Source organism: Pipra filicauda, unplaced genomic scaffold (assembly GCF_003945595.2).
Source record: "Pipra filicauda isolate LSUMZ 115617 unplaced genomic scaffold, ASM394559v2 scaffold286_size1242794_pilon, whole genome shotgun sequence".
NCBI classification, from domain to species: domain Eukaryota; kingdom Metazoa; phylum Chordata; class Aves; order Passeriformes; family Pipridae; genus Pipra; species Pipra filicauda.
This window is the reverse complement of record NW_024104405.1, coordinates 1,138,227-1,210,315: the sequence shown is the minus strand read 5'-3', so window position 1 is coordinate 1,210,315 and position 72,089 is coordinate 1,138,227. Positions and strand designations below refer to the sequence as shown.

At 41.5% G+C, this 72,089-nt stretch overlaps 2 long non-coding RNA genes across 2 annotated transcripts; one reads left to right on the top strand and one right to left on the bottom strand.

Moving 5' to 3' along the window:
* Positions 1–44,776: 44,776 nt before the first annotated feature.
* LOC120323556 lies at positions 44,777–47,918 on the bottom strand. Its single transcript, XR_005564104.1, has 3 exons — positions 47,868–47,918; positions 46,193–46,278; positions 44,777–44,941 (listed from the first exon to the last, which is right to left on the bottom strand). It is a non-coding gene; the product is annotated as an uncharacterized LOC120323556 (long non-coding RNA).
* Positions 47,919–62,120: 14,202 nt separating this feature from the next.
* Positions 62,121–66,042, top strand: LOC113984507. Its single transcript, XR_003539528.2, has 3 exons — positions 62,121–62,178; positions 62,719–62,799; positions 63,225–66,042. It is a non-coding gene; the product is annotated as an uncharacterized LOC113984507 (long non-coding RNA).
* Positions 66,043–72,089: the final 6,047 nt, after the last annotated feature.

Below are 72,089 nucleotides of genomic sequence, written 5' to 3'. Positions count from 1 at the left end.
AGGGGACCTTCTTGCTCTCTACAACTCCCTGACAGGAGGGTGGAGCCACATGGGGTCAGGCTCTGCTCCCAGGGAACAAGGGAGAGGACAAGAGGAAACAGCCTCAAATTGTACCAGGGGAGGTTTAAGCTGGCTATTAGGAAAAATATATTGACTGAAAGCGTTGTCAAACACAGGAACAGGCTGCCCAGGGAAGCAGTGGAGTCACCGTCCCTGGAGGTATTTAAAAGCCATGTGGATATGGCACTTGAGGACATGGTTTAGTGTTGGGCCTGGCAGTGCTGGGTTAATGCTTGACTTGATGACCTTTAAGGTCCTTTCCGATCTAAACCATTCTATAATGTCAGAAGCATGGAACTATTTATTAGCATTTGCTGAAATCTTGCTTTCTGCTGGTTGTATCTTTTTTTGCTCATGATATAAAGCATTTCTAAAGGGGATACACTTCATAATTGAGAACTCTGACATTTTAGAGATGTTACATTGCATAAGAATATAATCTTTTCAGAGGAGTCTTTAATTGATGTGCCAATTTTTAGAATAAATTATTTTTATAAAATTAGATTATTTTTCTTCAGAGAGTACTGCTCTGAAGAGTATTCTTCAGCAAGAGGGGGTAGGTTAATCTTCATGCAGGGATGCCAAGAACCATGTGGAGAGAGATCTAATTTGAAAAGACAAAGTTCTAGTTCCAGGTATATACCTAAATTTAGAAAAGCTGTCACCAGTGCTGTGCTTAGAGAAGAGAAAAAGAAAAGAGCACCAAAGAAATTTCTTGTGCCTGCCTAGTCACATTTTCATGGTAGTGACCAAGACCATTGAACTCAGTTTGAAATCAAACTTTATAGCAAATGTGCTGTACCTTGAAAGCTAAAATTACTATTTTCTTTAACACTGAAGAATTAAAAAACCCCACAAACTCTTCAGTCAAAGTAACAGTATTGGAGTATTCACTTGGTGTTTCATTTTTAGTAGCTTGATATCAGAGATGTATGGACTAACTTGGTGCTGCCAACTAACTAGTTAATGATCAACTAGTTGTTAAGAAACACCAGCAAATGATGCGTGTCCGTGGTTTTTAAAACTGGTGGATGGTTTTTTGAAGAGGTGTAATTGTGTATACTGGATCACACACTGGACTGAACACCTTAAAAGTAATACACGTCACACTAAAAATGTATTTTGTTGTGAGACAGAACACAAGTTAAGCTGAAATAAATCCTGTTATATAAGCACCATGAAAACAAACCTTTTGTGTTTTAAAGATCTCACAGGCTTCTGAAGGAGGAGTGCTTGAAAGAACCCCATACTGAATATTTACATGCAAATGTTCTGAGAACTACATTTTGTAATGCAAAAAAGATAAACCAGTTGCTCAGGGTTTAACCTGAATTTTGTAGAAGGCTTAATACACTGTCCAAGATAAATAAAATAAACAATACTTTCCTAGCTTTTGTGCTGATGGTTCTCTGTCTCTGGTAATGTTCTCTGCATGAGAATTCTGGTAAGAATTTCTTATAACTGTTCTGGTAAACTGTGCCAGATGCAGCACAACTGCACACATGAACTAGTTGGCTGTATCTAATTTTGTCATTAGCTTGATAAAATTAGAAGTAGCTGCCTTGTGCCCTTCAGAAGTTGCTTTATCAGCTTAGTTCTTGGGCTGGAAGGGCCTATTCCTGATTAATCCAATTGTTGTTCTGACTAATTTGAGTACACTTCTCTGTAAAAAGAAATACCTTAATATGTGCTTCAGGAACACAACCAAAGTTTCTTGAGATGATAAATGCTATTTGTTTTCCTCTTCTGTTTTTTCTCCACTTCATTTTAATTTTTAGAAAAAAAAGTGGAAATAGGAGGATATCATGCAAACAGTGCTGTCATCTGCAACTTGATTCTTCAGTGTATTATTAGGCAAGACACACAGTTGTTCAAGAATTCCAAACATCTGTCTTCTGTAGGAATCTGAATCTGCTCAGCATAAGGGCAGTGCTGAAATCTAACATCTTCCAATAATCTAGACAGTGAATGCAGGCTTTACTCAGAACAAATGCTCTTAATTTATAAGGTGAATCCTCATTTCTAATGTCTAAGTGAAGTCTTACAATAAGTAGCAGCAGAGAAACAGCATTTGACGCTTAGATGAGAATCAAAAATGTGTTGTAAATAGTAATTTGCATTTGTTCTGATAAAACCGCTCCATTAAGCAATCAGATGCCTTTTGTGAAATGTGTGAAATTGTTCAGCAAGGAACAGATAGCAACATGAACACTGATAGAGAAATACATTAATATTCCCAGGCAAGAACAGCCTATTATTGCACACACTGATCTGCAAGTGAGTTTTATCTACAGTCCAGAAGTAGACTATGGTGATCAAAATATAGGGAAAATATATATGTATATAAGGAAGATATTCTTTATGATGAGGGCGATGAAACACTGAAACAGGTTCCCAGAGAGGTGGTGGATGCCCCATCCCTGGAAACATTCAAGGTCAGGTTGGATGGGGCACTGAACAACCTCATCTAGTTGAAGATGTTCTTGCTTCTTGCAGGGGAGTTGAACTAGGTGACCTTCAAAGGTCCCTTCCCACCCAAACTATTCTATGATTCTTTGATTCTGTGAAAAAACAAAGCTTATTCAAAGTTGTTGATGAAGGCTGCTGTCAAGGTGGTTGAGACAGCCTTACTGACCTTGGGAGCTGATAGGGCCACTGGCATGTAATTCTTATGAAAGGACCCTAAAAGCAAGAAACTTTGCTGTCTTTGGCTGAAAATTTATCAATCCCTCTGGCACATTTTTCTATGATAAATTAAATACAAGCTCTTCTAGTGGTAGTCATTTCAATCAGAGTCCCCTTTGGTTTGGTCAGATTTTCTCCTTCCCGTTAAAAGATGACCATTATCAGACAGTTTAATATCAAGGCTGTATTAGCTAGTCTTATGGATTTTTTTTTTTAGTTGAGGTTTTTTTGGCCCAATTTGAAATAAGAACACTGAAAGATACTTTTATCCAGAGCTTTTTGGCACATGTTCTGTTTTCTGAAACTAACATCCATTTATGGTCCTGAGATGTTTAGGAATTACATGGAAGTATTTATGAGCGTCTTTCAGTGAAATCGGAGCGTACCTTTAAGGTACTTAACAAGAAGGTTATTCATCTTGCTGAGCAAGATGAAGATATGAATTTATATGGTGCTACAGTCGTAGTAGAATATCAGAAAAATCCAAGATAAAGAAATGAGTTTTATATTGAAGAGAGTACAGTTTCATGGGAACTGCCTTGTCACGTGAGTGACTTCTTCAGTTCAGATGTTTGTATGAAAACTCGGCTATCTTTACTTACCTGTCACCCATCATGCACAAAGGCCTGGTCCTGACTCTCCCAAAATGAGCTGTTGTCCTGCAAAGGAGGTGATTGATGTTTGATTTCTAGCTCATGAAAGTTTAAAACATCAGGAGAGATGCCGAGTGCTTGACTCGTAATTTCCAAGTTGAGTGAAGGGGAAGAACAGAGCACAGGAGCGAGACTCATCTCCCTGAGCAGCTGCCTTTGTATGAGCTGAGAAATGTTCTTTGGCTTCAATGCAGTCATCCAATATATTTTTAGTCCCCTTTTATTCAATATAGCAGGTGCATGTTAAGGAAACTTTCCTGTCTGAGAATTCAGATGCTACTCTTGGTAGTCACACTCCCATCACCCGAGACTTTCAACTGCTGGGACTGAAGCTCCTTCACAGTGGGTGGCTCATGTAATACACTGAGCTCATGGCAGACCCTCTCTGAGAACCAGCATGCCAGGAAAAAGGATCAGCAGAGAACTGTCCTTTCAACAACAGCCTCTTCCATAGGGGTTTGTAGAGTTTTTAAATCAATCTATGCGTTAGACACTGGTAATACGCAAAGGAGAGCTGGTGACGTTATGGCCAGACTTCAGTCTGAATTTGGAAGCAACGTTGCACAGTTCCAAACGCTTACGTTCCAGTAAGTTGTGCATCTTCTCCTGTAACTAGCACACATGCGCTTTATATTTTGATTGGATGTTATGGATTAAAAAGCTCAGGATCAGGTTGGGTCTTTCTGAATTCATCTCTCCAAAGTGTAATCCAGATGTCCTAGATTTGGTTCAGAAAGCTGGCTATGGTTTAGAATCGTCTTGCCAAAAGAACAGTTCCTTAGAAATAAAATGTGTTGATGACTTTTTTCCTTCCCTTATCTTTACCTAAACCTCTTGCTTATATCAGACTGAAGTTTTATTTGAGTAAGGTTGACAGGAACTGGATCATAATGGAGTTAGAAGAAGCTGAAACACAAAGGCTGTTAAAACCCAAAGTTTCAAGGCTAGTATCTATTAAGTAAGAAGATACAAATGCCAAATGCTAAAGAGTTTACCAAAACTCAATAAAAATGTAGTGTTAATACTTCAGAAAAGCAGTGAATTTTCAGAAAACAACCCCAGGCATTGCTATTGAGGGTATCCACTGTTCACAGACACAGGAGTCAGGTTCCTATATCGTACATTGCTATGTTTGTGTTCTTGTCCTCAGATGCAAATGTAATGAAGCACAAGGTTAATGAGCTTCAGACCAAGTTGAAGCAAGAACACAGGGAGTCAGGATGAAGTGGAGTAACGCCTGGGAATGCTATACAGTGTGCTATTACTATAGCAAGAGAAGGGAACCCAGACTGCTGTCAGAAATTAACTAGGAATATGGTTCTAACACTACTACAAACCTAATGTTGCTAAGAGGCGACATGCTGCATTTCTGGGTCTGCAGCCAGTCTATATGGATATCTATGAAATTAGAGCATCAATGCTGCAAGGAAAAGCAATGATTAAGAAGGTCAAGCTGGGTAAGACCCCTGAGCATATGTTTGTATGTTTGCAGCATGAACTACAAGAATGTGACCAGGCATTTCAAGTTATTACTGAGATGAGCTTCTGATACCTTTAAAGAGTGCTGATTTTTAATTATTATTTTTTTTACCTAGGCTGAAATGATGTGGAGAAGAGTGGGATTATGAGTTCATTAATGCCACAAAAAAAAAAAAATAATAAATGGGGGTGTTGAAAATGATACTCCCTAGTAAAATGCATCCTTGCTTCTTGGTAAGCAGTGCTTACGTGAGGCAACATGGAATTTAACCACCCCTAGTGTGGGCTTCTACGTGCTCATCCAGGGCATCAAAGCAGTGCATCTACCAGATCTTCTTTATTGTGAAAGGAAGGAGCAATAGAACTAACAGAAGTTATGAGTTGTCTTTGGCACAGAGAATGACTGGCTCTGTAAATCAAGACTGCTGGCTCAAAACAAGCAGAAGAGAGAGGAGAACACTGCCTTTCACAAAGGTCTGCACAATCACCTTGAACCTGATGCATGCGGAATGATTTTTTCATAATACAGCAGTTTCAAGTGAAACTGGTAAGTAATGGACACTGAGCAAACAGCAAAAAAAAAAAAAAAGCCACTTGAGTTGCAGAGTGTATAATTAAGCTGTGGAACTCGTTGCCTCAGGTAGAAGTGCTAGAAATAGAAAGCAATGAGATACCATTTCTGACTCAGGCAGGTCTCATAGAGTTTTGTCAGATGGTGGAGAGTATTTACAGAATGGCAGAATTATTGAGGTTGAATGGGGCCTCTGGAGATCATGCAGTCCAACCCCCCTGCCAAGGCACCTGGAGCAGGTGACACAGGACCATGTCCAGGTGGGTTTGGAATATCTCCAGAGAGGGAGGCTCCACACCCTGCCTGGGCAGCTGTTCCAGTGCTCTGCCACACTCAGTAGAAAGTTTTTCCTCATGTTGAGTGGAACTTGAGTGTTTTAGTTTATGGCCCTATGAGTGCCTTGGATAGTACGTGTCTGACCTAGTCTCAGATTTTCTCTAGGCATGTACCCTTGGCATCTACTTCTGGCAGACCCTCCTACCCAGGGAAAGGCACAGACTGTCCAGGGAAATTACGGGGATCAGCATATCTGGAGTGTGAAGGATTGGCTTCACCCTAGGAAACCCACCTTCCATTACCATCGTGTCTCCCCTACCAGGAAAACAAAAGGCTCATGGGCTTTGGAGACCATTGGGCTGGTCCTGTGTTGCAGTAGGAGTGTTTATATTTGCTTCTGAAAGGTGGGCCCTTGTTTTGCTAGTGTTTCCTCTCTTATAAAATAGAAGTCATTTTCTTGCTTCGGTGCAGTTCATTCTGTTATTTTTAGAATACTTTCAGGTGCTCCGATGAAAGGGTATTCTAGACACATGAATTATTAGTATTGAGCAGGGTTGCTTTGTTGAGGGCCTTTTTTCCAGCTGAAAATGGGTTTGACTGCAAGGAATCATATTTTTGCAAGAAAACTATATTGGTGAATGTTGTTTTCAACTCTGAGAAGCCAAGAGAGACAATAAAACTATTCTTGTTTAAAAAAAATTAGATTTTTTGGGAGAAGTGGAAGTTATTTGAATTAGAAGTAGTATTATTTATGAAAAACTTATATAATTTGTCATGGGAAAATGGCAAAACACTTTAATAAAATTAATAGTTTTTGGAAAAAAGTAATTTCCCCAGTTACATTCTATTCACTTGCTTAGGTATAGACAGAAAATTTCCTTTGAAGCTGTCATCTCATTCAGAAAGCAGACTTTGAGTTTAGTGAAAATTTTCAGCAAGTATCTGCTCTGTGTGTGAAAAAGCATCCACTTTTTTTTTTCCCCTCAGGACAGATCTTTAAGAACCATAATACTACAGTTGGAAATTTTCTGTGATGATACAGTATTTTGAAAGCTTGAGTAGTGGGAGAGAAGTCCTTACTGATCAGGTTGTGATCATGTGCTAATATAACTGATGACTTGCCTTGGTGTTTAGGTTGCAGATAAGAGCTTTATTGTAATACTCTGGTCATAAAAGAGGTTTTGTTATTTTCTGATATCAACCACATTAAAATAAGCATTGTTCTTCTGTTGGAGGGCCTCAAAAAGCTTCAGGCTGACAAAAAACCCAACGATTTAGTCCTATTTACAGCAGTCAGGTCCTTTTTCTCTTTCACTGTCAAGCTGATGCAAGAAGTATCTGTTTAAGCCTATCACATTGTGCTATTAATAGTGAGAGGGTATAGATTTTTTTTTTTTAAACTTGTATGAACTTATGCCATTGTGCTTCTCATTTTATAAGAATGGAGCATCTCAAACAAGTGAGAAAAGCTTCTGTTTATCTGACTTGTTGTTGGTGTTACTGAAACATAAATACTCTTGAAAGTCAAAGCAATATAGGAAAAGTGTTGAAATGGGCACAGGTGCAGTGCCGAGCTTCTACTTTGATAGTGAAGCCTCAGTGACCAAGAAGAACATCTGCAGCAGAGGCATATGAATTTCTTTATTCTTTGGTCCATGGTGCCCCACTCAAGGGTATTTATTGCCCGATGGTTCTCGGGGCTGTAAAGCCTGGTAACCACCTCCCAGTGGAGTCATGGCTGGAAGGTGTGTTTAGCATTGGCTGAACACAAAGGTCAGCCTGGATATGAGCAGTGAAAAACCATGGGTCACCCAGCACAGTTCTCTTGGATCTAACTGGAGTACCTTACTTCTGTTATATTTGTCTTGTTATGTTGATCAAATCTGAACTACGAAGGCTGGACTTGATGATCCTAAAGGTCATTTCCAACCTAAATGATCCTGTGGCTCTAAGAGAGCACACACCTCTCCTTTACTTCCTTGGTGTTATTTTGCCTCATATTTTTATGATTGCTTAGTGGATGTGCAGAAGTTTTCATACAGTAGGACTGTTCAGCATGAAAAGTGTGGGTCAGGTGCCTCAAAAATAACCTGTGAAAGGGCCTGAATGCTGTTGTTGACCTGAACAGGTTTGCTATTTCCCCAAAAAACTCTTTGCCAAAGGAATTACAGATAAACTGTGAAAAAGTTTGAATGACCATTACCAATTGTAATGGCATTCACGTAGCAAAAACACTGTCCCTGTGTGCCCCCAAACCACTTAAGATGTGTTATAACTAGCAAGATCAGACAACGCAGCTCCTGTTTCCAGCTCTCTGTGTTTAGGCATTGGCAGTGCAGTGACGGGTCTGCAGACATCCATGCTCATTTAAAGCTTTAGCCTGAACATTTGGTAGAGGATGCTTGGAAAGATGCTGAACATATTTGATGTTTTATTCACCTTGGGTGCATGAATTTCCAAAGCTGATTTGATAATCTTGGCCTGCAGATCCATTACTGAGCATATTCTCTGAGGGACTGTGTGTCCTTAGTTCACAGTCCGGTGAGAAGAGGTTCTGGGTTCTGCGTTTGCACGTGCCTCTGCTTTTAGAAACAATTTGGGTAAGTGGAAGAACGGTTCTATGAAGCCATTACACTCTCATCTATACATGGTGTTTGGGCAGATTTTAAAGCCTTTATTTCCTCAGCCATGAAATCTTTTTCGAGTGGTTGCATTTTGTCTCCTAAGTGCTCTACTCAGGGCTTTTCCAACATGTGTTTACAAGCCTCTATGGATGTGCTTGCCATAATAATTCCTGTCTACACTTTATTGTGAACATCTTTCTATTCATAGGGTTTGGAGAGGAGAGAAGCATTTCAAGTGGGACTTGACATCCACTCCCAGTGGCATGGACCAAAGCTGAATGTCTAAGTCTTCTTTAGAAAGTCCTCCTCTTTCTAAAGGATGGACAATAAAGACGTGCTACTTCCATCAACATATACAACTGTTCTCATTTTACCCTTTCTCTCTGCTCACTGTCATCATCTGAGATAGTATCTAACCAAAAAATAAACAAACCTCCTCTGTTTTTTATTTGCAGTTTGCGTAGTTAAATGTGTTTCAACTGATGAGCTATTGCTTGTTGAGCCATGACAAACTTGTCCACACTCTGACTAGTAGTTTTTTAATTACCTGCTAAATTATATTGTTTCCATCTTCCCATGGTTATTTTATCTCCTTTGACATTCTCATTACAAAGTAACAATATTGTAATTATTTTTGAAAAGAATGAAATTACTTTGCCTGTGAGACATTCAATCTTAGCAGCTCTAACAATGTACAACTGTTGGGTGACATGCAATAGTGTCATTCTGCAAATTATGAAAGAAAGGTACAAAAGGAATGTGACAGTAAAGCCATGAGCCTGTAATCATACACATGATTTAAGAAGGGAGGAGTCATCTTGATGTCATCTGAAACAGATGTGAACCTGAAGATCACTGTGTAGGGTAGGACCACATAGGTGTTGAATGTGGTGGTTGAGACTCATGAAAGGGATCAAGTCACTTAATTATCCAGCATGGAAGGTATTACATTAGCGCACACACACTTAATTAGGCCAGCACGGACCAGAATAGGGGAGGCATTATCAATGGAGTAATACTCCATCTGCAGTGACCAATACTTGTCTTCCAATGCTCACCTCCATAGCTGAGCATTCCCAGCCCTGAGAAGCTGGAGTTATGATTGCCAAGGTGTAGATTTTGCTGAGAAGCACGATAGGTTGTACACGTGCCCTCTAAACTGGGTAAGACCTGTGAGGGAGATGCTGAGCTTAAGGTTGTGGAGAACACCACTAAGCTGCTCTCTACATTTAGGGAGGTAATCTCTTGTCTTTGCGGTTCCAGTAGTCACAGTACCCTGATGCCTCAAGGGGAAGAAGAACACACAACTTGGTTCCTTGTCTGAGCACCTTGTGAGCTTTGCATCATTGTGCTCTCTGCACACATAGCCATGATGGTGTCCTTTAGCTTTCATATTTGAAAATATATTAGGAAAAACTTACTGCTTTAGACTGTTCCTAGATTCTCACGTCTTCTGCCTTATTCTTGTGTTTCCTACCACCACCTGGGGTCTTCCTATTGTGTTCCCATGGCTCTGAAAATCCATGTTTTTGTTCGGTCATTTCCAACCTTGGCCTATGGGCCATAGTACTGATAAAGCAGTCATAAAGCAGTGTACTCTGATCTATCAGAGTAACATCGAGGTATCCTTGTCAGCCCTGAAAGAAGAGAGCTTGCTTTAGCTTTTCACCTTGTCTGCCCATAAGCAGTCGTTAGAGGATGTTGCAAACAAGTGGTGGTGGAGCAAGAGAACCCTGACACTAAACAGTGAGAGGTATTCCAGATTTAGAGTGTGAGGTGCAATCCACTAGGCTTTGCCCTAATACTTTTTAAGTGCAGCAGCTGTGGTGCCGAAGCACATCCGTTGGAATTTCAGTGTGTCACATCCTGGAGCTGTAGGGGTTTGTAGCTGTTCAGATGCCCGACTGCCTTACTGCCACACGGTCACACCTGCTCATGCTGTGCTTCTGCACGGCTCCGGGGGACATCTGGTGGAGAAAGCAGTCCTGGCATTCCACAAGGAATTCCGCAGAATCCAGGATGCAGCGCAGTCCAGGCAGCACGACAGAGATGGCAGTAACAGCTTGCATGTCCAGCAATTCAGGGAGCAAGATAACAAAAAACTAGGAAGTACGGAGGCAGAAAACTAATCCAATGTCACCAACTGCCTAATTGTGTGGATAAACTTTTTTCATACACAAATGGTACCCTGGTTTGAAAAGTAAAAGGGTATGTTTAGGCTCATGCTTATGCAACTAAAAAGTGCTTCTTGACCTGCCTGAAATGGTCATGGGATCTATTCAGAAATTGTAGGATTTGTTGTTTCTTTGGTAAAAGTGGGGAGTGATCTTTTATCTGTATTCCAAAACAAATAAACAGCATTTGCTTTGAAGAAGCTGTGCTAATCCTAATTGGTTGATGACCTAGTCCAAAAGCTGACAGATTTTTCTTTTCTTTTCCAAAACTAGGAAAACAGGATGACCAAACAGCATGCAGGTCCTTTTCTGAGGAACAAAAGCCTTGCATTTCATGTCCTGCATTTAAGTTGTTACGTAAGTACAAAACAGGTAAGTTAAAAACTATCAACAGTAATGTAGATCTAGTAGACTTGCATGTTTATTTAACTCTTACTGCCAAGGAAGAGGTTTGCATTAGAATTGAGACATGTAAATTACATGTAAATTACATATAATTTATATTTCTTAAAAATTACAATTTATCTTTCACATAGCAGCTTTGCTAGTTGAAATATGGTCAACCTGTATCCAACCATGTATGTATGCAAAAGTTCTGTTTCTTTCACTGAAATTTAATGGAGGATAGAAATCTGCACTATCAGAACTAGTTGAAGTATAGCCAGAGATCAGAGACATTCTACAGGACAAGCATCAGGCTTTGGAACAATCCCCCACACCACTGTTTCAGCTGAAGTCTCCTCCTGATAATGAGCATCTGGGTCTGAAAATGGCCTCATTGACAATAGCTGTAGTATGAGAAAATATTACTCAGCATCAGTAAGAAATATTCAGTTAAGTAAAATTAAAACTGTGTTACATCATGATGTTTTTCCCCACAACACACTTTCCCATGGTCATTTGATCTACTGGTGACTGAATCCCAACTGGAGCAGGCTGGCAAAATTAATCCAAAGACCTTGAAGTCAAGGTGATTTAAATGGACAAGAGATCATTTTCTAAGGTTATCAGTTTAAAGATGTCTGGCATTTGGTCTTCAGACTGTGAGCTGTATAATCCCTGTCTTGGTAAGGTCAGAAGCAATGTCTTCACTGACTTGAGTAGAAGTCCTTTGAATCATTTCATCTTCTACAGCATACAGCTGTGTGTCAGGTGTGATTATTCCATTGCTTGTTATTCAGGTTTTCTCTCATTTCTTTCTGATTTTCTATTGCAAATGGTATTTCACCTTCACTATTTCATTTTTCACAAGACTTAATTTGAAATGCATTGGTCTTATTTACAATTTTTAACACCACACATTTCTCCTGTTCCTTGTAATTTTCAGTTCCACAATCTGGGCTGGGATGTAAAAACATCTTTCCTAAAAGTGTGGTAGTACTTCATCTGGGAACTCTTTGGAGATAATGTCCAGTCACAAAATCTCAGTGTAGATACAAGGTTGCTCAGAAATTGCATCTGGGAGTTTTATTCCTTATAGACTTTTTTAATAAAAAAGGTAAAATGGAGTAAAATATCTAAGCTTGATTATGTTGTACAAATTTTCCTGAGCTATTGTTTTTCGGGTTTGAGATTTTGTTTTAGAATCATCCTTCTTCTCACTTAAAAAAAAAAAAAAAAAGGTAAATCAACAAACTGAAAACATGTCTGTGTCACAAGGCTATTTTTAATTCAGCTGACAGGGCTGGGTGATCCCAGAGAAGACAGAGAAGGGTGGAAGGGTGAAAGTAACTTTCTACTGCTGTTATGTCACTTGGAATTGCATGTGTTCGTGAATACATTCACTTTAGGTACTGGTGATCCTTTTAACTTTAGAAGAGGCTTTGGCTCTGTGTCACTCTCTTTGGAATGGTTGTTCATGTTGTATCCTGCAAGAGCGAAGTATGTAAGTGTAATAAGTAGTAAATATGTATGCAAAGAGTATTTGACTTAAAACCCCAAAAGATATACCTTGTAATCTTTGAATTATTTAAAATAGAGGAGCAAGTGATGATTTCAGTTGCAGTCAGCTGAGTAGATAGTGTCACTAATCAAAAAATTTGGCCTAATGCCTGTTTATTGTGATACTTGACAGTTTTGACAAATTACATAAACAAATATTCTGGTATTTTTCTTGGCAAACAATAAGAATACCACTTTTGCTTTATTCTTTTTGTCTCAGCAAATACTTTATGGCGAGTATTCAACACTAAATAAAATATGAGGCCAAGTACAGTGCAAAACACATTAGGTCATGTATTTTGGCATTCCTCTAGTCTGCAAGGTCTACCACAAGCTTGGTCGAGCTGTTCATGATGCTGACAGTATTTCCCACGCTGTAGAAATCAGATATCCTTTTCCCTTTGTACACAGAGGTGTAACTTGGCTTAGTGGACAGCATGTGTGGTACACTACTCCTAGACTTGTCTGCCTAACCAAGACCTGCGTGTAAAAATGACACATGTAAAACTTACATGTTTAAAATATGCCTTTGTTAGGATTTCTTAAGAAGCACTTACATTTACTTCTTTTTACATTTACTTCATTTGCATTTGCATTTACATTTACTTCTTAAGAAGATTCTTAAAAGCATTTACACCACTGTTGCATTCATGTGCTTTATTCCCATCCTGTCTTTGCCCAACATCTAACACTTTCTACCTTTTGTAGCACATCCTTAACACTAAGGACCTTCCTCTGCTACTACCTCCCCTACCCCACTGCTATTGGTGGCTTCGATCAGCTTAAACAACCATCAATTGCCTCGAGTAACGAGCTCTTCTTGGAAGATCTCCCTGGGAAATATGAGACTTTAGCTTCTCCATCAGTATTTAGTTCTGCAGAGGATGGCTCTGGCATGCGTCCTTCAGTTATCAAAGCAAGTCAAGGGGTTTTGTGCATGCTGAAGCTCCTTTTCCAGTAACACCCTGGGGATATGAAAAGCAACCTGCCTTTAAGTCTCCTTTGATCATGAAACTCCTGCTAACTGATTGATAAATGGGAGGTAGTCGCCTTAATATCTCCGTGGATATGACACTTGATTCTCAGGAACTACTGTGTGCTGGAGTTTCAGATGGGCCATGTGCACAATACATCTTACTCTTGGCCTTCCAGTACCAAGCTTAATGAACCCTCATGACCCGGATGACTATTGTACTCCACACACGTACTCAGTTGTTTTTCAGCATTTCTCAGAAATGCTTAGATGTCAAATTTACTGGAATCAGTGGAAGGACTCCATCTAGCAGCATGTACTCTAAATCAGTGGTGAAGACAGGAAGTGTTTCCAGACAACCTGAGAGATGGAGCAATTCTGCAGGAGGTTCCAATCATGCTCTTGGGGGGGTCTGCTAACAGACTGAGTTATTGTTCAAAAGAAGTAAAAAAAAGTACTGCTAGAAGTACTTTGATAATGTTTTCTGTAATTAAAGTTTTTCATTCACTTTTCTCTGTGCTTTTCCTATAAAAAAACCCCAGCATTTTCCTCTTTACACCTGATCACTCCCCATCCATTTAAATGAAAAGTCTGTGAAAACAAACTCAATTTAAGGTAGAGCTTGAAATGTTTATGAATGGAACCATGAGATGCAGTTACTACCTTAATATGGACTCTCTGTGAGAACTGAAGGGGCCCTTTTCAGTCCTGTTTTTCCAAAACACTGATATGTGCATGCCACAAAAATTCAAAAGATACAAAACTGCATGTATCTGCTGCAGCACTTTCGTGTACTTACAATTTTAGTCTAGAGCAGCAACAAGACTCTGACAAATTCTTGTTATTTATGGAATCATAGAATCAATTAAGTTGGAAAAGACCTCTGAGATCATCGAGGCCAACCTATGACCGAACACTATCTTGTCAACTATATCATGCCATTATATATATAGATAAAAGTATTATATAATTATTGTATGCTTATATAGTATTATTATATTTATACATTATATTATACATTTATGTATTATTATATATTATTATTGCCTGTTGTATATATTATATATATTTTATATATATACTATAGAGGGTGATGGCTGTACCTGGCCATATATTTTCACCCAGAAATCTTGGAGAACAATATTGGAATGTCTTGTCCATGCTACTGCCGTCCTTAGGTAATCATCTAGAACTGAGCACCAAAGGGATTCATCTGTTCTATCATACTCAGAGAAGAATCAAGCTTCCTTAGTGCAGGTGGTGACATGACAGAATTGCTCACATAAACCTTTCTGCTCTGGGATATTTCATGATGTGGTACAGAATTTTGAAAAGAAATAATGTAAGAAACATCTCAAAAGATGGACACTATCAGAAATTATTTCCCTGTTATCTCTTGATATTAAGGATATGCTCTAACAGGGCAGTTGTTTGTTGACAGTTGCAAGTGTTGTCTTGATTTAAAACAAGCAAGACTGGAGCACCGATACTCCTCAGTCAATGCTCTTATTTCTTCAATGGTTCTGGATTAAAGCTAGAAAACTGGCTTTGTTTAAGCCCCCCTCTAACAATTGGCAAAGTTTCTACTTGGCAAAGTTTCCCATCCTGATCTCACCTACTGTGGCTTTGTTTTAGAGAACTGTTTTTATGAATTTTGCACTCTCTCCTTCCCCCAAAAAATGTCTTTTCTGGATGGCAAATGATCTGCCACAAAATCTTCTTGTGCCCATAGACAGTATAGGTGGCTCTTATTTATTCTGAAGCTCAGAGCTGTTCCTTCTTCAAGAAAAACTCATATGAAAAAGTACACCTAAAACCAGTCAAACCACAGTGTCTGGTGTACAACTGGTACCACCTTTCCCTCTGGAGCCGTACTGGCTTGATTGTAGATGCCGGAATGAAGGACACCATGTGTGAAGCCATCCAGAAGGCAGAACAGAAAAGCTGCAACACTTTGATCACCCTGCATGGTGCCACACATGATCTTTCAGATAAAATGGCTAAACTGGGCATCCAGGCGGCTGAGAGTGAAAAGGGACCATGCACCCAGAGTGCTGTGACCAGTTCTGGGCTCCTCAGCGTAGGAAAGACAAGGAACTACTGAAGAGGGTCCACTGGAAGCTCACAAAGATGATTAAGAGACTGAGGGAGCTGGGCCTGTCTAGAGAAGACTGAGAGGGGATCTCATTAATTCTTATAAATACCTCCAAGGCGGGTGCCAAGGGGAATGGTGCCGAACTCTTCTCAGACTAAGGAATCCTCTTTTCAGGACTTGGGAAGTGATTTTCCCCCTGTACTGGACACTGGTGGGGCCATGCATGGAGTGCTGTGTCCAGTTTTGGGTCCCTCAATTCAGGGAGGACATTGAAGAGCTGGTGCGTTCCAGCAAAGGCAACAAAGCTGGTGACGGGTCTGGAGCACAAATCCTATGAGAAGCAGCTGAAGCGGCTGGGGGGGGGGGGGTAGCTGGGTGAAGAGGAGGCTCAGGGGTGACCTTATCACTCTCTGCAAGGAGGTGGTAGCCAGGTGGGGGTTTGGGCTCTCCCTGTTTCAGGGAACAAGGGAGAGGACAAAAGGTCATAGATAGTCTCAAGCAGCTCCAGGGAAGTTTTAGGTTGGGCACTAGGAAGAGTTTCTACACACGGTGATTATACACTAGAACAGGCTGCCAGGGGAGGTGGTGGAGTCCTCATCCCTGGAGATGTTCAAGGAAAGACTGGATGTGGCACTCAGTGCCAAGGTCTGGCTGACACGGTGGCTGGTCACAGGTTGGGCTCAGTGCCCTCAGAGGTCTCTCCCAACCTCACTGATTCCGTGACTCTGTGATCCGGCGCGGGTGTCGGAGGCACGCAGGGGGTGGGCGCGGGGGCGCGCCCGGGCCCGGCCGGCGCCACGTGGCCGCGCCGGCGCCGCGCTCCCGCCGGCAGGTGGCGCGCGCCCGCCGGCGCCGGGGCACCGCGCGCTCCCGAACCCGAGGCCGCTCCCGCTCCGTGTCTCGCTCCCGCTCCGTGTCCCGCTCCCGCTCCGTGTCCCGCTCCCGCTCCGTGTCTCGCTCCCGGCCGGCCGGCCGCCCTGTGCGAGCCCCTGTCCTCCCGGTGCGGGAGGAGCAGCGCCGGGAGCCGGTGCCGGCTGCCCCCATCCCATTCCCTCTCTCCATCCCCCTCTCCCTCCTTCCCTCCCTCCTTTCCCTTTGTGCTGCCCGGTGCTCCCGGGACCGTCGATCCCGGGGTGCGGTGATGGCCGCGGTCCCGCCTGCGCGGCACGTGCTTCGGAAGCGGCCCCGCGAGGTGCCGGGAGCGGCGATTCCAGTCGGGAACACGCCGCTGAGAAAGGCACGGTCATCATAGAGTCACGGAACCACTATGGTTGGAAAAGGGCTCTGAGGTCATCAAGTCCAACCTGTGACCCCACACCACCTGGTCAATTAGAGCATGTCACTAAGAGCCATGTACAGTCTTTCCTTGAACACCTCCAGGAATAGTGACTCCACCACTGCCCTGAGCAGCCCATTCCAATGTCTAATCACCCTTTCTGTGAAGAAATTCTTCCTGATGTCCAACCTAAACCTCCCCTGGTGCAACTTGAGGCCATTTCATCTTGTTCTGTCACTTGTTACCTGGGAGAGGAGCCTGATCCCCACCTGGCTACAACCTCGTGTCAAGGAATGATAAGGTCTCTGCTGTGTCTCCTTTTCTAAACACCCCCAGCTCCCTCACCTGCTCCTCACCAGACTTCTGCTCCAGACCCTTCACCAGCTCTGTTGCCCTTCTCTGGACATGTTCCAGCCCTTCAATGTCCTTCCTGAATTGAGGGGCCCAGAACTGGACACAGCACTTGAGGTGTGACCTCACCAGTGCCCAGTAAAAGCGGAGAATCACCTCCCTAGTTCTGCTTGCCACACTGTTCCTGATGAGGGCCAGGATGCCGTTGGCCTTCTTGGCCATCTGGGCACATGCTGGCTTATGTTTGGCTGCTGGGCAGCACCTCCAGCTCCTTTTCTGCTGGGCAGCTTTCCAGACACTCTACCCCCTGCCTATAGCACCGCAGGGTGGAAAAAACCCACTGGCATGGATCCTGTGGCTCCCCAAGTTGTTTGAGGTTCACACAGCAAAATCTGAATTGTGTTTTTGTATTCTAATAATTTTCTCTTTGTTTTCTTTTCCCTTTTGTGTAGATTTGATTTCCTTACACTAAGTTGCTTCCCATGTTACGACAGGAGTCAAAACACTGATGCTTCTCCTTCAAGCTTGTCAGTGCTCCATACTGTATTACAAGGTGCTACATGTCATATACAAATTAAAATCCTTATTGACAGGAGGAAAAGTGGCAGCAAGACTTCAGCCCTGAACATGAGGAGAGCAGACTTCACGCTGCTGAAAGTAGCTAAATGAGTAAAGTCCCCTGGCAAAACACTTTTGAAGGTACTGGGGTCCACCAGTGCTGGTCACTTCTAAAGCACTATCTCCTAAAAGCACAGGAGCAGGCAGTTCCAAAATGCTGTCAGTGAAGCAGGTGAGACAGAAGGTCAACTTGGCTGAGCAGGAATCTTCTTTTGGAGCTACAGCAAAATAAGAAGGCGTGTGCCCAGTGGAAGCAAGGTTGGATGACATGGGAGGAACACAGAGATGCTGCTTGCTGCTGTAGAGAGAAAATTGGTGTGGCCAAAGCCTAATCAGAGTTGAAGTTGGCCAGAACTGCAAGGGACAATCAAAAGAGGTTCTTTTAAATAAGTTAATAGCAAAAGGCAGTCCAGAAATAACGTTGGCCTGTTACAGGATGGGGATGGTTACCTCAGAAACAAGGACAGAGACAAGGCAGAGGTGTTTAATGCATACTTTGCCTCTGTCCTCAACATGATGATGGATCAAGGGGGTCTCAGTGCCCTGAGCTGGAAGATTATGGCTGTGAGACTGATGAACTCTCAGTCGACCCTAAACTTACGCAGGATCTGCTGCTCCAGCTGAATCCCTACAAATCTATGGGCCCAGAATCCTCAAATTGCTGCTGAAAACCACTGAAAACATTGCAAAACCTCTCTCGATGATTTTTGAGCGGTCTTGGGAATCCGGAGGGGTCCCAGCTGACTGGAAGCTGGAATCTGTCCCAATTTTCAAGAAGGGCAAGAAGAATGACCTTGGAAAGTACAGGTCTGTGAGTTTCACTTAAGTGCCTGGTAAAATGATGGAGAAGATTATTCTGGGAGGTTTTGATAAACACCTGAAGGACACATTGGTCACAACTAGCATGGCCTCATGAGGGGAAAGTCCTGTTTGTCAAACCTGATATCCTTTTACAGCAAAGTAACCCACCTAACTGATGTAACATTTTTGGATTTTAGTAAAGCTTTTGATCTTGTCTGACCCTGGATCCTTCTGGACAATCTGTGCAGACCACGGCTGGATAAACACATCATGTGGTGGGTGAGCAATTGGCTCATGGGTCAAGCACAAAGAGTTATAGTGAATAGGGTGACATCAGGCTGGTGACCTGTCTCTAGTGGGGTTCCACAGGGCTCCATCTTAGGCCCAGTTTTCTTCAATGTCTCTATTAATGTCTTGGATGGACTTGAAGGAATACTAAGGAAGTTTGCCAGTGATACTAAATTGGAAAGACCTCTTGACTCCCTCAAAAGCAGAGAGGCCCTACAGAGAGACCTTGACAAATTAGAGGGCTGGGCAATCACCAGCCATTTGAAGTTCAACAAGGGAAGGTGATGGGATGGGATGGGGCAACCCCGGATGTACACACAGACTGGGCAATGACGTGCTGGAAAGCAGTGCCAGGAAAGCGACCTGGGGGTCCTGGTCAGTAGCCAGTTGGACATGAGTCAGCAGTGCCCTGGCAGCCAGGAGGGCCAACTGTGTCCTGGGGGGTATCATGCAAAGCATTGTCGGCTGGGCCAGGGAGGGGATTGTCCTGCTCTGCTCTGACCTGGGGCAGCCTCACCTGGAATATTGGGGAAGTTTTGGGCACCACAATATAAAAGAGGTCTAAAGCTCTTAGAGGGTGTTCAAAGGACGGCAATGAAGATGGCGAAGGGCCTTGAGGGGAAGCTGTGTAAGGAGCGGCTGAGGACACTTAGTCTGTTCCGCTGGAGAAGACGAGACGGAGAGGAGACCTGATGGCAGTTACAACTTCCTGGGGAGGGGAAGAGGAGGGGTAGGCACTGATCTCTGCTCTGTGGGGACCAGTTACAGGACTTGAGAGAATGGCCTGAAGTTGTGTCAGGGGAGGTTTATGTTGGATGTCAGAAAGAGGTTGTTCCACCAGAGGGTGATTGGACCCTGGAACAGGCTCCCCAATAGCAGTGATCACAGCACCAAGGCTGACAGAGCTCAGGATCCAACTGGGGAGGAGCAGAGGGTATGATACTCTCAGGCACATGATGTGACTCTTGGGGATGGTCCTGTGCAGGACCCAGAATTGGACTTTGATGGTCCTTGTGGGTCCCTTCTAACTCAAGATATTATTTGATTCGTTGATTCTATGATATTTTAATCCTGCAGTTTTTAAAATCTTCCTACTCACTGTGTCAGGGACCTTTGGCTGGTCTGTACAAGCAAGCTTACACACTGGGAAGAAGTTACTCACACAAACACCATTATTTTTTCTGTGTGCATTACACACATGCACACATGCTGTAGGTGTCCTGGAGGGGAGTTCTGCTGGGGCGAATGAAGTTCTTCCCCTACTAACAAATTACCAAGTGAAGAGCTTTGGCCTACTGAGATTTCTTCTTCACTCTCACCAAGACAAGCCCAAACACCAGGCATGTATCTGACAGTCTTTATACTGCTTTTGGGATGTGGTGTTTTTAAGTCTGTGAATTAGCAATGTGGCTGGGTTTTTTTCAGTTCTGCAGAGCGAGGTTACATTGGTAATGCCACCTGTCACCCACAGTGCAACCTTTTCATTGACATTGTCGAATAAAAGTATTCACAATAGTAGTACTTTCTAGTCATCTGGGTTTAGTTTGTCGTGTATTGGCAATGAATGATAGTCATTCTCCCAAAAACCTGATTTGTAAATAGCTAGAGTCCCAGACTGGAGACTTATGGAAGGAGATGTTCACTTCTAAGTGCATGGCAGTCTTTACTTATTCTTAATGACAAATTATTAATATAATACAGGCAAATACATCATTTCAACAGCTCCTTGTTTTTTGCCATTCTCTCTGGTCTTGTCCTTGTAAATTCAATTTCACAGGCACAATCTGTAACACAGGAGGTGCCAAGTGTAGCCTTCTTGTTTCGCAGGATCCAACTAACTGTCTGTGTGGGATTAATTTAAAGAGTAGCACAAGCAGCAATGAAAAAAACTTGTGTTTTTCATGCACAGAAAAAAAAGGGTGATTCTCAAGTAGCCCCCCCCCCTGTAATTTCTTGCAGGGTTCTAGAAGACCATCTACCACCATGCTTCTATGCAAGCTGGTTCTTTGTGAACTCCGTGGAGAAAACAGTCATGAGTGTGGTCTTGCTTTTGCAGTTGAAGTTTTATATGTCAGGCCCAGATACTCAGTGGTGTTGAAACCAAAGGCATCTGAATGTGGTCTCTCATTCGCTTGGGCTATTAACTGCAGTTTTGAAGATTCTCTGTGACTTATGCCAAATAAACTGATCTGTGTACATACCTGCTGTAGGAAAAGGAGCTACCTAACTTATTGCCTCTGCACTTCCTCCTGATTTTTAGAGCAGATGCAGGCTCTATCCTGAAGAATCTCCCAGAGGTTCCCCTGTGGAAAGCCTCTGTGTAGATACACATCCACGAAATATCTGTGTGTCAGAAACTATCCCCACAGAAAATTTGCTCTAATTGACACTGCAGTAGTGATCAGGGAAGGCTTGGTGATTGGTGGGACTGAACTGCATTTTACCAGTGGGATGCCTGTGCATCTGGAGTTCACATCTGCAGAGCTCAGATGCAGAGATCTGTGCACAAAGCCGGCAGAAGAAAGGACGGGTGAGCACAGCTGAGGGTGTGAACACAATTAAAGCTGAAGAGAAGGCCTTGGCCAAAGAAAGAAGTGACTGTTTCCTATCAACATGCTGTACTCAGCACCAGATGAAGCAGGATCTGAGCAGGGATTTGCACCAGGGCAGAAATCAGCAGGGAAACAGAGGCTACTTTAAGTTTGGTGGCAAAATTATAAGCTTCTATGTCTGCTCCTATTCAGGTCTTACAGGCAGATCTCTTGGTTCCAGTGTGTGACAAGGCATGGGCACCCTAAGGAAGTCACATGCTGAGTGAGGAACACTCTAAAGGCACCTAGCTGGAAGCTTGCAAATGCAGGAGGTTGCTTGCAATCTCTCCCACTCTCTGGACTGCTGGTGATGGACTCAGGTTTTTGGACAAGAAGTTCCAAAACCCTCTCCCCAAGAAGAAATGCTTGTGGTTACTTTGAAGTGAGCAAACAGAAAGCACCCTTTTGCGGAGTAGCAGGAGCAGGAAGGAGCAGGAAGGTGCTTTGTGCATAGTTCAGATCCTTTTATTTAGCAAGGGAATAGCCAGTGTACTCGTCTTGGAGACCTATGTAGGGAATGCAAAAGGTCCTTTGACCATGAGGAGTAGATATGTGCCAGACTTGCAGGTGAGCAGATGTGCTGGTAAAAGTCATTGGCTAGGGTCACACGTGTTCTGGTTGAACAATAGCATGTAAGACAGAGGAGAGACTGAGACAGCCCCAGCTTTCCCAGGTGTGATCTTGCCAGAATGGCTCATTTGATGCATGAGTGTATTTTCCTGCCACTTCTGAGGGGCAAACTGAGCAGCCTGCACTGACAACTAGAGGATGTGGCTGTAATGGTGACAAGTATTTGGCTGCTGGCCATTTTTTTTTTTTAGAAAAGGTACAATTAGTGCATAGACAACATTCCTAAGTGTCTCAGAGAGCACTTTGCCCCAGAGAAGCTTTGCCTTTTACTCTTTAGAATCTCTAGCCGTAACGTTAGGAAACAGTGTTGGAATGTTGGCAAGTGTCCCTCTGCTAACCTTTTTCAGGAGTATTCTGAGTTCATGCACAGATACTGGTGGTGATGAGCTGCAAGTAAGTGATAAGGCATTAGCTGCTTTTTAGGTACCTGGTTATGTGTAAGACTTGACTATTTTAGTGTAAGTAGGAGGAGAATGTTTTTATGACCTTATAATTAGCACTTGTGGTGAGAATAACAGCCAGACTTATTGAGTCATTCTGATAGCACAGTTTCCCTTTTTTGCATTGCTTAATTAAAAAAAAAAAAAAGAACACTTCAGCATGTTTTATAACACAGCTTTGAATAAGCAAACAGACAAACCTAATTTCAAGAGATGATCCAGAGGTCTCTACTACTGAGATTCATGGTGACTGAAGTGTCTCTTAAGAAACTGAAGAATGCTGATGGTTTGGCAAAGAGTGAATTGGGCAAAGGCCACAGAGATGATAGTCTGGAACATCTTGGGGTGATAATTAGAGAAGCTTGGAAGATCTGAGAAAGATCAATGAGTGAACAAACTGGTAATGGTATGCCAACATGCTACAGTATATCCTTGCTGACAGTGACAGTGAAATGTAGTTCTGTTCACATCTATTGACTGTGAGTTCATGGTGCATTTACCTCCTTCATCTCCCTTATACATTCTTTTCTCCTCTCTTCATTTCCAATTCCTTCCATGATGTGCTTGTGACACAGTCATCTCTGATCATTTTCCCAAAGACTGGGATTTCTAGGAAGTTCAAGGGCAGTTACTTGCCCACCTATCAATGATTTTCAAAAGACATGACAATCCCACTCTCACTTTTTAGAGCATTTGAGCTGCCCCTCTCCCCGAGTTCTACTGCTGGGTGGCCATTTTTGTTTTCAGGGTCTAATGACTTTGGTCACTGTTTGCTGTAGCAGCCCTGCACCTAAGTCTGGATGTCAAAGCACATAGTACTGGAAGTGTGCTTATATCTAAAATTCCCAAAAGGAGGAAAGTTCAGACAGGGCCTGGAGAAATGTTAGAGGACCTCTTATTTGTGTTGGTTTTGAGATACACTTTGAGAAGCTGGGTCCTGAAGAAGAATGCTTCTGTTGAGTCCTGAACATTTCTTCCTGTGATAGAACTTGGAGGCAGTCTTCTGTCTCCCTGCTTAGGTTTTTGTCTGATAATCCCTGGTGCATCTCAGGCACTTGGTTTATTTGTTTTTCTGAGGAGAGAGACTCTCTCTTCCTTGAGTCATATCAAAAGAATCACACTCAGCAGATGGCTGTCAGCAGTTGCTGGGGACTGCAGACCTACATGATGTTTTATGAACAGAAACATGCACCACGCTGAAACTTACATACTTTTCCCAGAAACAGGGCTTTCTTATTGCCTTCTTTTTTGACGGGGGTGAGGTGGTAGGGTGGTGGAATTGCCCTCTGTCACTGCAACACCTGATGGTTGGTTTATCAGCTGGTGTAAATCATTGTCACTCCAGTAATGTCAAAAAGAATGATGTTTGAACCACACTCATTTACCATCTGTCTCCTTTGTTTTCTATGTGTGTCTCTGAGGGTGGGGCTGCAGGTCTGCTGAGGGAAATGGGACGTGCATGGACATCTATAGACTGTGAGTACTCCTCCTCCTCCTCGTTGTCCTTGATTGTGTCTACCCTTTACTGTCTGCCATCCATTTCACATGGTTTCAGATCACCCAGATGTTTTCTGGGCTCAGAGCTTCTGGAATTTATATTGCAACCAACATGCTGGTGGGCTGTGGTATCAGGGAGCCTGCATCTGAGATGCAGTGAGAAGCACCGCTGTGATCTCTGAGGCTGGAGGCTTTACTCTGCTGGCTTGTGAGAGGAAGACCTGGAAGATGCACTGTTTTTCTGGAAATAGAGTCCTGCCAAACTGGGGATGATGGACTTTACAGTTTGTGTGCTTTATTAGATTTTTAGGCCTCCTGGTCTTTCTGCACCAGGGAGACAGAAGAGTGAGAGTGTTTTGACAGCCCACAACATGGCTGTATGGTAGGTGAGAAGCTCACCCCATGTGGATGCTTTGTGGGGTTGTGCTACCACCATGGGTGGTAGGCAGAGAGCAGAGAATTACAGATCCCCGACAAGAACAAGGTGGGGGACTCAACACCCTTTGAGGCAGGTGTACTCTATCAGCAGTCAGTGTCATGTGAACTGACCCTTAAAAAAACCCAAAATTCTGACAGTAACACCAGGCTTGGAGCCAGGTGTTCTCCTGTAGGGTTTTCCTGTTTCCACCCCCACCATTCCCTGCAACTGGCAGGATAGAGAAGAACACCACTTGTCCCCCCAAGACCCTGCAGTGCCTCTCGATTGCCCTCAGGCTTCTTGCTGGGAGTTCATTGCTGCCCACCTGAAGAACCAGAAATGGATAATAACCAGTGGGCTGCACCAGACCAGAGGGTTTTCTGGTAACTTCCGTTACCCAGGAGGAAACACAATTCCCAGGGTGGTGGGTTGGGTCCAGTGGCCATTTTGGGCCCTCTGTTCCTCTCAGAAGGGAGTAACCACCAACAACTACCCTTCCTTGCTTCTTGACTGAGGGGGTGTAGGGGAGGTGGGCTGACTCATCCAAGGAAGTTCCTCCAGCCTGGGTAGACTTTGGTCCAATTTGTTGTGTGCCTGGCCCTCAAGTTCCAAAGCCTTGTACCTATTGTATAAAGACACCTGAGAAGGTGAGAGAGGCTGGGGGGAGATTCACCTGCTATCTCAAGTAGAGACCTGTTTCCATTCCTCCCCATTTCCTTGGTCCCCTCCTCCTGCCTGCTGGCAAGAGAGTAGTTGATCCTCTGCTCCTTGTGATGCAGTTGGCTGATGCATTTGCCTCAGGTATGTCAGAGAATGGCTTTACCAGTCAGTCTTCTCCTCAGGGTTCCTGATACTTCTTAACCTTCCTACCTCCCTCTGCCACCAGGCTGAGCAGACCATCCACCTCACCCGTCTGTTGCCACCATCCCCTCTGAGACAGAGCTTTTGTGCTTCAGCACTCAGGAGCTAGGGTGTCTTGCTGAAATCTTAGGATTAACTCTCCAGTCTAAAATTTTAGAGTTTTTCTGGAGATAAACCCTGATATGTCCATGTTCAATTTTTCACCATGCTCAGAGACAAAGCAAGGTTCTAACAGGTGAAACACATTATGCTTCTAAGCATCTCCCGGCACTTTCCAAAGCTGCATTTTAGCCACATCAGCTTTTTTTGTTGACAAAATGAGATGGAAATCATGATTTCCCCCCCCCCCCCCCCGACTTGTGTGTGCTCAGATGACATAGCTATTTAGTCTCTTGCAATCCACTCTTATCTTAGTGATACTCATGAGAGGTGTGCGAGTAACATTTGGGAGAGCTGTTTGATGTTGTCATTTGCAATGGTAGTCACAACAGAGATCATGAAACAAAGGACTCTGTGTGTTTTACCAAGAGAAGCACAGTAACACGTTTCAATGAGAGTTGTATTGCCTTCCATCAGAGATGACTTGAAAATAAAGTACTTTGATGGTAATACTGCAGATGTCTGCAGGAAACCCAGCACAGCCTCAAACACTGTAGTTACATAGCTGTGCAAAAAAGTACACGAAGGGAAGAGCTAATGTGCAATACTTCTATTTAAGATAGAGGGAGGAAATAGAAATTGTGATAGCATGCTATTTCAAGTAATAATAGAAAGTACTTGATGTTTACATGGTGAATGGATCAATACCAATTCTGTAGTCAGGGCACATACAGTAGTTTGAATTATACAAGTGATAGATGCACTTGGTATAGCTGAAATTTCCACCCTGCAACATTTATTTCTCACTGTGTGTTAGATGGAATTTTCCATCCAACTATCTGAAAGGATTTGCATAAGAATGGTGATACAGCAGTATTCTTTAATGATGTGCTTTTCTTTGTTAAACTTCAAAAATGTCTACGATGCATGATGAGGTTCGGATGAATTGCCAGGCTAATGCTTTTATATTTTCTTTAAAGAGCTTATCTTCACTGTGTTGTGGGAGTTACTTTATATTGTTGTCATAAAGGCAGTGGCAGTAAAGCCGACTTTGTGGCAACCCTGGTAGGTGCCCCCTCCTCCTTTACCTTTAGTTCTTCAGCACTGCTGAAGGAGACAGATCACAACACCCCTTACCCAGCACCTGTTTGCCCTACTGTTAACTTGCCTGTGCTGCTCCTGTGGTGCTCTACAGGACGTTACTCACAGCTGGCTCTGTGTCATTTTACTTTTAAAACAATGGCCATCTTGGCATTTAACCGAGATCAGCCCAGGCTATTGCAGTGTTAGTAGAAACTGGGTCATAACCAGGCTCTTCCCAGAATGACATCTTGATTTAAAAGAAACTCAGGATTAAACCAAAGGTGAAAATCTTCTGCCAGCAGTAATTTTTACAAAATGATAGAGAAGATAATTTGTTTTGTTCTTTCAGTCACTTACAACAGAAGTCTAGTTTTCTTAAAATATGAGGGAAAAACTGCTTGAAACGGGTGAATTTTAGGGATGTCACATGTTGAGAAGCAATATTCCCTTCCTTGGCCATTGGCCCAGTGAGTCACCTTCTAACCTGCACTGTAGTGAAGCTATTCGGAAATCTCCAATGGCAGGAAAAATAAGCAACACAAGTGACTGCGAGGTTTGTCATCAATTACAGTTGCATGTAGGGTGCAATGATTCCACTTTCACAACAGCTATTAGAGGGAGTGCAGCTAATTCAGTCCTGAATCAAGACTTCTGTAGCACAGCATGAGTGTAATGGAGAAAAGATTTGGATTTTGTTGGGTTTGCTTTTTTGTTTTATATTTGCCTTAACTGATAATAAGCATTAGTTACAAAAGAAATTTAAGTGGAAATTATAACTTTTTGGTAATGATCTGGACTCTGTTCGGATATTGGAACTCGTGTCAAAATCACTTACATTTTCTTTTGTTTGTGCTTCTGAAACAATAATAGTAGCTGTATATCCTGTACATGAATATTCTAGCTATACATGAGAGCCCAGCACATCCCATATGTGTGCCTTGGTTGTCAGTCACATCCACAGGACAATCACTCACCTTCCTGTGTTCACTTCTTCAGCCTATCTTCCTCCGCCTCCTCCAAACTCTAGGATAACTCTGTAGTAAGAGGAGAGCACAAGTTTCTAAGCTAAAAGAAAGGAGGAAAATTTTTATATCAAATATATTTTCAAAGCCAACATTTCTCACAATGTCTGAAAAAATAATCAACTAAAAATAAAAATCTGCACAGTGGCTTCCTTTGTGGTCCCTGGAGAAGGTGGTGTTTCACTACAGTGCAGTGCTGCACATGTGCACATGGACATAGGTATTCGTGTGTGTCCATTTACAGCTACACTCAATGTGTATTTATTTATGTGCTTATATTGGCATTTGTGATGTAAGATCACAGGGTAATTCAGGTTGGAGGAAACTTTGAGAGGTCTCTTGTCCAGCCTCCTGTTGAAAGCAACATATTGCATATTTATGCACAAACATTTGTTCAAACCATGTTTTTAAAAATGTTCTCATACTAACATTTAAACCAGAATGTTTAAGACATAGCATCCTTAAATTTAAGCTTGTAGTTTTAGTGTTCTGTTGAATTTTTTTTACGAGTGACAAATCCTCACATCTCTACTCTGTCTTGTGTGTAGTCCCTTACCACAGCATGTCTCTTGTCTTGCCTCTGGAAACATTTCATCATGGTGGCACAATATGTTTAAACTTGGCATCCATTCTGTGGGTTCATGGGGGGAGGATGTCTTAGGTGTGAAGATTCTTGTTAGAGGAACTGACACTAGGATGTACACAAAGATGACCTAATGTGCTAGCTATTTTGGAGGAGGGGATACCAGCGCAGTCATTGATGCTAGAGCTGAATGCACATGGAAAAAAAAGCGAGGTAAACTTTAAAACACAAACAGTTCTCTTTGTTGAGTGCTGTTGTACTTTTTTTCCCCTCCTGAAAATGTGCAGAGCTGGTTTCTGCAATGCTCTTCCAATCACATGACAAAATAATGCCTCTGTGGCTTGGTTCATCCATCACTTCCCATTCCATGTATGCCTGTCCCACAGGGTTGCTCTGCAGTGTTGGGTGAGGTGTGCAGGTACTGGGATAGCTGTGTCTTCTTGGAGTGGTGCATCCCAGAGTCTGTGTCTTGTCAGATGTCACATGTCTGACCAGCATTGCTAGTTCTGTCTGCTAAAATGGCAGTGTGCTTAAAAATACCTGCCCCCTTCGAAGAGCAGCCAGCCTGAGAGTATGAGATGAAGCTGCATGCGCATCTCTTGCTGTATTTTACACTCTACTCTTAGTTGCTGTTCTGCTACAGCCCTGTCTGACACCTCAGCATGACAGCTGTACTCGTTTTACACAACAGCCAAATCCCCAGTTATTGCAATTGATGTTGTTTTGCCATTTATACCTGTTTTCTGGCTGGGAACTTGGAGGCATCCCCTTTCCCCAGGGATGTGCTGGGTGTCTCTGGGACAGAGTACTCTGCCATGGCTGGAGAGTCCTAGAACCCAGTATTTATTTTGTTTTATACTGCAGGTGAGCAAATACCTGTTTTGTGGGATGTGAGAGGAAAGTAGGTCCCAGGCTAAAAGACAGTTGCTCCAGATTTAACTGGCATAGTGGGGAGGGGTAAGTTTGTGTGAAATTGTGTAGGACAATTGCAACTTGATGTCTCTTTGCTTTCTGGATTTTGTGTCCACCCTACAAACTATTTTAGTTTGGTTTTGGTGTTTAATTAACCTGTGTGGTGGGATGGAGAAATAACTGCTGCCTTTGCATGGGCAGAAGACGTGGTTTTTGTAAAGCTGCAATGGTGAAGATAAAGATGTATAACAGTGCAGGGAATAAAGCCCACAAAATTATTTGAGAAGCCACACTATGCAGGAGAAATGTTACAGGAAGCATTAACCTTCCGTAAAAAATTCCTTTGCCAGTGAGGAATTTATTATGTAGCCTTTGTGAGAGAAGATATTTTACCTCAATCATGTTCTGAAATGATTTATTTAAGAATTAGACATGAGGAAAACCTTAGGTTTCTGCAGTTTAGACTATTTGCATTTAGATATTTTAAACATTTTCTTTAAGCATTGATGCTTAGTAGCTCATAGATGCATAAATACTATTTAAATATAAATTATATGTGCTGTATCTTATACACGTGCATGATTATTTTACTTTCTCTCTTGCTCTTCTGTGTGTACAGCAATCTTCTGTGTATTTTTTTTTCTGAAATGGCCACTTGGAAGAGGATGTGATCACAGCTGAATTGTACAAGCCTGCTTCTAACTACATTAAATGACACTGAGGTTTTTATCATTGCAATTTGGAATAATAATTCTTTCTAAGATGAAAAAAAACCACTTTTTTTTCCTCCCTATTAGAGAATTTATGATTTTTTCTGTCAATCTGTTCAGCAGAGTCTTGGCACTGACACTACCAAGGCCTTATCCTCCTCTCCAGGATGGGGACCTCCTGGGAGAGCAAAACAAAAGGAATGAGATGGATGCCTCCAACCTGGTTCACCAGGCAGTCAATAGATGGTACAGTTACTCCACCAACTGTAGTTTGGTCTCATTTGGAACAAGTATTTAAGGTGTTTTTCCTGTCTCATGTCTAACACTCCGAGTGGTATAGTTTTAGACTCCTCTTACTTGTGCCTGGTCAAAACAAACTCAGCATGTTATTTTTACCTTTCCTTTTGGGTGGGAGGACCTTGATATCTATCCTTAGTGGCTTCTCTTGCTACATTTGGCATGACCTTTAGCTGCATTAGGGTTTTGTTTTTTTTGTGAAGCCTTCATAGAACACAAATATGTTTTGGATTAAGACAGCTCAAAGAAAGAATTTTGTTATGATTTTTTTTCTCTAGTTCTCATATTCTTGAAATCTGGAAAAACTAAAGTCTCACTCTTATAGTCTCTTGAATTCCATGCTGTTATTTAGTTTGCACTCCTTCGTAGGATTGGTCAGGCAGTATACTGTCCCATGATTTTAGACTTGGGTTTAAGAAATATCTGATAGAGAGTTAGCTTTTGGAAAGACCTTCCTTAATGACTCCTAGTGGTGGAGTATCTTTTGGGGGAGATTCTGATTTACTTCTCCAAAAGCATTTCTATAGTGCACCTATTCTACCCTCCCACTTTTGCCTAAAAGATAAAATGTACCTCTCCCTGATTCCTAGCCCATATTTCATCAGAGGTTGTGTCCTCAGCTACACCTTCTGGAGTTTTCTGCAACTTTTGATGGCAAGACAATTCCTTGGTTGGTAAATATTTAGAGCTGTCTGTTCTTGGTATGTACTTAAAACAGACTGCAGATAAATGCTTGCAAATAATGATCTGTCCTGACTGTTGCATGAAGATTTCCAAAAATAGTTTTCTATAAGTAAAAATAATCCTGAGTTTCGATATTAATAGAATGATACTTCAGGTCTTCTCCTTGCTGCTAGTGCACTAGAAGAACTAAAAATGATAGGTCTGAAATACTTTCAGAAGAGACTATGATGTGAGGGGATCTTGATCTAAAGACACTCAAAGTCTTTTGAAGGGACTTATATTTAGAAGGAATGATGAGTACCCATCTTCTGAAAATTGAGTGATTTTGTGATGGTTTAATTTTGACACAAGCTGATACAGTCTTTTTTAATGTCTTAACCAGTTTCTGTATTAGTGTGCTATCGTCTCACAAGCTGTCCACTGTAACATGACCCATGTATATGGGGTTTTTTCAATTAATTTTGACATTTTTAAAGTGAAGAATGTTTGAAGTAAGTGAGTTATTAACATCAGGGACATGCATATGGTCCTGTCAAAGTATTCCCACCTCCTCCCATGAGATTTTTTGGAAAATAATAACTGATATTTCACGTATTTATCGCTTAACAAGAACTGCTTATGTTACTTGGGTGCCTAGAGGTTCTGATTGAAATTTTACTCTGTTGTGCAAGGTGCTGTACAGATGGTGACCATTTGACATCCTCTGCAGAGTTTGCATTTGACAGAGAAAATGCAGATGAAGGACAGGATGAAGAAGCACCAAAGAAGTTTGTCTTACTCTGGTTTGAGGTTTTTTTTTGTGGTTCCCTTATCACTCTTATATTTTCCAGAGGTACGTTAAGTTATGTGATTAGTGCTCCTTGTGTTATCTGTCTTTTTTTCAAAAGAGAAAAATTCACAAGCCTCTTGGTCTAGAGTTTTAAACCCACTTCCATGTTGGTCCCTGCCCTGTTTGTGTGTGCCAGCAGCTGCACAGAGAAGGACTCTTGGCCCAGGGAAGCCTGGTGTCCCTTCTGAGGCCTTCCTGCAGCTGACAGTGGCAAAATGGCTCTGCTGTCCTTGGGTGTAACCAGCTTGGGGCACTGTTTTTTGTAGTTTTTTGCTCACTTTCACTAGCTTGTAGGCACTATCTTTTTCCTTCTAGTCTCTTCATACAGGGCAATCAATCACCTCCTTGCTCAAATACAGCTGCCTTTGGACCACGGCTGACATCTGGAAGCACCCACACCACTTAAGCATGCTCTCTCACAGTGCTCTGCCTTTGCATGAGGTTTTGATTTACTCTTTACCATTTCAGGCTTGTAACAAGTAGGCATCCCAAAGACTTTTAGACACACTTACTGTCTGAGTCACATAGTCCAAGAGGTCGTGTACAGATTGAGACTGAACAGTAAAACATCTGCATATGCTTAACCTTGCTTCACTTTTGGCATTGCTCTTGAGTGTTATCTGGGCTTTGATCAGACATATTTATTCAGTCCAGGATCTTTCTTCCTCAACGTCCTTTCACATGCCCCTTCTCCAGAGTCTGGAGTCTCCTCGTATTTCTGAAGTCAGGTTTTGCTTCTACCTTTTCACTTTTAATCCAAAATGTTCAGTAAGAACAGAATGTTTTTGTGACTGTAGGTCCTCTTTGTCAAGGGGATTCTTGGTTAGTCAGTAAGAGAATACATGTACCCTCAGGAGCCAACCTGTTTGTCAGACTTGAAAAACTGGTTCATCTCAACATATTCTTTGTACAAGTGACTCTTTCTGAATGGCATGGATAATTATCTACTTAAAGACAGTGCATATAACCCCAATTTTCATAAGAGTTTGCAGGATGCAAAGCCAATTCATGCTACATAAATTCCCAGAACATGTAACCTGGCTTTTGAGTTTCCAGCCATTGCCCTATTAACTGTTTCTGAGCAACTTTATCTCATGAGGTATGGACTTTTCTGTCCTCAGTGTGCTGAAAAACAGCACAAGCTTCAGGATCTTCAGATGTTTCTAAATTGAGCATTAGATATTTTTATCAAAGACTATAGTCAAACAAATTTTTCACTAGAAGACAGAAGCCTCTTAGGAATGAAATTTACACCACCAAGATTTCTCTATATGCATATATGCCATAATATAGTGTCCTAACTAGAAGCTGCTATAGTTCATTTTATTTCATGGAGCTTTCTGGTGAATTATTTTCTTTCTCAGTAATTTCTCCATTTAGGAACCCTCCTGAGAAATCTTTACTGTATTAGCTTCAGCTTTGTTGCATCTTTATCTTTAAATGGCTCTTTTAAATTTGCTTAGGCAAATCTGGGGTTTCATCTGTCTTCAGCAGTATTAAAATAGTATCTGAAGGGAGTGTTACCTGGGTAAGAAGACACACCACTAGACAGTACTATAAATGACAGATGGATTGCTGCTCAGAGACAACAAAATTATGGGTAGAAACCTGTTTACCTTTTACAATACAGCCGCTGAGCTGAATAAGTCATCAGAACAGAATTGAGCTGAATAATGGCTCTCTCTAATAGTCTTTAATTCTTTGAGCTAGGGGAGAGTTGCTTGCACCAAAACTCCTCCTCAGCATGTTTGCAGAGTTATCTATCCAGATTTGAACACTGGAAAGTACCTTTAGTATGAGTTTTGCTTTAACATGTTTGTAAGTGCAGATGTGTGGACTCTGGTCTTTTTTGCAAAGGCTATCCTTTCCTTTAGTCATCTGGACATACCTAGTTATTTACTTGGAGTAGATTGTCTCTTCTTGGGCTGTGGTTCCTCTCCACAGTCTTTGTGTGTCCCAGGTGGGAGCCAGGAGGACTCAGACACCACAAAGAGAAGATTAATTTGCAGGAAAGTTGGTATGAAGATCTGACACAAATACGCGGTTGCACTGAGCCACCACAGCACAGAAATGGGAAGAGCAACCTCTGGTAGGGTTGCTGTAGTGTAGACTTTCGAGCTCTAGAGAATTCTGGACTGAATGTTCATGCAGAGTTTTTTCTTTCTACTGGTGAGGAAAATGGGAGACTGCAGTCACACAGGCTGTTTTGGGGAATGGGTTTTTTCAGTTGTGCACCGAGTCATTATCTTTGTGGCCTGTGGTTTTGTTGTTTGGGCAGAAGAGGAAAAGGGAACAAATTGTATATCAGCTGGAGGATTTTCTCCACTCGCCCTTTTGAAAGCATCACTGATATCTGAGGATCAAACCTTGTCATAACTAACCTGCAAATACCAGCGTGACTACTAAATGAAAGATCAGAAGAGACTTCACCCTCTTTGTATGTGTCTGTCTTTTCACAGGAGCTGCCAAGTCAGTGGCCCCCAAAAGATGGGTCCATGGCATGTGAACCTCTTCCAGATTTCAGTCTGTTCTTAGATATAACTGAGGGAGAGATAAACGGGAAGGGAAGTGTGTGACTTAATGGTAAAACAAAATAATGTTTTACACCTCTTTAAATATGGGACTCAGTTACAGGTGGATTCAGTATGTGGGTCTTGGAGCACAGGGATGAGAAAATGCACAAGGCTTGGACTTTCCATTTTGTGTGACTCATTTCAACTCATAGTGTTAATCAGAGAAAGACAATTAATTGCATAGAATTTTTAAGCTGTCTTCCCTCTGTCCTGCCTGTGTGTGACTCCACGATGTATGGCATCCAGGGATGTATTTTCAGAAATAAATGCTAGGAGGAAATACATCTGTGTGAAAATGCATCTTGGATCTGGAAGTGGTGGTGCTGTGGATGAACCTGCATGTCACTCCTGACACTGTCCTCAAGTAATACCCACATTTTGTTGGGAGTGAAGAAGTTCTTCTGGTGTGTGGTATGACAGGGAGATCCTAAACAATTCTTACGTGTGCACAGTCACAAATCGAAATGAATGTACTGTGAGTCACTGAGGAAGTGATTCCAATGCTGTTTGAGTGGAGGAGAGCTGAGAAAGTGGCTATGGTCATTTACATTCTCTCTTTTTCTTCATCAAGGCCACACAATTCAGACAAAACAATTTTCCTAGTTGTAATAGAGCAAGTTCTTGGTGTTCAGTGGATTGATAGATTTTGGGACTGAACCCTCCTCCAAGTAAACAAAATCCTCAAACGTTGTGATGTGTTAAGATGAAATGCCAACACACTACTGGGGTCTTAGAATAGCTATAAAGCCAAAGCCTATGTGTCCTTTGCTGTAAGTATAGGTTCTGACCCTAACATTTGGTAGTTGGGAGCATTTGTAGAGAACAATGGGATCTAGAAAGTTGCATAAGACATTGTTCTCCTGATATAATGACAAAATAAACTGATTCTAGCTCTTCCAGGCAAGGAAGAGAGCAGCAACTGGGAGTAATGGGACCTACTAATAAAGTAATTCTCCTTTTAATGAGGTAATCTCCAAAGTATTTGTCTAATAAACCAGCTTACTTCTGGTGCCACCAAATACTTCTATGGAAGTTTGACAAGCAGGCATTTGTCTGTGTCTCATCTGTGTGCTTTTGTCTTGTCAGAGAGTGATGTGGTCATCCTGTTTGTTCTCCCTGCCCTCTTGGCTGGTGATGGTTGATTTAGTTCCCTCCAGACACAGAGCAGTAGCATATGGCACCAGGAGCACATCACATCTCTTCCAGGATGCACCGATCTCACCCCTCACAGGGGAGAGGATTACCATCCTGACTGATTCTCCAGCTGAGGAAGGTGTCCTGCTGTGCAGAAATGTGTTTGCTTCACACTGCAGCCACAGGAGTGACATAAGGCAGGTAACGCAACTGCTCTCAGCCTGGGGACAAAGGCTGGGTGCAGCCCCACTTTCCCCAGCCCTTTTGGGCAGTGTGGATCTGGGGTCCCCACCATTAGGTACCCACTGTCAGCTGTGGGATCATCCAGGGGCAGGTTTTTTTGGAGAGCAGCTGACATCGGTGAGGTCTTTCTCCCGAAGTGGCAGCTATCGAAGTGCCATTTATGAGCAAGAGTCGCAAACTAATTAGTCACTAAGACCATTAATCAGAAAGACTAGAAATAATTCAGCAGAATTCATGCTGACAGCAAGGATGAGAAGAGCCCTCTCTATGACAGCTTACCTTGCATTTTGATCATTAGACGATTAGGAGTTTAACCCATCCGTCTTGTTTATCTGCCCTCAGGGGAAAATAGTCCCTGCATCCCAGCCATCTCAACAAGTTTGAAATTCAAACATATTTTCAGTTCTGTCAGTAAAATATCAAATGGGCACATTTGGATGAGTATTGACACATAATTGTGCTGGTACCTTTTTTTCAAATGTATTGTCAACAAATCCCTCCTTTCCCTGCTGCTCTCCGCACAGAGTAGTAGCTCAGCAGCATTTTAGGGAAAGTGAAGGATGGGGTGCATGAATGGGTCATTAAAAAGCAGCTAAATTGAGACATACTAATTATTCTTAACAACCTTCCCAAGACAAACCACAGGCATTCTTCAGTGTAATTCCACCTTCTTGTGTCTTTGGGTGAGATTTATATGTGTGTACTTGAGCAAGAGATATATCTTAAAATAATCAAGCCAGTGTTTATTTTGGCTTTCTTTGCTTCTTTCCCCCACATCAGAAATTCATCTATAGCCTGTGCAGTAAAATATTTCTTTAACAGATGCATACCGCACTGTTGGTATGAAGTAGATTGGTCACTCTAGAAAACATACACTAACAAGGCAGTAACAGATGGTTGCAAGTCTTGGTATGGAGTTGTTGTGGCTACTTTTTTTTTATTGAACATTAATTGCTGGAGGTGGAAATCATGCTTCTCAGTGTGCCAAGGAGACGGATGTCGATGTTGTAACTCAGATGCAGTGAATGGAGCAGAGAGGAGAGAAGTCTGTCTGGAAATCTGGGATGCCATGAACTCCTGTCCTCCACCAGAAGGACTGCCTCCACTGTCATCTCCACTTTGGGAGTCACTGTCTGGGATGTAAAGGAATTTTGACGCAGAGCAAGGAAGGCTCACTGGGAATGGAAGCAATTTGGGAGGTAAAGTGAGTTGTCTTTCAAGAGGCAGTCTGCTTAAGAGGAACTTTTGGCCTGCTTGAGGTGAAATGAACCTGCAGTTGAAATAAAGGCAAGGTGATGTTATGGAAATGTGGGCCAGGCCAGGCCAGGAGTATGTTCTGTTGTCTTGTGTATATTCTGTGTTTTCTATTTTTAATGTTACCAGGCAGAGCACTAGATCCTGAAGTTGTGGGCACCACATTCCTACTGTCCTGCGGAATTTTTGCTTTTATTTTTTCCCTCATAGAATATGTTCTTTTTCCATATTACTGAAATCCAAAAAATTCTCTCTGGATTTATCAAAGAAAGCTACTGTACCAAAGTCTTAAAGTAAACACTATTCACTTGTGAAAGAAAAAAACCGTACCAGTAGCCATGTACCCCAACCGCCATTTAATGGTGGGACTGTAGTTTTTCTCAGTGTCATTTCTGTTCCTCCTCTTTCTTTTTTTATGCTATTCTTTTTACTTCACATGCTTTCCTCATTCACTCTCCTGTTCAATCTTTGGTGCCACAGTGAAGTTATTCCTTAGCCTAAGCCTACCGACATAATTTAACCTGGTGCTTCATCATGGGAGAGGCAGCCTAGGGGTGGCATCTCTTTGTTGCATATGCACATCAAATATGGAGTTTCATTACTGTGGTGTTGTTCTAGCTTTATTACAGCTCTTGGTAGTGCTCTGGGTCTCTTCTGTCCTAAAAAGACTTCAAGCTCGGGCACAATCTTTTATATGTTCCTGTTTCTGCTTTTACATACTGCCTTCATCCTGCCTGTGCCGTATCACTTTTGGAGAACTTATCCTAACATTTTTCATCTGTCTTGAAGTCTTGATAGATTCATCCAGTTTCATTCTGAGCCAGTGGAAGAAGAACTAATCAAAAACATCTGACAAATATCAAAATGTCCTCATGTTGTCAGAGTGAAATGTATCGGTGCTTCAAAAGAAAGGATGAAAATTTTATGTTTTGACTTTTTAATTTCATATTATGTATAATAATGCAAAATAAAAAACTAGGTCAAAATTAATTTCATACTAGCACGAGCTAGTGGAATTTTACCTGTAGGCTGTAATTTTTTTCAAAGTGAAAGTTTTCATATATGTGTTAGAAGACACTCTTCTTTCTTTTTGTGAGTTCCTCTTATCAGTCTCATTGTGCCTTTGTGTGATCCTTCTTTGTGTTGTATTTTACATTTTGTTAACATTTATTCCTTGTAATGCAAAAATTCTGGTAATTAGAAGTTTCCAAAGTACATTTCACTTTTAGTATTATTTCTTCTACCCTTTTCTAAAACTCCCTAGAAACTACAGAATAGGTGAACCTTGGAGTATTCTCATGTTTTGAAGCTTTAAGCTCAGCTGTTTGCCTGGTTTGGGGCTGTCAGAGTGCAAACTGTCCAAACAAACGTGGTGACTGAGCTTTCCTGATGATATTGTAAATATGCATCAGTTCCCAGAGGTGCATATTTCAGACTTCTTCACTGATGGATAGGAAAATCCTGCTGCTGCTTCTGTTACTGTAAATTAGCAAGAGATGGAAATGTAGTGAGGTAAAAAGAGAGAATGACCTGTAAGCCTGATGATGGTGGGGAACTAGGAGGGATATAAGGAATAAATAGGCACAATCGGTATTAATAAAGAAACTCTACCTTTTAATGCTACTTAGAGCAGCTTTTTACAGTGGTAGGATGTTTAGCATCAATTATAGCAGAGGGACTTTATTTATTTATTTTTTATTTCACTGTTTATTTAAGGTAACTCAGAGTACTGTTTTTGTTCCATCAGCAGCCAGTCCTTCCAGATAGGTAGTCAGTTGTTAGTTCTCATTCTGACCATCCATTCTCAATTATCCACCAATGCTTTCTCACGCAACGTGCAGAAGGCATGTACTGGTGGCTAATGCACACTCTCTTTCTGGTAATTCTGTGACCTTTCCTCTTTCCCTCTTACAGCAGTGGTCATCTACTCACCAGAAATGTTAAGTGTGCACTGAAGTTAGCAGAAGAAGACTGAAACTTCCAGTCCTGCCACTGGTGTTCCGGATGCCCTTTGGTGTCTCATTTAGAGCCTCTGTGTACCTCAGTCCCTAAATTTCAAAATTTCCTTTGTCTATTTACCCTGCAAACTATGCTTTTTCAAGGCCTGCCTTTAAGAGTTGTGACCCTCTTGGATCTTTAAAATGTTATAGCATAAATAAGATTAGATGAAAAAATTTTGATGGTGTAACACAAGTTTCCCCTTGTGTCTACACATTTCCCAAAGAAAAGAAATGCATTCATTTATTTGATCTTTAACTGAAGATTTTTTTTATTTGGTTTGAAATGTGAAGATTTTTGTCATATTATGAAAATATATTACAATGGCCAAATGACCATTGTATTCTATTGGTGCATATTAGTTGGTCCAAAATTTATTCTGACTTTCCAGGCTAAGAGGTGATGACCTTTATCTTACCCGTGGAAATTTTTAGAGCAATCCCCATACTTTTCTTACTGCAAAACATACCAAACATTATTTAAAGCTGTTAAGGAGATGAACAGTGTATTGGGACCATATTGCTCTCCTATCATCTGGCATAATGGTTTTCTTTTTGCCATTTAAGATTAAAACACATATGGAACTTGTTATAATTTGTCACTTTTATTTTCTGAGTTGCTGAGTTCCAGCTTCAGCTGAGATGTTACATTAATTCTGTTTAAATCTAGGGGAGCAAGTAGGCTGATTGGAGTTAACTGTATGCAGTATAACAATTCTGAGCTTAAGCAGTGTTATCTCCAGCAAATGTCTTTGCTACAATAGTCATCTGTGTGGAGCCCTGGAGCAATTCTTGGCTTTTTCACTCGTATCACTTCACTATCAAAGCTGAAATGATTAATATTCACAGAAAAAAAATAGATTTTCTCACAGCAAATCTTCCTTTCTATTTCTGTTTGGTGAGAACCAAGCCTTCTGCATGCATTATACAGATCAGCTAGAACCGGTCTGAGGAGTGAGGACGTATATCTGTGAAAGTGATACAAATACATTTACTGTGATTATCAGAAAGGAATTGTAAACATGCCCATATTCCTAGCATTCTCACCTTTCTGCCTGGCTTTTTGTCCTGCTTCTCTTGTTAGCTGCAGTGATACAAACCCAGGAATGGTGCCCTTGAACTGGCTGGATTTCTGTGGTGTGGAAGCCAGGTGAGTGAAAACTGAATTTTGCCCCCCTTTGCCACTGTGAAAGCAAAGCTGCTCTACGTGGAACTTCCTGCCAGAGAAGAGCCACTAGGCTGCAACTTCATGTGGCAGCATTCTGGGGTTGGATGTGTGTGTGGTGTGGCCTGGGGGCAGACATGTACAGAACCAGTTAGATCTTGGACCACTTATAAGGACCATGGTTTTCAAGAGCAAATGCTGATTGAATTGCTCCCAACAGCTCCCTAGCACTGCAAATGCTCAGAACTTCTGAAACAAAGCCAGTCTAAAACAAGTTTCCATCCATCTAGGAGTCTAAGATGCCCGTTATTTGAAACCGGTAACAAAGCAGACAAAACTTGACTCAGGTGCAGGAACTGTTTCCAAAAGCTGGTTTTAAAAGAGAGGCTTAGGCTGTTTTTGGATCCTGTTGAAGTCAGCAGTGATCTTTGCACTGATAGGTGGACCTTAGATGACATCCCAGAAGTCAGTGGTTCACAGGAGGAGAGCATTCCTTTGAACATTCCATTGTGAAAATGGTGGGTGGTCATATATTTAATCAGGGCACACTTCACCCTGCCAAAATCAGCAGCTTCTTTCCTTTAGAAAGCCCTTTGTCCAACCATGTGAGCCTAAAGCCTCCATATATGTGTTAAAGATTATGCATATGTATAAATATATATTAATTTATCTCTATATAGATATGTATATATTTTTATATTTCCTCTTCATGAGGTGAAACCCCTTTGTTTCCATTTGGGAAGGTCAGAGGAGATCTCTGCTATGGTTTCGCATCAAATAAGCGTTTGGTTTTGGGTGAGGACAGCCTCCAAGGTGAAAGCATTTTTGAGTCAAACACTGCTCTTCTGTGTGCCTCTCCGCCCACACCTTCAGCTTGGGGTGCGCTCCTAACTAATTTAATTGAGACCAGTAACAAGAAAGAATTCCTTTTACTGATGCTAGCAATTTTTTGTAGCAACACTATAAAAGAGAACCCAGCATGAATTTGACCCTTCTGTTGGTGAGCTGGCAAATAGCACGAGCAGATAATGCAGACACATATAAATCAACAAAAACTGTGATCAATGAAATTCTGTGTTGGGTGGAACATGTTTGCCAGAGACCTAGAAAGACAGTGGCCAAGGATGCCTTCCAAGGCATTATGTTTGGTGGAGAAGGCAGGCTGAGTGTTGGGATGTGTCACGTCTAGGGATAAAATGAAAGTGAGAAGCACTGCTTGGCACCTCATGAAGAATTTCATATGATGCTCAGATTCCTCTCTTTAGGGCTGTGCAGAAGCCACACGAGTGCCTTAGGAGGAGGCAGATCCTGTGAGAATCAAATGCAGGAGCAAGTCTTTCAAGAAGAGTCTGATGAGTCTGGTTCAGAGAGCAGTATCAGGCAATGTGGGCTATGTTCTTCTGAACCCTTTAGGCCTGTGTGTGGAGCAAGAAGGCTGCATTTAAGCTGTAAAAGCATGGAAGACTCTCTGCTGATAGTGGTGGAGCTGTAAATGTGAGCCCAAAAGTAGCTGGCACGTTGTAAAGGTCACCAGACCACCCAGCATTGTGCAGAAAGATCATTTCCAAGATGTTTGGAGAGTGAGGATGGGACCTGGAGTTGTTGAAATTACTGCAAATGGGTGTCTGGCATTTCCTGTGTTGTGTGCCTCTGGCATGCCTGTGAGACAGTGAGGAGATGACAATGCTAAGGAGCTTATTCCCATATTCACTGAGGAGCTTCTCCTTTGGCTTCAGCAGTATAATTTGTATATTTATTTGCTCCCTGAGGACATTTTTTAATTTTAAAAGGTGAAGGAAAAATGACTTTTACATTGGAAACTGGGTCTATAGCCTTTCTTTTGATGTTTGTTCTGTAGCATAAAAGCATAAGAAGTCTAGTGGACTTTCCAAGGAAGCAATTACCTGGTGTACATCCTTAAAGCTTTAATGATATTTATACGTGTAGCTAAGGAAAATACAGTGACAAAGTATTAATCTATTCTATTTTTAGCATCAATACAAAACAGTAGTTAATGCCATTCTTAGACAAACTTCATAGCTATTATTTCTTAAACCTACAATTGTGAAGGCTAAGAAAAATAGTTGTACTGATGTAGCTACGGCTGTTGTTTAATCATTCATCTCTCTTGATATAATGGTGCTTGATCAAGACATTTTATTTTCATTCATTATAATGACATTTTACTTCCCCTCATTTTAACTTAACCGTTCAATTTTTTAAATCCGGGGATTAGCAGCTGTGCTCCCAGCATAGTTCCTGTACAGAAATAAAATCTAGGAGGCTGGTATGATTACAAACTCTGACCCGCGGCAGAGCTTCCCCATTTTATCAGTGGGACTGGCTGCCTCTCTTCTTTCTTCCTTTTCATATTCCTTTCCCCCTAATTGAGGCCTCCATGCTCTCCTAACCTCTCTGTGGCTGCCTCTTCCTGTAAAACACTCGTCCACCCTTAATGCATTTGCTCTTGTTGAAGTATATCCAGAAACAGCTTTCAGATGCTGTCATAGATGTCCATTTTATTATTTCTGGTGAAGGGACTTCACTTAAGCGTAGCTCCATCAAGAAAAGCAGGAGTCTGTGCCTGGTCTGCATCTGCTCATCTACTTCATCCCTACAATCATCTTGGCCAGCAGCATAGTTTAAAAAAATCCAGCTTTTTCCCTTCTTCATGACAAATTTTTGGAAATGAGTGGATATGTTCCCAGACACCCAAACTTCACAGTTCTTAGCAAGGTTAGTTTATAAAAGTGGTACAGCCATTCTAACAAAATGTCTCAAAGAGTGGCTAAACCTGTTCTTCATGTGAGAGCTCTTGAGGTTCCCAGGAGGTGGATGTTTACTCATTCAGGAGGCTTTGATGAGGGTATGGTAGGAGAGAGTCTTCAGCTCATAAAGAAAAAATATTAGTAGATGTTCAGTCCAAAAAATGTATTAAGAATAATTGAATCAAAGGATGCCAGGTTGGAAGTGGACTAGAAGAATCATCTGATCCAACCTTTCCTGGCAAAAGCAGGATCTAGACAAGATGGCATAACACATGGACCAGCTGAATCTTAGAAGTGTCCAGTGTTGGGAAAACCACCATTTCCCCGAGGAGATGATTCCAATGGCTAATTGTTGTCATTGTGAAAAAAATTTCCTCTTATATTTAATTGGAACCTCCCCAGGAGTAAATTGTACCCATTATCCATTTTCTATGCAGCCACCCTTTAAGCACTGGAACATGGTGATAAGGTCTGCCTTAAGCCTCCTTTTTTCAAGGCTTAACAAATACAGTTCACTCAGCCTCTCCTCACATTGCAGCTTCCCTGCCCCTCCCTTTGGAAGTACCCACTTCCCCACTCACCTTGGCATCACCAGTAAATTTTGTCAGGGTACACTTGATCCCGTCTTCCAGGTCACTTATGAAGATATTAAACATAGGTGTATAACTTTGTTACTCTCTTCACTTAGCTCTCACTGCATTAGTTGTGTCAAACTCTTTCACTCATTGTCATCATTATAGTCTGAAGATCAGGACACCACAGAATGTGGGGCCTGAGGGAGGGAAGATGGAGAAATATACCAGCTTGGTCTTGTAGATCAAGAGCCAGAGCAAATGGAGAGACTGTCAGGTGAGTGAAAGACGAACACCTTAGGTCACAGGGAGATGAAGAGAAAGGGCTGTGAGTCAAGGGTGGACAGCTATATCAGCTGTGGTGATGGACCAAGAGTTCCTCTTTTTATTGAGATGCTGGTCCGGTCAAAAAGCGCAATGAGGAAAATACCCACCTGCAGTGAAAACTGGGACTGGACAAGATATGGGGAAGATCTGAGACTGTAAGAGCAGAGGTAGGGGCAGGCAGGTGAGGAGAGAGGGCTGAGGAATAGGTGCAAGGTGAAGGGGCCCTTTGCCAGTGGGTCATGTGGTGAATAGAAGAGGAATTGCCTGGTGAACAGTCCCACTCAAAGAGCTGGCAGTGATGGATTGGCCACACAGGGTCAAAGAGTATGTCATGGGTAGGGGAGGGCCTTAAACTGCAGCAATAGTCTTAATTCACCCAATTCCTTCCTTTCTTCTCACTTCACTGTTCCATGCTACCTTGGTTTAGCACCTCTGTCTCCAAAGGCCAACACAGGCTCAGTGACATAAAGACCTGGTCTTTCTTATGGTAAATGCATGTCAACACCTCTCGAAGTAGATACCTAAGCATGTACTTGAAGATTACTCATTTCACAGATGATTTGTCATTCTCTCTGATGAATGGATGTTTTCCTATCCTCCTGCACTCCAAGGGATTTTACACTTCCCTGAGGCTTGTTTACTTTTAATAGATAATTGTACCTCTAGATATTCAAAGATCTCTGATTCTGTTTTTGAGCATGATGGAACATGTAGTCTCAGTGGGATTGTGTGGTCTGGGATACCAAATAGCTGTGTTGTCTAATAGCTCTGTTGTAATTTTGACTTGCTCCATTCTTGTTTACACTCATTCTCCTCTTATACTAGGGGAAAAGGTGACTGGAAGGTCCTATTCTATTTTTTCCACACTGTTAATTACTGTATACACACACAGAGACATATATATGTACATAAATATAAACACAACTTTATTGTTTCTGCCCTTAGATGAGACATTTCTGTGGCTCTCTCATATGCTTTCCAGTCTCCTCTCATAATCAACTTGTTCTCTGTGCTTTTTGACAGTCCCTTTTTGGTTCTGGTGTCCTGGAAAGGGTGTCTGGAATGGGACACAGATTTGGCACTGTCTACGTGGTTCATTTTCCTCCAGTACTGGCTAGAACCTCTGTTTGGATCTGCAGCCACTGTTTGGATTTACAGCCACTGGCAGGGAATGAATGTATCTGTTACATCTTCCATGAAGTAACGTTTACAGATCTGCTGACGTTTTTGGCAAGTAAAGAAGGACCCAGAAACCCCACCAGACCAGTAGTGCCCACCACAACTCCCAGTAAGGGTCTGGGTGCCGGCAGTACACCAAGGGCTGTGGCACTGGGCAGAGGAATAGCGAGGGACTTCACTCTCCCTGGGAGTGAGAAGCAGTGTTGATCTGTGGAAAGAAAAACAAGAGAAGATGTCAGTGAGTCTTTCAGTGATACATGTTCTTCACAGGCTGGGGGCTGCTGGAGGCAGTTCAATGTAGATAGGGTTGAACTGTCCTTTTAAAATCAGTCTTCAGCACTGTCCTCATAGGCTGTGGCATCCTCTGCTGAAAGCCCCTGAGGCTCTGCTGAGCTTGATGGACAATTCCTTTTCTTTCTTCCTCTTTGTGCTCTCTCACAAAGAGAAACTGCTTCTCTTCCAGTGAGAGGAGGGAGGGAGGCAGGGAGGGAAGAAAGCAGGGAGGGACAGAGGAGAATTTTTTTCTTGGCCTGGGATGTGTGCACCTCCACACTTCCAGCCCTGTCCTATGGCCAGGCTGGATCGCTGTTGGTATGGCAACGCATCCCTGCACTAACCAAACCGTGAAAGGTGAGGAAAATAATTATTCATCTCCATTTAACTAGTGGAATACAGAGTCCCGGAGGTTAAGGTTTCTTAGAGGAATTTATGATATGGATGTGTCCTAGTGGTGTTTTGTTTAAGGTGTCTACAATAGCTGGATCCCCCAGGAATCAAGGTACAACCATCACTGCTCTGAATCTTTAGGTGGCTTTGACAAATGTATCTCATGAAACCTGGGGTTTCAAGAACCATTTGACCTTTTTCTTGCTTTGCAGTCATTAAAGGGATTGTCCCAAGTGAGCTGATCGATGTCACAGAGGTGGCCAGTGCAGAGGTGGGACTGACCCACACCTCTGGAATTTGAGTTGACTATCTTCTAATGCTTTCCTCTCTCATACTTGTTTTTAAACAAATAAAATCAAATCCAGCTTCTTAGCCCGAGCTTCTCTGTGCTTAGGTGGACAGTTTGGATCCTCTGAAATAGCAAGAGCAATTGGAAAAGAAATGAATGAAAATTGACTACATTTGGAAAAGTAGAAGCCGATGGAGCACATCATACCTGTCCTGAATGCAGTCTATCTCCATGGCCAGTGGTTTAACTATGTCTGTGTGCTTTGAAAAAGATTTAATATGCAGGAGCCTGTTGCCTTGACCTAAACTTAGCAAAGGGGCATCTTGAGGCATTGTCACTTCCTGGGAATGTAGCCTAGCTTTGCATCATTTATGGAGTATGCATTATTCTGGGCTAATGTGAATGTAAGCCTTTGATCTCATGCCATTGCACCAAGCGAAAGAGATGTAACTGTTGAATTCCTTCCTCTTTTATCATTCCTCAGTCAATAATACTACAGCTTACCATTCCTGCATCCCTCTTCTCCTTTGTGCAGCTTCTGGGGCTATGTTGCTTTCCTTCTGGTTTTCAATCCTGCTGCATTCCCCATGCTTTCAAAGCAGGTTTTGTACAAGAAAAAAAGAAAGTACATTTCATAATGCAAACATGCCCTGCTCAGCACTTTCAGTTATCTTATTTATACACTGCAGTACATCTTTCTATGACCCAAAGATTATCGTTTCCCAGAGCTATCATCATCACTTTAAAGCTACCTCTGAATTGTGCTCCAGCAGATGGTACAACCCTATGAGCACTGCGAGAGCCAGGAAGGGATGGAGCAAACCTGTACGTGAGCAAAACCTGGTTGCTTCCCCAACAGCCATGAAACCTCTAACTTGCATTGTTTCTCACAGTGTTCAGCTTCAGCCTGTGTTGTTGAGTACTGTGAGGCTGTGAACCACCAGGGAAATCAAGGTGGTTGTTTTTCTTGTTTTGGGCCTGTCTACTCACTGACTTTTTTTTTTTTTTTAATTTTTTCCCCCTGCATAACAACTGAGCTGATTAATTCCAAGATAGAATACCAAATAAGTAAGAGTCATTCATTATATGCAGTATTCTAATAGATTTCAATGCGATCTAAACTTGGATTGAATACTAACCCGTTGATTGCTATTCAGTTGTTTAAGCAGCTGTGCTATTAAGCTGAGCAATTGCACTGTGTCATCCTTCTCTTTCTTCCTTCGATTTCTACCTCCCTTTCTCCACTCTTGAAATGACTAACCCCTTGTCTGTACATTTTCCTTCAGTGGATATTGCGTCCTTTGTAACTGACTACCAAGTATACAATGGAAATGGTAGACAGCCAGCTAAAATCATGAAAGATAATGTTATCCTCACTTAATTGGGTAAAATTCCCATGGGTATTTCACCAAACAGAGGAGGTTGTTATCATTCTTGTTGAGATGATAATAAAGAGGTGTCATGTACTGCTCCAGTTGTTTCAGAGGTGTCATTTGAACCTAGGGGAGTGTGGTGCTGTTAAACAGACCTGGACAAAACCTTACAAAACTGAGTGCACATCTGTATTTGTGGACAGGAGCATTAAAAAAAAAGGTCTGATTATTTTCAAAATCTTGTACTTTTCTTTGACTCGAAGTGAAGTTGTGGTAGCTCACTCACTGTGCAAATTAGGCTCCCTGGAGTCTTGATTCAGCAGTGTACATAAGTATGTATATGCACATGTATATATACTTACTAGTTGAATGTGTATATGCATTTTTATACATGTTAATGTAAGAATTTTTACAGATATCTAAGCTTTTTCTTCAGTAGTGAATTAGCTACATTTGCTTTCAAAGTTAAATAGGTACTCAAAGTGTCTTCCGGAAAATGTGGTCACCTTAGTTATCTAAGCCTGAGTTAGATACCTATCTTTAGGCTACTGGGTTTAAACCTTCTGGCTTTTACCACTAGTGATAGTCTATCCTGAATCTGATCTTGTGCAAAACATTGGACAAAGCCTTCATTCGTTCACTTCTTGCTGCTTACACCTACAGCCTTTTAATAATTTTACAGGTCCACCTCCTTCCATGCACCACGTAGGAAGGGTTATTACACATTGCTGCCTGAAGTTGGGAACTAGGTCTGTTGCAATAGTATGAGAGGAATCCTCATTAAAAACAAAACAAAAAATACTTACCAGCAGGTCTTTTATTGTACTTTGCAACTCAGATTGTGTTGAGCTTGTTATGAATTCTGCTGACACTTCTGCAAAGAGTCAAAGTGGGGCTGCATTGTAGTGATGGGAAAAAAAAAATCAGATCTCTTTCATATTCACTACTTGGATGCCAAAAGTGGTTAATGCCAATGGCCATTCTTGCTTTAACATGTCATGGAGAGGAAATAGCTGCAGGGAGAATTAGAGAGAGGGAAAAAGAGTCAGCTGGCTTGTGGGTTAACCGTGAGATTCCTGGAAGCAGAGAATTTCTTTCTTCATTCTGCACTGAAGCCCATGGATGATAAAGCTGAAGTTCTACATCATAAATTCCCATTTGGACATTTAGTTTTGAGAACCTACATCCAGTATCCTTATCACTTTGAAGTTAAAGTCAAAATCAGTAATGAAATCTGCTTGCTTTTCACACACTGAAATTAGCTTTGATTCTTTGCCTGAAACATATGTTTAAAAGGCAACATGCACATACTGTGCACTGACCCTATCAAAGCAATAAATACCATTGAAGTCATTTTCCGAAGCTGCCTACAGCATTAGTTTACTTTTAATATGGTGCCTCTGAAGGAGTGGTGAAGGAAATACCTATGGGAGCTATTTGCATTGTCTGTCTGGGGTGAAGTCCCTACCTTGCCCGGCTGAAAAAGAAAGTAAGAGGAGATACTAATTTCTCTTTGTTGTTGTGAAAGATAATGTTTAATTCATTGGATTTAGTGCCTTTCTAAGGAAAAATGGAATTCTATTTGGGTGAGAAAAATGCTTCTTTGATACTTAGCATGATTTAAAACAAGGGTTGAGGCAGAGGGATATTGCTGCAACTGAGAATGGGCTTTAGTCTATGACAGTTTTCCTGGTTCTTTATGATTGCTGCTTTAGTCTTTTTGCTTTGTATTACTTCTTCTGCATTGTTACCTGGAGATTCCTCCCCGCTCCACAGGTTCCCTTTGCAGAACAAGGAGGATATGGGCATGCACCAAAGGACCATTTCCAAAGTGAACCCACTCACTAGGCAGACTGCGCCCCAATGCAGGTAAGGACCCACAGTATTTAGAGATCAGGTGATCTAGGATCACAGAGGAGTTTGGAGGCAGAGGCAGTGCGTGGGTAAGACCACGGGTTGGTTTCACACTTTGGTACCACCCTTCTTATTTTAGCACCTTAAAATTACCAGCTCTTCCGTACATTTTGCTGTGCTAGACTCATGGCAGGCTCAAACAAAGCATGCACTTGAGTGCATGAATTTTCACTCCCTTGAATTTCAAATGACGTAAGCACGGTTTAGGTTGTACAAACTCGAAAGATCAGTTCACTGGCAAAGGAAACACATTTTTTGTCACTCATGGTCACAACTAGAATGACAAGGCTAGACTCCTCCATCACTGCTCTTTAACACTGTCAGCACCAGTTTTACCAGAATTATCCTGTCTGAAGCATGAATGGGCCTATTCATTTTCTCACTTGGTTTGACCTAGGACTCTAGGAACTATTTAATAGCATATAGGCTGAATTTTCCTGGGAAGGAATTATTAAGTTAAAGACTGGGCTAAAAAATATGCTCTCCTAGCCATGAAATGCTAATTTTTTGTTTGTTTGAACATATTTGTAGAGTATCTGTATTATGCACCATGCTTCTAAATATTGTTTCATGCTGTATAGTGAGTTTGAAAATTGGCACTTTCCAGGGTTTTGTATTTGTGTAGGAAAGAGAGAGAAGTGGGCAAGAGAAGTATATCGTTTTAGGAATACACTTTGATTCAATTTCTTGCTTTTATTGTGTCCAAGACAGAAAATACTCAGATCTCATGCTGAAGACATGTTTTCAGAACGCGAGAGTTTTACTTTAAATGACTCCCTGGAGAAGATGATCTCAAGGAGGGAAATGCATGCAGTCTTTCCAATGAGATAAGAATAATAATTGCATTTCAACTGTGCATTTCTGTAACACTGTAAATACTATATAAATTGCAAGATGGAGATCATATTCAGGTGATGACAGTGGAAGTCTGGCCACCAATGTGGGGAAGCAGCAGTCTCACACAGGAATTTGTTGGCAGGTTAACCAAAAAACGTCTCGTTTTCTTACCTATAACTGAAGCAGATGCTCATGGGTATAAGCAGTCTTGTAAGCTGAAGTGAGTCGTGCTTTGTAAGTGGTTTTCAGGAAACTGTAAAAGACAGATAAAAGCCATCTGAAGTATAAATCTGAGGCTGCAAGCTCCTTGTCCACATAGCAGAGCCTTGTCCTGCTGAAACAAATGTGGCTGTTGTGAGACTAGTGAATTTGTGGGGATTGCTGTCAATGTCATTAGGATGCTTCATGGTAGCAGGGACTAGCTAGTTTGATTCAAAACATAATTACAGATAGATCTTGATCCCCCTGCTTATGGGCAGCTTTCTTGGCAAAGCTGATGGCACCAGCCTTGCAGAATGACCCGGCTAGCCTGTGGAGGAAGGTCGTCATTAGCTTGTCCTCAGTGTAAAAATGGCCACAGTGATTCCTTTCCTTCATTAATTCCTCTGTAGAGCAGATGTGTGGTTCCACTGCAAAGGTAGGTTTTGATTTCTCGTTGTCCTTTTGCTTAAGCTGTCCTGGTTCTGAGGTTCACATTTGTGGAAGTTTTGAAAATTACCAGAAGTACCTTAGTCATCCATCATTCAGGAAGACCTGGAAGAAGTTCTGGGCATTACTGGGTGGCAGTTAATCACAACATAACAGGGCAGAATGTAGTTTCACAGTTCTTTGGAAGAGTTTGTTGGGTGTTCTTGTGAGAACTGCACAATGACAGACCTGCTCCTCACACCCAGCTGTTGGTCCTGTGGTGGTGCAGTGCTCCAACAGACCTGAAAACACACTACAGAGGTTTGAAAGTGTCTCCTCTTATTGGGAACAGGAGGACAAAAGAAAAAAAAAAAGGCTTATTTTATGGGACATCTGGATGTTTCACCTGAAAATTTAATTTTTGTCAATATTCTACCATTTTAAAAGATGTGTTTTGAAAACTGCTGGTTCCATTCTTCAGGAAATCCTCTCTATTTTTTTTCAATGAAAACTGATGGAAAACTAAGTTATTTTTTTGTTTTGAAAACCAGACCTGTTGTGAATTAAGACTTTTAAAAATGACATTTGAAAATTCAATGCTTAATACAAATTCAATATAAAAGTCTTACAAAATTAATTTTTAAGGAAAATTTAGAAAAGGTGGTTTCTTACAAAGCCATCAAAATAGAAATATCTTCTTTTTTTGTTAAAAGTAGATCCCTCCTGTTAACTAATTCTTAAGTCCCACATGGATTGGGTAGACAATATGAATCTTTGTTTTATTTGTTTTTTTGCAGCTGTATTTATAGGCAGCTTTTCAGAAGGAGAATTTCTTTTATGATGGGCTAGAGGGCTTAATATTCTCTTGCAAATGATTGTGATTGCACAATTTATGATGCTATTTAATTTCTTGTTAAGTACAGTAGTAGATACCAAGTTAATGCTGGTGTTTTCTTTCTTGATGAAGAGTTTACTCTTTACAGCATCCTTAATCAGAAAGGTGCTGCTTACTTCAGGACAGGTCTTTTACTGAGCCTTGTGTGTTGAAGGCAACTCTCACAAAATTTGCAAAAGCCCAGGAAATTATCCAGTCTTTCCCTTCCAATTCCTCCTTCCAGATTTTGGAGATCCTCTGTGCTGCTGTTTAGATACTGTAAAAACCCTGTGGGCAGCCACCTCTTGAGGACAGTTCCTGCTGAAGACCATGACAAAATCCCATGAGTTCTCTCCTGGCTTCTCAAACAGAGATGCAACTCAAAAAACCCCCCTAACCTGGTTGCTTATGGAATGTTGTCACTTGCTATGGGGAAACCTATGCCCTAAGAAGAAGAGGAGAGGAACCACACCCCAACAGGATGAAAAAACCTGAAATCATAGAATCATAGAATCAGCTGGGTTGGAAGGGACCTCCGAGATCATCAAGTCCAACCCTTGATCCATTATTGCTGCAGTTGCTAGACCATGGCACTAAGTGCCACATCCAGTCTTATCTTAAAAATATGTTATAGAAGAAGGAAAGAGAGAAAATCCAAAGAAATCATGCCTAGACTGTCTGGTTTCTGCTTTGTCAGGATTAAGAATGCTATCTTTGGGAAGATACTTTTGGGGATAATAAAGATAGGGCGTTTAGCAACCTGAACAAAAACAAGTTCCTATTCTAACAGATACGTTTTTGTATAGTGTCTGAGGCTTAGAAAAGGAGTGTTGCAGATTTTACTCACCCATTCATAGCAAGCATCTAAATGCTGATATTTGTGGGGAAAAAAAAAAATTAAAAAAAAAAGAGAAGAAAAGAAAGTAAGGAGAAACAGAAAAATGAATTTCTTGTCAATTTGACCCCCCCAGTGGTTTAGGTTTTTTTTCATTATTGATATACCTGTAATTTTCATCTGCCCTTTATTCTGCATGTATATTTATATGTGTGTATTTTTTTTTCCACAAACCTGCAGTGCAGTAGAAAGCTAGATTTAAATATTTTCAGACTGACTGTACTCATCATTTGCATTCCACTGACTCATTCAGAGCAAAGACATCTGAGCAGAAATACAGCAGATAAAAGAGAAACCATTAATCCAGGGAAGATTACTGGCACAGAATCTTTATCCTGTATCCTCCCTGAAATGAGACAAAGATCTTACTATGTACATCCCTCTGGCTTAGCTTCAGAAAGTAAGCAGTACAGCAGTATAGACATGGTACTTTTTAAAGGCACATTACATTGGTCTGAAACTTCGGTCTTCTAGCAGATCTTATTTCTGCTGAGATGTTGTTCAGTGATTGCTTTCTCAGAAGCGTCTTCAGCACCCAAAGCGTACTTTTTTGTCTCATGTAACAAGTAAGACAACACATCCCTTACCTGCTCCTCAAAAGAAGCGTATGTCTCGTGGAGAATGGAGACTGTTCTGTAGCACATTGGTTACACAGCGTAATTTACAGGGTCCTGCTTCTGCTGACGCCTCATCTTGATGTGAGCTGTAAATGCTAGTTAGATTTTAATGAGCCTAAGAAGGCTAGAGCTTTCCAAATACTGGTGCTTCATCTGTGGAAGGGGGTATTGGCTGAGGATGTTGAGCAGGCTTGCCCTTTTCAGGAGACTCATTCCAGGTGAGTAAGTATATTAGATTTCAGAGTGCAGCAGGCTTTTATCTCCCCTCTCCGTGAGTGTGGCAGCCCGCAGTTACTTTTCTGTTTCCTGGTTGTTTGTCTTTCTCCCTCTGTCTCGGTGATATTGATCCCTCAGTTAAAAGAGCTGAGATAGAGACTGGGAAGCATCCCTTTCTTCTCTGGCAGTAGGTGGAAAATCCAGTTGCAATGTGATTACTGCCCTGTCTCAGCTGCCACTGGTCATTGACCATCTCCTGCAGGTATATTTCCATGCCATAATAATAACAAAATCTACTGTAGCCAGTTAGAGCTTCCACTTGAAGCAACCCAGAGGGTTAGATGACTTTCTGGAGGTAGTCCCATGTGTTTGTGGCCTTATCTTGCTATAGTGTGCATTCAGCTATGAAATAAAATTGCAGGAAATGATTCAGTTTTGAATCATTTTATTTAGACTGGCGGACGCCAAAAACTCTCCTGTGAGCTACAACAATGTGGACTGCTATTAGATGGGAAATATAAATACTTAAACTTGCCTGATTAGTTGGACTAGAAATGCAAGCAAACTGTTCTGAAGCATGGATTCTCAGCTTTTATTCCAGACAGTTTTGTTTCTCCAGAGCCTCTTGTTCAGGTAAAAAATGTTTTCCTTTTCTTGTCTCTGTGTAGGATGAATGTGTATTAAGACCTCTGGAAAATAGCTAAGCACAACAGGAACTGAGACCAGGAAGAAACTCTTTTCCTAAACAATCCAGCTTCCTCTTCCAGTTCAGAGCAGGAGAATATTTAAGAACAGGGAAAACCCCTTGCTGTTATGGAAAGTTTAGCTTACCAAGAGTAAACTGTGATCTCTTTGTTGTTTTAAATTGATGAAAAGTAAGGTCAGAAGCAAACCTCATTTCTTCCATAATCCAGAGCCTAATGTCTACAGTGGCTTTTTTCCCCTGTAGTAATGTTCACATTAAGGGTGATTTGATTTCAGGTGTCAACCTAAAGATCTGAGTAATAACCTTTTTCAGTTGGAACCTCTTATTTATGGAATAATTTTTGCCTGTTTTTAATTGCACCTTCTTCTCCTGTTAATTTCAATTATCTCTCCTACTCCTTTTTAGACTCTGTCACCTTGCCAAAAATTGAAATAGGAAGGTTTATTTACTACAAAGGATATACAAAGACAAAAAAAAAAAAGGACATGTCTTTCAGTGTTCTGTCTTGCTCTTCATTGTTCCTTAGATTTGAAAGGCAAAAGTGCAGTTCTGATAATTGTGTGAGTTCTTCACACTTCCTGCTAGAAATGGCCATTTTCTGCTTCTCCTCTGGGCTTTGTCTCCAGGGCCTGTGCCTTGCATGCTCCCTTTGAACCACAGCTGTTTGTTTTGTATTGTGCCACGTTTGTTTAGAATTTGACCAAATGACATTACAGATGAGTGGTGAGAGGAAAAGCTTGCAAGAGGACTTCAAGTAATCTTAGATCAGCCAGTTGTCAGCTGCATTGTGTTACTATGCAGCATGCTCATTCCTCTTTTGATGTCTTTGCAGATGTTTTAAGCTTTACATTAAAAAAAAAAGTATTTATACAGGCACATTACCTCACCTGAGATGGTGTCATTGTGCTGTACACTTTACATACAGTAAAAATTGCTTCTCTGTTCCTCCTACAAACTTAGCATCTAAATGATCAAGACACATAAAGCTTTGGAAGTGAAAGAGAGGTCCAAGGTCACCTCTGCAGGAAAGCAACAGCACACATCTCCCATTCTACAGGCAGATGACATTCTGTCCTGTCTCTTTTATAACAGCTTTGATAAGATGACATTTCACAAATCTGAGAAACAGACACTGCCCATTTCCATACTTGCAGGAAGGGTGTCTTCAAGTGAGGAAGCTTGATTACAAAGTCTGCTGAGTATGCAAGGGAAAGAATGAAATATTGCACTTGCCACAGTCCTGATTTTTGTTCTTCTCTCCCATTATCTAAAGGAAATACGGTATGATCTTTGTTCCAGTCATTGCAAACAGTTTTCAAACTAGTACAGGCAAAGATGTGTGGGATGGATCCAGGACTATTTTTTTTGTGTGTGTGTGTACACATACCTGTGAAATATCTTATTTCTAGAAATCGTCACATGCATGAAGTTAAACCTGTTAGCAACTGTTTGCACATTGCAGGTTTGGGGTTATATATCTCTTGCCACAGAAAAATCTTTCAAGGCCCTGCAGAAACCATCCTCCGGAGTTCCTTTTTTCTCATAAGGCATCCTAGAACAGTTTTGCAGAGACATGTTACTCTCTCAACCCCACTTCTAGGGATGGATAAGGCTGAGGAAAGAGCTGCAACTTGGCAGCTTGGAGATAAAGAGGAGCAAAGATCCTTCGTGCCTCATGGTATAGAGATCACATCAATGCCAGGAGCTGCACTTGAGAGTGAATGGAAGAATAACAGACCCCTGCATGTTGCCATGGAGCTCTTCTGCCTGGACTTCAGGCGTGCTGTAAAATACTATCCTTCTCTTTGCCTGTGTTACAGGCAGTCCTAGTTAGTCCTGGCAGCATTACTGTGCTCAGCAATTGGTATTATCCCCATAAAACAACTAGGTTAGTGTCAGCAGAGCCATATCTAGGCTTGCATGCCCTCACTCCTTGCTTACACACTGTTTTCCAGACCACCAAAGCTCTGCTGCTTTCCCCATCTCAATCACCACAAGCATTCCAGCTCACCACCAAGCTTACCACAGAGACAAAAGCTCCTTTTTAAAAGAAAAAAAAAAAAAAAGACAAAAACATTTTTATCCTCGAGAAAACCAAGATTTTTATTTTTAATAATTTGTTGCTTGCCAATTGTAGTCTACCAGGCTTCCCTCTCCTGGTGTCTGTAACTTAACATTATGAACTTTCTTATTAAATCAAGTGCTTCCTGAACATTAGGTGGTGGAGTGGAGGAAAAACCAAACATTATCAAGGAAAGTTAATACTGATAAGGTGTTGGCCGCTGGCTGTCCCATTAGTGTGAGAATGCACATTCTCTCCCTTGAGGGCAGAGCACCTTCTGATGGAGTGCTTCTTATGTTGAAAAACGACAAGCATTAAGAACCCCATGCCACTTCATTGCTAAAATATTTACTAGAGCAGGCTTGCTTCCTCCATCTGAAAGTGTGGTGTATTTATAGGAGTGTCCAGTAATGGAGCATCCTGCTCTGAGCAGTGTTTCTGAAGAATAAGGCCGTACTTTGTGTGAAGGGGTGGGGCAGGGCTCATCCATTACCCCCTCTGTTAGCAGGTGTTAGAAGCATGCACGGGACTGCAGGAGCTGCTGACTGGAGCGGATTCATCGTAGTGTGTGAAATCCCTGCAGGGGATGGGAAAGGCTCAGGGGGCTGAGGAGTTTAGGGTCTGGGATCTCTGTGTGAAATTGCCAGGAAGGGACAACTTCAGTAAAAGGGGATGTTTAGTTTTTTGGGGTTTTTTTTGGTTATCATTAAAATGACAAATCACAGGACTCCATCCCCACATAAGTATTACAGGTCAGCTTCTCAACTAATGTGCAGTGGCAGGTTTGCAGTGTGCTCTCTGTAGCAACTCGGAATCTGGGGCTGTTGGGTATGGGAAGATTCCTTCCCTGCTTTATGGCTGTGAGTGTTAGAAATAAGGTCCCTTAGCTCCTGGCCAGAAAGCAAGAACAATTGAAGATGGAGGTCACAGAAATGACAAGAGCAACTCTTGTAATTCAGTGTTGTCAGCACAAATGCAGCAATTGATTGAAAAGTGTCTGCTAACCAGGCAGCAAAGAGAGCAATTAGAACTGAAATAGCAACAGGGTCTATTTCAGAGTTTTATGATTCCAGCTTGCACCACCCCACTAATTCTAAGTACCAATGATTTTTTTGTCTGGGCTGGAGTCAGCTGGGGACCAGGAGCAATCTGGGACTGAAAGAAACTCAGGACTTCTCAGAGCTTCAGCTGTTAAAAGTGTGTCATAAACACATCCTAAAACTGAAATGCAACCCTCTGATCTACCTTGAGGATTAACAAGGTTCACCATAGAGTGTGGCTTGGGACCACTTCAACTTTGCCGTAGACCGTGAGGTCTGCTGGAGTCACTAGATCTCCTGCATCAGAGGTACATGATGGAGTTATCCCAGCAGAAAGGGTGTATCAGGGCTCAAGATGGACAATGTTTTAGGAAGGCATGATTGACACTGGATGCAAGAGATACCCAGATGCCGTATCCGGTACAGTTTGCTAATGTTGAAGATCGGATGTTCGATCTCTGACTGGGGTAAAGAAAGACTTTTAGACAGTCAAGGAGGCTTTCTTGTTGTCCTGATCTCCAAGGAATGTCATATTCGAGAAGCATAGCAGAAATGAGTAGACTTGGTAATCTGGTAGAGTCATAGTGCTTAAGGCACAAAGCAAGTAGGGTGAGCAGGTTGAGGGACAGGCTTCCTGCTAAGGAATGCATATAAGTGAACCATCTGTGAACAATGGGCAAGAGAAGTTGTCAGATGACAGTAAAAATTACTTACCAACACAGTGTTTCTGAATGGAAGGAAATGATGTCTAGAGAAGCGAGCTCTGTGCAAGTAGACTTGTGTTTCATGTGTGTGCTAAGATTAGCTGCTTGAGGAGAAGCTAATAGATCGCAGGAATGGATAAATTCTGTGTGTGAGGCTCCATGGCTTGAAGCGCCATTGATCACACTGCACAGCACACAAATGTAGTCTGAGTCAGAACTTTCAACAAACCGTGCAGCAAGGAACACTCTGGTCTCTGAATAAATATCAGCAGGACAGTAGTAGCAGTGCAGTACGATGTTGAACAGTTAGTTACTTGGAGGGCTGCTTTATCAAGTAAGAATGTGTAAGAGAGTTTCTTGGTTTCTTGCATCATTACTAAGGCTGGGATGGTTGCTGCTTAGCCCTAGATGTATTCCAAGTTGAGTGAAAAATAATTTTTAACCAACCACATTGAGGCTGTATTTGCAGAATTTGTGTCTACAATAGTGCTGAATGCAACATAAAGAAAGGTATGTGTGCCCATGGCATTGTGAATCTTAATTGACTTTGTGGGGAAACACAGACACACAGTACCTCATATAGTGGGAGGATGAACAGAACTACTTGTATATGTTCTTTTATAACCCCCTCATCCCAACCAGAACCGATTATGCACCATTTTTCCAGTTGCAAATGACTGCTGTATTTTAAGAAAGGAACTGAAATCTTCTACTGACTCAGTTGAATGTGACATACTTTTGAAAGTCAGTCCAGGGGTGGCTGCCTCTCATAGTCAGGTGAAGAACAACACAATAAATGTGTTATTTAGTTTGCACAGAAGTCGCAGACAGTAGACATGGATTTGAGTGCTGCTAACTCACGCTAAGGAACCCTGCACCTTGCAGCATGAGGAGCCCTACTGCACTGTGAGGAACTGCTTGTGGATTAAGTCGTTGCTCACTGTGAGCAGACATGACTGTCTGTACCCCTCATATTGCTGTATGTTTTGGTGCTGAATGCAAACTATTATCTCTATTTAGCTGTTGTTGTTGCAGCCATCTTTTCTTGCCAGCAACAGCTATTTCTAGCTAGTTAACAGGTTTGGAGGCCTCTCAAGAGGCCTGTCACAGAACTGTTGCAAGTGAACTCTAGATATCTATTTGAAACTAATCAACCCAACATAAGAATTAAATCTCTTATCCAGAAGTCATTACTGCAGAGGAATAGACTTGTGGCAGAGAAAAGGTTACATAAAAATGTTCTTCAGTGGTGCACAATTAGGTAGGCAACACCATCTTAAAATACCCAGTTCTTGAGTGGGTACTTGAGGAGCTTATATTTCCTGGCTTATTCTACATCATGAAAAAAAAGGAGATTGGGTCATTTTATTCTGGAAAGCATTTTTCCCATCTCTTTGGCTGTCACATGTATTTAACTTTAGTACCCTCAAGGACAATGTGGTGGATCAGCATGCTAAGGTCTGCAGTCTACAGCCTGTAGTTTTTCATTTCACATTGCTTTAAGAATAGTCGTCTTTGTTTCCATTTTGAGCCACGGCTGAATTCTTACATGTTGTCTGATCTTCAGGCTCAAATACCCAAGAGAATAGGCAGCTGTGAATCAACTCTCTGTGTGCTTTCTAGCAGGTAGTCTAGCAAAGAAGGCAATATGCTTCTTCTTGTTTCTTTAAATTGATAGGGATTTGAAGGAAAGGACTTTTATTAAAGTCTCATGAATGATTATTTTCTTCCTGCTGATGATTCTGAATTGCATGCAGAAATATAAGAACCTTTTAAGAGAGCCCTATGGATTTAAACCCAATTCTTTAGATTTATAATTAAAGCTCTTTGTCTTTATGCTATCCTACACCTTATGAGAAGGATCACCTTTCTAATTACACAGTACCAGGAGGTCTGTCACATGCTTTTACTTAGTATTAAGGTACGCAGTTGCTATATTTTTTTCTTTTTCTTCTCCTTCTTCCATAGATTCTATATTATGTTTTGGAAATTCAACATAATGATTTTATTTTTTTTTCAGGCCAGATGTTTCACTCTGCTATGTTAAGTCATCTTGACATACTGCCATGAAATGGAAACAACTGCTAGTTTTAACATTGCTCCATATCTTTATTAAAAGGTACGTCTCATGAATCTTAATTCCCCACACACATGCTATCTTCCTCTCTCCCCCCTCTCTCCCATTACACTTCTTTCTTTCCCTCTCTAAAGACGGAGGAATATTAAAATTTTCTTGCTGTTCTGGCTGAGTGGTTAATGAGGTTCTAGATAGCATAATGAATATGCAGTCCCATTGATTCTGTGTGTGTGTGTGTGTGTGTGTGTATGTGTGCATATGTGTGCATTTGTGTGTGCATGTCTTTAATCACAGCTGGAATGCAAAATCAGGCTCCACCTTTCAACTCTATCTCCATCATGCTGAGAGAGTGAGAGAGAGCGAGACTGAGACTGCTAGACAGCTCGAAAGAGATTGCAGCTCAGATGTCCTGGAAAACAGCAAATCCCTCAGACCTGGCAGATTCCGTTACCATGAGAACTGCAGATATTTCCATTGTGATGGCTTGCTCTAGCAGCCATCTGTTACACCCATTTGATTAGGAAGTACAGTTAGCTTGTATGGGATTTTCACTGCACCTTATCCCATGGCAGCGTACAGAAACTCTCTCTCTCTTTTTAAATGCTAAACTCAATGTTTTTAAAGCACTGTAATTTACTGAGGCTGAAGGCATTTAATGAAATGCTAGGAGGACGTCACTGAGGGACAATATCTCTGAGAAGAAAGAAGCACATGAGATATGTGAAGAGGATTAGCGTCCGGTATATAAATAAGATCAGCCCAGAAATTAGCTGTATTTAGCAATTCCTCATCCCTGCCAGGGAGAGGAGCTTGATATACAGACCTCGTGAAGCCATAATAAAATTAGTAATTGCCTCCTGTTAGTTAATCCCACTCCATATATATTTACTGTATGCGTGCAATAAATGCATGCAGCAAATACATTTCAGGTCCTTTGTAAAAGAAGGGAGAAAGTGATGACTTTCCCCAGATGCCTGAAGTGGTACAGTGACTGCACTGTGTAACAATTAGATTAGCTGTAAAAATTTAATAGTACCATTTGACTTTTCCTAGACACAGACAACCTTAAACTTTCTTGAAGGTTTTTCTGTAATTTACTGATTAAAACAATTGTTTGGAATAGTTGAGTCCCTTGGTGTAAATTAGTGGTGGAGGAAATGGTAATGGCACATCAAATGGATATAAAAACAAAGGAATCCCCTTCAATTAAAACTCTCCAGACATTCTTCCTAAGTGGCTGGCATTCCAGATTCAGGGTAATCTTATGTGTGGGGTAGTTGCCTCGAGTATCTTAAAATGACTGAAGGTCTTGTAAACTCAGTGAAGCTAATTAAATGCTCACACACTGAAATGAATTTCTGATTGCTGCTAAGGAGGCATTGAGGTCAGCTACGCTTTTCATTGCCCACACTTTATGGCCAATGCCAGATACTAAATAAATCAGATCCTCAGAACCAGTGGTTTTGTTCCTCTTATATATTCTCCCACCCAGCTGAACATAATTCCTTATCTGTCTTCATCTTGGCATGAAAAGTTTTCTCTTCTATTGTTTTTCTTCACATAGCACCAGATTACCATGGAGAAGACTATGATATCATAAGAAATGAATGAGCATGTTTCTCACCATGGGTGAAATATACATTACAGACCTAATAAAGTCAGAAATCGTGTAATGGGCCTGGTAAAATGAGCTGCTTAGTTAGTGTAAATATAAATGGTTCTTCTTTAGGTCTCTGCTTCAGCTAAGTTCTTAGACACTTTGCTGAGCATGGAGACACAGAAGAACGTGTTAAGAGCTTTTCTGAATCTGGATCCATGAATGTAGAAAGATAAGTAAAATTTCCCTTCCCCTTTATAACAGGAGATTTTCTTGTTGATCATCTTTACAGCAAATTAGAACTTTGACTTCCTGCAGCTTCCCATCTCACATAATCCTGGAGGCTGAGCCGTGGAGAAGAGAGTGCTGCTTTTTTTTTTTTTTTCAGACAGGGCACTTAATATGAATGTGGTATCTGCCTTTGACGGGCAGCAGATGTATGGAAGCCCTGAAATCTGAAACAATAAATACCATTCAGAGTCTCACCACTGAACTTTCTTATAGAACTGCCTTTGTTAAATGAAACATTTACAGGAATACCATCCCCCCTCTTCCCACCTACCTTCAAGGCTAGGATCTGAACCATGTTTTTAAAGTAAAGGTTAAGTACCTGAGGCATGAACAGTTGACATACAAAAAAACCTGAAGTAATTTTATCATTCATTTGCCAGCTACAAGGTGTGTCGAGGGCTTTTTCTTTCTCTTTGTAATGCATGAGAAAACAAACCTGGGAAGTGTATGCAAGGAATATTTCTTTTCTGCATTGGAATGTTAACATTTGCACCTTCTGACTTAATACTGTGTATTTCTTCAGAGTCATCAATCTCTTCGGAGTCATCTTGCCATCTGTACCAGCATTGCTCCAGGCTTCCATATGAAAGTCCAATCTGGCGGTATAAATACCGGATAATGAAGAGTGGGTGTTAAGGTTTCTGACTGGTTGGAAGATGAGTATGTGTCTATGAAAGATCTGAATTCATGTGTTAAACAAACAGAAACTATGTTAACATGGAAGTTCAACCAGAAAGAGCATGCATGTTTGTCCTCATGCCCTCTCTCACTCTCTGTGTTTTTTTCTCAATTTTTTCTTTATCTTTCTCATTTTAGTAGAGTTCACCCAAGATCCAGGAGAAAAATGTTCTCTAACCATGACATTACACTTTGGAGATTACAAATAGGGGCAACATGTTGACTTGCTGTAATGGAGGGTTCTTTTTTTTTTCCTCTCTCCTTTTGCTCCAGGAAAGCTATAACTACATAGATTAGCAAAACTTTTGCAAGAATGGATGTAAAACAGATTTATCTCAGTGTCAGCTTTATCTGATCCATTTGGTCTTGCAGAGTTTGGATGGTTTCCTTTGTTACAATAACCAGCTTTCAAACATCTATATCCTTAGGGTATTAAATGTCAGCCTCTAGTGTATCGTTCAAGGATAAAAGATTGACAATACTGAAATACTTTTTTCTTCTTTTTTTTTTTTCCTTCTCCAGCACTGGCAGAGTCTTTACTCTGCACACCACTGCTGACCCCAGAAATGACCCACAGGAACTACTGGCGAAAGGAGTGAAAAGGTATTTCAGCTCATAGGCATTAGAAACTCTCTTCATTAATAGCCTTTTTGCAGACTTTTCAGATAGATTTCCTGTCATTGTGATGAGGATATATTTGTAACGAGGTCCCTTAAGTAAGTGGACAGTGGACAATTAATTAAACGAACTAGGACTTTCTGTATTGTTTTGTGGATTTTTTTGTGGGTTTTTTTTTTTTTTTTTGGTTTTGATTGTGTGGGGTTTTATTGTTTGTTTTGTTTTGGGTTTTTGGTTGGTTGGTTGGGTTTTTTGTTGGTTTTTTTTTGGAGTGGGGGAAGCCTTCCTGATAGTCTTGTGTCCTCTGTGCTGGGTGTGCAGCCCTTTGCTATCTGTTGGCCAAGCACTTCAACCCTAATTTGAACAAAACTCTAAACATTCTGCTGAGGGAGGTACACTTTTTGTTTCAGTTGGCATCAGAACTGAGGAAAATGTGCCCAGCAGATCAGTGGTCATACGACAGCCCCTTAAAATGCAGCCAGCAGAACTGGTGTGCTCTGGGTACAGCTGAAGATACAGAGTTCCCAAAGTGTGCCACTTGCTTTCCACTCTCTTGCTACCGAGCAGCTGGGACTGTGCTGCTCCCCGTCTCTGCACAAGGGGGTGACTACTCTGAGCTTCTTCTCTTCACACCTCAGGAAGATGGGATGTCCTCATTAATCCAAAAATCCACCAGATCCAGAGTTCATCACATTGATAATATGTTGCTGAGCCTGATCTTGCTGGAAGAGGCAGGTCGAAACTGACAATGTTTGAGTTCACATCAGGGTTGTACTGTTGGGCTCTAGGAAGGCAGTTAGAGTAAAGTTTGGTGTATTTATATCCTCATGTATTGTACTGTGTCCTGTACTGATCTCCACACTATGGATAATATGACCATAATTCTGGTTATACCACAATTAACCTTGTCCATCCCTTTGTGCGTACTCCAGTTTCCCAAACATGTCACACCAGTGGAGATCTACAGTAAGGCTGAATTAGGCTTATTATTATATTTCATTCTTAGATTGCCCTTTTAGCACACTGGCCCCTTTAATTAAAAGTTTGCAAACATGCATTCCTTAATTAACTTCTGACCTTCACAGCTGGTTGTGAGACAGCTATACTTCATGTTTTTGAGCAAAGTCTATTTCCCTCTCTCAAGCCCTTTCTCAGTTTGGAAATGGCTTATTAACTTTACAGTCATCGGGATATTTCTCAAAAGAAATAAAATTTCTTGGTGAACATGCACAATTTTTCTCTGCGCACAAAAGAGTTTAAATTTTCACTCCAGTTCTGTGAGAATATTGATAATTACTTTTATTAACCAACTCACAAATAGCAAATGTGTGAGGTTAAAAAAGTCTCATTTGAACTTTATGAACTCATAGGTGAAAAAGAAATTATTTAAGAGTAACCATGACTGTTGGCTAAGGAGCCATCATTTTCTCAGCAAAACAGCATCCGTTAAGGAGGTAAGGATATTGATGTGCTGGTCAAATGCGTCTGAGATTTTATTCTGACAATTATTTGCATGCATGTATTTGCATGTATATTTAAATCTACTGGTTTCTGTATGGAGTTGACTGTGTCCACACATCAGCTGCTTTGAGGAATTAATGTGCTTTACAACCTTTTTCATCATGTCAGAAAGGGTATGCCAAAGCAAAGGTCTCATTTTTTTTTGTCCTCACAGTGATGGACGTAAAACATGAACAACATGATCCTAGTCTCACTTATGCTGTTGTAAATCAGGGTGAGCTTTGCTGAAACCAGTGGAGTTAGCCCACTGTTTAAAGCAAACTAAGGAGAACCAGTACTTGCCAGTACTTCCTTTTGTTTGGCACTTATAGTCTGCTCTGGATGGACCAACGCAACAAAAGAAAAAAAAGTCACTAAAAAATGTTTGTAGTTGTCTGAATAGTTGCCTCTGAATTTCAGCTGTGGAAAGTTGTGATCCTCTGTAATTGCTTCTGTAATCGAGATCTTTAGACACCGAGTGTCCCTGGTCACACAGCAGCAGGACAACACAGAGCCTCCTCCCTGCTGAACGTGTGGTCGCCCTGATATTTTGCAGTCTTTTAGGCCTGTAGGTTCAGCAAGTGCAACCCGAGAGCCCTGAGTACAAACTCCTGATTACACCAATTAAACATTTCCTCCAAGATGAAAGGCAAAGGGGCTTTAGTGTGCAGTGTTTAAGCCTGTCTCTCCCTTTAAGTCTTGAAATCAGTTATTTATGGGAAGCAGGTGTCTAGGCTATCCTACCCTTTTCTTCTGTGCATTGGAGGCAGTGAAGGTTGCAATATTAATTGCTGCATCAGCAACTTCAAGATTTAATGTTTTTCTCCATTCTGCAGGCAATGTATCTCTTGCATGATTTCCCTCACAGTCTTCACTTTTACAGCCATCTGAATGATAAGCAACAATAATGTCTCTGGAAGTGATCCATAAATCATATTCAAATCCACACATCCAAATGATCCTATTTTTAATCTCTAAACTACTGTGGTGTGTGCTTGCTAGTGCAGTTCAATTGGAAGCATTATGCTCACCACCTACATGTTTCCTTCAAATTCGTGCTAATGCATTAAAAAAAAAAATAAAAAAAATTCAACCAGATGCTTGAGTAATAACACATAGAAAAAGTATGGGCAATGAAGACCTCCCTAAATGCTCATATGAACTACAAATAACACAATGTTATCAGTATCAGTTATCAGTTATAAAGAGAATAAGAATGATCTTGGGTTTAGATCACTGCATTAGAGTGGACAGTACCTGAATTATCTTTGTTCCTTTTCCACAGTCACACTGCATCCAGCTAGGCCTTGAACACTTCCAGGGATGGGGCAACCACAGCTTCACTGTGCCAGTGACTCACTAGACTGTATTTTGTATTGAAGATTAAAAATAGTCCCACGACACTATGTACTTTTCTTCTGGAACATCCATCATTTGTTGTTGTGGTCTTTGTAGAGGTATTCCTGGAACTAATACTTTAGCTTTATTGTGACTACAGCTGAAATTTCCTTTCTTTCTTTAGCTCCTCTCAGGCAGTCCAGTGGGATCTTCTCAAGATAAAACTAGAAGTGGTGCCAAGGCTTCACCCGGCATCCTTATTCTGGAATGGCTATGTCCCTCGTGGAAGTTTCTAGGGATCTCTTGCATCCCTTGTCTGTCTGTGTCTGGGGGGCCTCAGCATTAGAAAGACATGGACCTATTAGAGTAGGTTCTGAGGAGGCCACAAAGATGCTCAGAGGGCTGGAGCACCTCTGCTATAGAAAGACAGGCTGAGAGAGTTGGGCTTTTTCAGCCTGGAGAAGAGAAGGCTCTGGGGAGAATTTACAGCACCTTCCAGGACCTAAAAAGGGCTTATAGAAAGGAGGGAGAGGGACTTTTTGTATGAGCAGATAGTTATAGGACAAGGCACAATAGCTTTAAACTGAAAGAGAGCAGGTTGAGAGGAGATGTTAGGAAGAAATTCTTCCCTGTGAGGATGGTGAGACACTGGAACAGGTTGCCCAGAAAAGCTGTGGATAGCCCATCCCTGGAAGTATTCAAGATCAAGTTGGATGGACCTCTGAGCAACCTGGTCTGGTGAGTGGCATCCCTGACAATGTCAGCAGGGTTGGAACTGGATGGCCTATAAGGTCCCTGACAACCCAAACCATTCTAGGACTCTATGATCTGCGTGTTCAGACTTGTGTCTGGCCATTTCCTTGCAGCTGGGTACCAAAGGAGAAGGGAGAAAAGAATGTCTTCCCCTACCCATACCCACATGTGAGTTAAAGCAGACTGTCCACGCCTTGCCTACATCATGGGTGTTGCCTGCAACTCTGGGGGAGGATGGGAAGTGTGTATCTCTGACTCTGGTGCTCCCACATATGCCCACCACATGTCCTGAAGTATCAGGTACACATCTCCTTGGCTGCTGAGGCACCTCATTATGCAAATATCCCCCGAGACAGTAGTCTCCTTAGTGCTACCCAGGTTGGAGTGATGCCTAATATACTTAGTCCTGACCAGAATGCTAACAGGCCTGTGACTTCAAAATGTTTGATGTGCATTGCACATGTTTCTATTGAGGTGATTTCTGTGGTTACTGGAGACAGTTGGTTTTTTTTTTCTCCCAGTGGCTGGAAGGAGCCACGAGAGTATTTTTATGCATAAATGGGATTCTCAGAACATCTGACTTGGGGTGTTTTCAACTAGGTCATAGTTCTGGGTGTCAAGGAAGTGTGTAATATCTGAAAGGATGTTGGAATTGGTCTGTGTGAGAGGCTGGACTTCTAGGCAAGCAAGTAATGACAGTTCTGAGTCTCCACTTTCAGCGTGTGCCTGAAATAAACATGCAAACAAACCCAAGAAATTTTGTAAAATCTCAGTGTAGGAATTTAAACTTTTAAACGACACTAATGGGGAAATGGGAGCTATTATCTTCAAAGAAGTTCTGGCTTCTGCATTGTCAGGCTCAGTGTTGACAATATCACAGGATTTGAGGTTTTTTGTTGTTTGTTCTGTTCAAAGCAAATCAATGTACAAGTTTTTTAAGGTGAGAAGCTCTCTTAGTAATGTAAGTAGCTAATTACCATTAGGGGTTAATAAAAAAGAAATGTTCCCTTATCAGGTAGTGCATGTTTTGCTTGACAATATCTAAATTATTTATTGTGGCTTTTCTATGGTTTGCATCTAACATTAACTGAGGTGGAGATTCTTAGTTTAATTCACATTAGACTTGAACCTTTCTAGCTTTCTTTTTTAACTAAATTCAGCCTTTGTGAAATTGCAGTGAATGACTGTCCAGATTTTAATGCAAATAAGGCTTCTTTCAGCCTTATTTTCAACAAGCAAATGTGGAGACAAACCAGATGTGATTTTCTGGATGTCTACACATCAGAAATAGGTGTCTGAGTGAGAACAACAAATTTTGGTAGAGTACACTATAGAAGAAATGACAATTGAGTTCAAAATCCAAGATGGAGACTCAAATTCCTCTAGGATACAGGCCTAGAAAATCTGAACATTGATAAGAGTGCTGCTGTGAATTTTCTGTGTATGTGCGAATGGAAGTGTTTCAGTGTTTCTCAAATAAAGTGGATGTAGACAAAAACCTTATTTTGGGTATTTCCTTTTGAGTCGTTATTGTCAGCTCCCCTTTTCATCAAATAGTCCTATAAAGACAGGTAAAAATCCCCATGGAGATGAGAGGTATCCTAAACAGAGCTTCCATCCTGCAGGTGAACCTGCTGTAGTTTCCTTCCTCAGTGCTTATGGGTGGCAACATTTTCTTGCATCCTTGCTCCTTTACGGTAAATGAAAGCAGCACTAACAATTGCAGAAAAAAAAATTACCTCTAAATAATATATTTTTCTCAGTTTAAAAGTATGTAATTTCACAAGGAACGCTCTGGGACTGATCCTGCTGTGAAGCCATTGTTCGATTTCTCTCAGCAGTGGTAAGGTGCCTACAATTCTTAAACTGCTGAATAGTCCCTGTGAAAGTCAGGGCACTGATACTGGGGATGACAGCTGACTCTGGGATATCTGCACAACCTCTCAGAGTGCTGCAACAGCGTGAGATTTTGCTCCAGGGTTCCCAGTGCTTGCGTCGTTTGTGTGTGTCAGGCTTCTGGTTAATCATAGCTCACCGTGCAGTGAATGCATCCGATTGATTTCACCAGTACCAAGCAGTTAATTTAAAAGAGATGACAGTGTCTGTCTTTTGCCATCTTTCCCACTCTGAAAAAAAACAAACCAAAAAGAAACAAGAAGATTTGAAACCAAACTACTGTAAGGGTTATGCAAGAAAGCAGGGAAGAAAGCCTTTCTGAGAAGACAATTTGTTTTACAGATGAGGACCTCCTTAGCAACTGCAAAAAAATATGCTTTTATGAGCAATGAAGAGTGAAGAAGAACTGGAAAGATGGCCAGGATAACTTATAAGAATATACAGGGAAAATAAATGCAGTCTAATAAATTTAAAGGCTGAATTGTGTTTGGAGTTGAAGGTTTGAAAAGCGAACACCAATTTTTGTGGAAGATTTATAAGCAGAACACACTGCCAGTCAAAAGAATAGTTGGAAGGAGAAAGATATTGTTGAGTCAGCAAGAGGCTCCAGCTCTGTTACTTGTCCTGGAAAAAGTAAGGGAGGGAGAGAGAAAGGAAGAAATTGGTTAAACAATTAATTTGGTTCTAGTGTTTGGTTTGGTTCTAGTATTTTTTTTCCCCCAGAACAGTGATTAGGAAGTTGAAGAAAAGTCACAGATTTCCAGGAATAAGGCAGGCTGGTGGAAGGATTATGCAAACAACATCATAAAACAGATCATGTCCAGAAGACAATTTCATGTATTAATTGCAGGTGTGCAGCTGAGCTAATGCAAAACTACGAGTGGGAATGAACAGTGCAAAAGAGTTTTTTTTATTGTGTCATCCCCCCCTCAGCTCCAAACTAGCTTTGTCTGAACTACAGAGTCTTCATCTACTCTGGCTTCAGTTGCTCCTCCCACCCCCAGCCTGGCTCAGCCACCTTGTGATTAATCATGTTTGCCTGAGTGCTTGGAGATACCCAAGCAGGTTGAGGTTTCAGCAGCTTGAAATCTGAGAGCTCTTCTTATTTCAGAGCAATGCCAGCTGCTCTTCCCTGACCACTAGTCCATATGGAGACCATCTAATCCATCCAGAAGGAAGCCTTTGCAAGTGCAATGCTGCCCTTTTATGATGACGAACATCGTAGTACTGAGAGTGATTACATGAGTTGTGAGGTGGGCCACAATGTGATAAAGTTACCCAGGAAAATCTAATTTTTTAGAGAACAGATGAAGTTTTGAAGATCAGCCTTTGATGAGAGCCAGCTAGTAATGCTCCATTAATGTGTTTTTCTTGGGGACAAAATATACAAGTGTGTGAAAACCTGTGTTTGTATGTGTAGACATGTGTACTCTGGTCTGTTTTCTTTTTTTTTTTCCTTGAGAGAAAATCTATTTTCTTTCCAAAATGTTCCTTTCCCCTCCTCCCCCAATGAATTACTTTCTTCCCTCCCACAACCAAAATATGTCTATAAGATGAGGAGGAGGAGCAAGGGATTTGTTAAAACTTATTCTTAAATTTTCCATGAAAAATGTAACTTTTTTTTCACTGTCTCTGAAATACATCTGCAGCCACAAAGTTTCCCACCCATGTAGGAATACTGAGGCGTTGTCATGTCCTTTCTCCCCTTGCCCTTTCCTTTCCTCCATCTTTCAGCTGTGCTTAGTAAGTTTGATTCCCTTACCTTTTGCTCATACATCATACCTTCCAACCCTCTTATCTTTATCACTGTTCATTGTAGTCACTCTATTTTATTGACTCCCTTTTTATATTGAGTTGCCCAAAACTGATCACAGTTTTCCAAGAGGGGCCTCACCAGGGCCATGTATGGAGGAATTATTACCTCTGTAGTCTTGCAAGTAATTCTGCTCCACATCCCAGTATGGTATTTGCCTCTTTGTGCTACAGTCTCTCACTGTGAGCTCATATTTAATCTGTCATCCACTATCACTCCCTAAATAAGTCCTGCAGCACTTCCCCTTTAGTAATAAAAACACAAAAAAATGTTTGAAGAAAGAGTAAGTTATCCCCTTGGGTGACTCTTCGAGAAAACCAGGGGTTTCATACAGCTGGAAAGACATAGAAACACAACCTCACACTGCTTCCATGTATCTGGGTTTTGTAGCTCCAATGCCAAGAGTTAAAACAGGGATGGCATTTCCATTTGTACGTATTTTCTTAGCTGCTGGTTGCAGTCCTGAACTACCCAGAGCATTGATACAAAGGAAGGAATGCCATATCTACTTTTAGAGTTCATATCTACTAGACTTCAGAAATCCTGCTGTACTTTAAGCGGTCTCGAAGTGTGTGCTGTGAACTTGCTTCAGCTACTTGATATCTTATGAAAATCAAGTGTGTGCTACTGTATATGGGCAAAACTAGGACATGACTTGAGTCGCAAATTTATCACCTCTAGATTTGGAGAGTTCTCCACTTTCCAGACTGGATTTTTTTCAAGCAGTCTTTAGAACAAGCATTTTCTCAGAACTATCTGTCTTTCTTTTTTACTGCTGAATTTATTTAGAAGCACTTTGTTGATATTCAAAGTTGAAAAGCCTGCACAGTGTTTAATCTTCTCCTTCTTTTTGGTCAAGGAGTTCTCCTTCCAGAATAAAAATACTTTGCTTTTTAGTCCATCTGATAATTCAACCTAATTAATCACTGTGAAAAACACCGGTGAGGATTTCTAAACATTATGTGGGTAAGTATGATGAGCATGTATTTACCTTCTGAAGGCTACTGGAATTACGATATGTCAAATCATAGTGTGTTGCATGTATGGCTGGTCTGTTATTTTAGTACTCAGCCATTAACTTTTTTCTTATTAATTGGGAGTCAACCTAAAACTTGCTGTTAAGTGCCAACAACACAGATTTCACCTTCTTAACCATGTTTCTAAGATCTCCTTACCAGTCTCTCTTTTGGTCTCCCTGAAGGAAACCAAGCATCACAATCTGCAGATGAGCAGTTCTTGGAATTTTCTGAAGAGCCAAGTGCAAGAACTGAATGATGTAGGAAGAAAAACCCCATAAATATTGCACAGCACCAGCATTTTTAAAGTGCTCCCTCATTCCTGATTGCAGCCTAAGAGCATACATTCAAAAGGCACACCACCCTGAAGTTGATGGGAACCTTTCTGTGGACTGCACAGTTTGTGTACTAAGCCTCCAAGTTCTTGAAGTGAACCCTTGCTGCTACAGAGAGCTCTTAAAATTACATTTAAATTGGAAATAGAAATCTCCTCAGCCCTGACAATGGAGCAGAGTTATTATTTCCCATGCCTGTCTTCTCTTACTCAGGAAGCTGCTGCAACATGAAACCTTCTTCTGATTGTTCCTCCTCCAAATGCCTCTCTCAACCACTTGAGCTACACTCTTTCCTTGTGAAAGGCGGAAAAATATAGGAATTTAAGCAAGCAGAACAGTCCTCATGCTCAGACTGAAAAAGCAAGGTCAAGAGGGGTCTAATTTTCCCAGCCATTGAAATTTGTTTACCTTCTTTGTCTTGGCACAAGAACATTTAAAGTACAATTCCCAGCTCAGTAAACTGTTGCAGAATAATCGAGGACTAAAGAAAGTCCTCAGATGTGCTTTAGGACTTGTGAGAAGACATATTCCCAGCAGTTTAGTGTTGTAGAACCAGTAAGTAGTGAGAACATATCTACATTCACATGTGTACAGCTCCGGACATGAAGTTTAAGACCAGAAACT